Source organism: Hemiscyllium ocellatum, chromosome 20 (assembly GCF_020745735.1).
Source record: "Hemiscyllium ocellatum isolate sHemOce1 chromosome 20, sHemOce1.pat.X.cur, whole genome shotgun sequence".
NCBI classification, from domain to species: Eukaryota; Metazoa; Chordata; class Chondrichthyes; order Orectolobiformes; family Hemiscylliidae; genus Hemiscyllium; species Hemiscyllium ocellatum.
In genome coordinates, this window is record NC_083420.1 from 26,822,850 (window position 1) to 26,894,938 (window position 72,089).

The window sequence follows — 72,089 nt, forward strand, 5'->3', positions numbered from 1 at the left end:
ATGGAGGTTGGTGGGGTGGTAGGTGAGAACCACTGGGGTTCTGTCCTGTTGGCGGTTGGAGGGGCGGGGCTCAAGGGCAGAGGAGCGGGAAGTGGAGGAGATGCGGTGGAGGGCATCGTCGATCATGTCTGGGGGGAATCTGCGGTCCTTAAAGAAGGAGGCCATCTGGGCTGTGCAGTGTTGGAACTGGTCCTCCTGGGAGCAGATGCAGCGGAGACGAAGGAATTGGGAATATGGGATGGCGTTTTTACAGGGGACAGGATGGAGGAGGTGTAGTCTAGGTAGCTGTGGGAGTCAGTCGGTTTATAGTAGATGTCGTGTTGATTCGGTTGCCCGAGATAGAAATGGAAGGGGAGGGAGGAGTCTGAGACGGTCCAGGTGAATTTGAGGTCAGGGTGGAAGGTGTTGGTAAAGTGGATGAACTGTACAACCTCCTCGTGGGAGCACAAGGCAGCGCCGATACAGTCATCGATGTAGCGGAGGAAAAGGTGGGGTGGTGGTGCCAATGTGGTTGCGGAAGATGCACTGTTCCACATATCCTACAAAGAGGCATGCATAGCTGGGGCTCTTGCGGGTGCCCATGGCAACTCCTTTGGTTTGGAGGAAGTGGGAGGATTGGAAAGAGAAGTTGTTCAGGGTGAGGACCAGTTCAGTCAATCGAAGGAGGGTGTCAGTGGAAGGCTACTGGTTGGCACTTTCTCCTCATATATTTGGATTGTTGACCGAAAGTTCAGTAAAAGAGATTAGTCTTCAAGAGTATCTTAATTGAGGAGAAAGGGGCTGAGAAGATTTAGGGAGGGAGTTCCAGGACTCTAAACATTTATTGTCTTTCCTTAATTGTCTTTGAGAAGGTTTGGTGAGCCACTTTCTTGAACCACTGAAGTCTAGATTGTGAAGGTGCTATTAAGGAGGATTCAGGATTTTGTACCAAAGATCACAAACAACAATCAACATAGTTTTGTGATAGCATGGCTTTGTGATGGGAACGTTGTGTTTTAGCATCTTATTTTAATATTTTGAGGAAATAATGTGGAGGATTGATGAATGTGACAGATTGAATTTTGTTACATGGATTTTAGTAAGGCGTTTGACAAGGTCCTACATGGCAGATTGTTAAAAAATATTAAAACCATAGGTTATAGGGGTATGTGGACAGTTGGATCCAAAATTGGTTCAGTGACAGGAAACAAAGGTCGATGGTTATTTTTGTGTATGGAAAACAGTGATGTTCCACAGGGCTCAGTTTTGGGTCCCTTGCTTTTTATTAATATTAATGATTTGACTTAAATGTAAGAGGCATGATTAGGAAATTTACTGATAACACAGGTATTGGTCACATAGCTGATAGTGAAGAGATGGCTGTTGACTGCAGGAAGATATTCAATCCAGAGAAGTGCAAAGTTATGCATTTTGGGAAGGACAAAGTGAAGACTGCAGAAGCTGGAGGTCAGAGTGGAAAAGTGTGACACTGGAAGATCACAGCAGGTCAGGCAGCATCTGAGGAGGGGGTGAATCAACATTTCAGGCTAAAAGCCCTTCATCAGAAATGTGTACATTCAGGCAGCATTTGAGGACCATCCTGCTCCTTGGATGTTTCCTGACCTGCTGTGCTTTTCCAGTGCCACACTTTTTGACTATGCATTTTGGGAAGGCAAGTAAAGCAAGAGAATACAAAATAAACAGGAAGGTATTGAGAGGGATAGAGGAATGCATGTCTGCAAGTCCCTGAAGTTGGTAGGATGGATAAATAAGATAGTAAATTATGTATTGGGATGCTTCCCTTCATTGAGAAAGGTATTGAATAGTAAAGCAGAGGTGTAATGCTGGAAATATATAAAAGACTTGTTAGACCACAGCTGGAATTTTATGTGCAGTTCTGGTCACCACATTCCAGAAAGGATATAATTGGTCTTTAGAACATTTGGAGGAGATTTACAGAAGTATTGCCAAGGCTTGAAAATTACAAATATGAGGAAAGATTGGATAGGCTAGGGCGTTTTCCTTAGAACAGAGGAGGCTGAGGGGTGAGGTATACAAAATAATGAGAGCTGTCAGAGATTGGCCAACAAAGACTTTTTTCCCTAGTGAGAGGTTAATTACCAGGGGGCACAAATTTAAAGTGATTGTAAAAGGATTAGAGGGAATATGAGGAAAACATTTTTACCCGTAAGGTAGAGGTTGTCTGGAATTCACTGCCCGGTTTGACGGTACAAACTCTAAACTCATTCAAGAGTAACTTAGGTGGTTAGCACTGCTGCTTCAAGATACTAGGGATCTGGGTTCAATTCCAGATTTGGGTGTCTGTGTGGAGTCTGCACATTCTTCGCATGTTTGTGTGGGCTCCCACCAGGTTCTCTGGTTTTATCCCAGAGTCCAAAGATGTGCAGGTTGGGTGGATTAGTCATGGTAAATGCAGGGTTACAAGTGGTGAGCATGGGTGGGATATTCTTCGAAGGATAAGTGCAGACTTGATCGTCCAAATGGCCCCTTTCTTCATTGGAGGGATTCTATGATTCTATTGACTGACACCTGAAGTGTAAAATTTGCAAGTCTCTAAACCAGTTAGCTGGTCAGTGGGATCAGTGGATTGATAACAGGTGACTGGTCTATTCAGCTGGTGCAGATACGAAGTGCTGACTAGACCGTTTCTGTGATGTAACTTTTCTCTGGTTCTGGCAGCCATATATGTACTGGACAGCCCTAGACCTTCACAGGAGCAAGGTTATTTTTTCTTATATGTTTATTTCTGATCTTCAATTCATTGTCTTGCTCAGCTTACCAGCAGTGTAACTGTAATTTTGTTTGAGGGAGAGAAATAACATACAAACATAGAAAATAGGCCATTTCAGCCCTTTGAGCCTGCTTCACTATTTGATATGGTCATCCAATTCAGTGCCTTGTTTCTGCTCTCTCTGTGCAGGCTTTGGGCCCTTTAATGCTGGGAACTATATTGAACTTCTTGAAAACAAAACACTAAAACTGTACACATTAAAAAGTGTAAACCTAACCTGGAAGAAACTTGAGTAAACTTTACAAAATATATGTGTGTCATACCTCTGAACGTTGAATGAAATATTAATTTGTCTTTCAGCAGGATGGAGAAAGGGTGATCTGAGAGACAGCTGTGGATGGTGTTGTGCAGACTGCAATTTCAAATCAGTCCAGATGTTATCTTTTAGAGCTGGTGTCAGAAAACAAGCAGAAGTGAAGGATCATCATTGTCCTGATTGGAACTGGCAGCCCAAAGATTGACAAATGATGTCTCTGGGCTTTGGAAAAAGTGCCTTGCACCCTTCAACACTGTAGCTGCTGTGTGAGATAATGGAAGGTAGGTCTGGTCTATGAGATCTGGCGTATGACAGTAGGACAGTTAATCAGCAATATTGATCCATACCATCAACATAACATTTCAAGATGTCCTTACTGAGATATGTTAATGAACATGATCATGCCTGATAATAACTGAAAATGTGTTGCTGGTCAAAGCACAGCAGGCCAGGCAGCATCTCAGGAATAGAGAATTCGACGTTTCGAGCATAAGCCCTTCATCAGGAATGAGAGAGAGTAGCCAAGCAGGCTAAGATAAAAGGTAGGGAGGAGGGACTTGGGGGAGGGGCGATGGAGGTGGGATAGGTGGAAGGAGGTCAAGGTGAGGGTGATAGGCCAGAGTGGGGTGGGGGCGGAGAGGTCAGGAAGGAGATTGCAGGTTAGGAGGGCGGTGCTGAGTTGAGGGAACCGACTGAGACAAGGTGGGGGGGAGGGGAAATGAGGAAACTGGAGAAATCTGAATTCATACCTTGTGGTTGGAGGGTTCCCAGGCGGAAGATGAGGCGCTCCTCCTCCAGCCGTCGTGTTGTTATGTTCTGCCGGTGGAGGAGTCCAAGGACCTGCATGTCCTCGGTGGAGTGGGAGGGAGAGTTAAAGTGTTGAGCCACGGGGTGGTTGGGTTGGTTGGTCCGGGCGGCCCAGAGGTGTTCTCTGAAGTGTTCCGCAAGTAAGCGGCCTGTCTCCCCAATATAGAGGAGGCCACATCGGGTGCAGCGGATGCAATAAATGATGTGTGTGGAGGTACAGGTGAACTTGTGGCGGATATGGAAGGATCCCTTGGGGCTTTGGAGGGAAGTGAGTGTGGAGGTGTGGGCGCAAGTTTTACATTTCCTGCGGTCACAGGGGAAAGTGCCGGGGGTTGAGGTTGGGTTGGTGGGGGGTGTGGATCTGACGAGGGAGTCACGAAGGGAGTGGTCCTTGCGGAACGCTGATAGGGGAGGGGAGGGAAATATATCCTTGGTGGTGGGGTCCGTTTGAAGGTGGCGGAAATGACGGCGGATGATACGTTGTATGCGGAGGTTGGTGGGGTGGTAGGTGAGAACCAGTGGGGTTCTGTCTTGGTGGCGGTTGGAGGAGCGGGGCTCAAGGGCGGAGGAGCGGGAAGTGGAGGAGATGCGGTGGAGGGCATCGTCGATCACGTCTGGGGGGATTCTGCGGTCCTTGAAGAAGGAGGCCATCTGGGCTGTGCGGTGTTGGAACTGGTCCTCCTGGGAGCAGATGCGGCGGAGACGAAGGAATTGGGAATATGGGATGGAGTTTTTGCAGGGGGCAAGGTGGGAGGAGGTGTAGTCCAGGTAGATGTGGGAGTCAGTCGGTTTATAGTAGATGTCTGTATTGAGTCGGTCGCCCGAGATAGAGATGGAAAGGTCTAGGAAGGGGAGGGAGGAGTCTGAGACAGTCCAGGTGAATTTAAGGTCGGGATGGAAGGTGTTAGTAAAGTTGATGAACTGTTCAACTTCCTCGTGGGAGCACGAGGCAGCGCCGATACAGTCATCGATGTAGCGGAGGAAAAGGTGGGGGGTGGTGCCAGTGTAGTTGCGGAAGATGGATTGTTCCACATATCCTACGAAGAGGCAGGCATAGCTGGGGCCCATGCGGGTGCCCATGGCAACTCCTTTAGTTTGGAGGAAGTGGGAGGATTGAAAAGAGAAGTTATTCAGGGTGAGGACCAGTTCAGTCAGTCGAAGGAGGGTGTCAGTGGAAGGGTACTGGTTGGTGCAGCGGGAAAGGAAGAAGCGGAGGGCTTTGAGTCCTTCGTGATGGGGGATGGAGGTGTACAGGGACTGGATGTCCATAGTGAAAATAAGGCGTTGGGGACCGGGGAAGCGAAAATCCTGGAGGAGGTGGAGGGCGTGGGTGGTGTCCCGAACGTAGGTGGGGAGTTCTTGGACTAAAGGGGACAGGACCGTGTCGAGGTATTGGGAGATGAGTTCGGTGGGGCAGGAGCAGGCTGAGACAATGGGTCGGCCGGGGCAGGCAGGTTTGTGGATTTTGGGCAGGAGGTAGAAACGGGCGGTGCGGGGTTGTGGGACTATGAGGTTGGAGGCGGTGGATGGGAGATCCCCTGAGGTGATGAGGTCCTGGATGGTCTGGGAGATGATGGTTTGGTGGTGGGAGGTGGGGTCGTGGTCAAGGGGGCGATAAGAGGAGGCGTCCGCGAGCTGGCGTTTGGCCTCAGCGGTATAAAGGTCAGTGCGCCAAACTACCACCGCGCCTCCCTTGTCTGCGGGCTTGATGGTGAGGTTGGGATTGGAGCGGAGGGAGTGGAGGGCTGCACGTTCTGAGGGTGAGAGGTTGGAGTGGGTGAGAGGGGTGGACAGGTTGAGTCGGTTGATGTCACGGCGGCAGTTGGCTATAAAGAGGTCGAGGGCGGGTAGGAGGTCAGCACGGGGTGTCCAGGTGGATGGGGTGTGTTGGAGGCAGGAGAAGGGGTCGTCAGAGGGTGGGCGGGAGTCTTGGTTGTGAAAGTAGGCACGGAGGCGAAGGCGGCGGAAGAATTGTTCAATATCTCGGCACGTGTTGAACTCATTAATCCGAGGGCGTAGGGGAATGAAGGTGAGGCCCCTGCTGAGGACTGATCTTTCATCCTCAGAGAGGGGGAGATCTGGAGGGATGGTGAAAATCCGGCAAGGCTGGGAGCTAGGAGCTAGGACCTAGGACCTAGGACCTGGTGTGGGACTGGAGCTGGGGCTGGGGGCGGGGTCAGGGGCGGGGACAGAGATCGAAGTAGGGGCGGAGTTAGACGTGGTGACGTTGATCGATGTGGGGGCGGAGTCAAGTGTGTGGGCGGGGTCATGCGTCGTGACGGAAATAAGCGTGGGGGCGGGGTTACGTGTGGGGGCGGGGTTATGCCTGATAATAAAAAAATTGCCTTGAAATTGAAATAGACACTTTGTCAAATCAAATGCCATTATACATATTCCCTGAGTTTAAATATACTGAGTGCAATGCAACTGAATTTTCGGACACAATATGGCATAATGACTGACTGATCCAATTATAGCCAGTGTATTAGAGTCCTGAAGAGGGAGTTTCAGGAGTGTTTATATCAAGCTTACAGCAATAATCACCAGAAAGTAATAGATCAATGGTAGGGCGAGTTTTCTTTTTATTTGTCGCGGGGGTGTGAGTGCATTGTTCATCCCTAATTGTCCTTGACAAGATGTTGGACCACCTTATTGAACAGCTGAAGATCCATGTAATATCGGTACACCACACAGAGTACTATTAGAGAGGGAATTCCAGGTTTCTGACACAATGACAATGAAGGAATGACAATTGAGATCAGAGTTAGGATGATTTGGAGGGGAGCATGCCCCTGCTGCCTTGTAGGTCTTGCAAGTCACAAATTGGCACTGTCAAAAAGAGCCTTGGTGAATTGCTGCAATGCAATGCATTTTATATATAGTACACACTCCTGCCACTGTGCACTGGTGGCGAAGCACCCACAGTGCTGTTAGGGTAAGCATTACAGTTTTCTGAACCAGTGTCATTGCATAGCAATATATTTCCAAACCAGGCCAATGTGTGATACAATACCTAGTTATGTTTTTTTATCAATGTTAAGCAACAGAATGTTCATGGTAGTGCAATCAGTGATGGTAGTGCCATTGAATGTCAAAGGCTGATGGCTGCTGGAGGAAATCATATCTTGGCAATGTTACTTGATGCTTTCAGTCTAAGCCTGAATCTTTTCCAGTTCTTTCTGTCATTGCAGGTATAGCTCCTCCTTACCTAAGTAATCGAAAATGGAATCGAACATTGTATGATCATTAATTGTCATTAATGAGGAAGTTGAAAGTGGTTGATCTTCACACAGCTATCTCCCTTTGTGCTAGATATGGGCTGAACCAATGAAGTTTTTTCCCTAATTTCTATTGATTTTAATTATGATAGTCATCTTGATGCTACGGTCAGTCAAATATTAACTTGGCATTACTAGCATCTCTGTAATTTAGCTCCCTTGTTCATGTTTGCACTAAGGCAGTAATGAGGTCAGAAGGAAAGTCGCCTAGGCAGAACACAAATTGAGCATTGCTGAATAGGCTATCTCTGTAAGTGTGCTGCTTGGGCAGCATTGTTAATGATAACTTGCATTATTTTGAGACCAAGAATGTACTGATGGAATGGTAATTGGCTGGATTTTACTTGCATAGATCAGACGTACCTGGACAATTTTCCACAGTGTTGAATAAATGCAAGGGTTGGCAAGTGGACAGTTAGTTCTCAAGCAAGTCTTCAGTACTGCAGCTTTTGACAGAGAACATACTTATACTGTGTATAATGCCTTCAGTTTTTTCTTGATATCACTTAGATTGAATAAAGCTGGTATCTATAATAGTTGGGACCATAGGAAGAGGTCAATGTGGATCATCCACTTGACATTTTCTTTAAGGTGGTTGCACTCAGAGTTTGGGTTTTCATTTCCATCATGTCTTGTGTGCATTGTAGGTATTTGGATCAACAGATATCGGAAGCAACTGGTAAAATCCATCAGCGGACCCTTTCTGGAGACTATAATCCGTTATATGAAGAGACAGGATTTGATCAGTGCTGAAGAAGTGAATCAGATTCAGGAACTGAGTACCCTGTCAGACAAAGTAAAGACAGTCATTGATGTTCTAGCTGGTAAAGGGAACACAGCCTCAGAATCACTGCAGACCTTCATAGAAACCACTAACTCGCAGCTGTATCTTTCCATTACCATTTATGGTAAGGTGTTTATTTGTTCTGAATTGCCCCTATGCTCTCTGTTCTGTTATCCTCTGGTGTCTTTAGATGATGGAACTGGAAGAGCTAATCTTAGGTAACTGCCAGCTCATGAAATGTCATTAGGGCCTAGGAGGACCTTTTTTGAGGTTTGTCATCACCCCACAGCAGCAAAAGGGGACATGAAACTCTCAGAGAATAGAGAGTTGAGTAGGGGAGGAGACTGAAAATGGGGAGGAGGCAGAGGGAACAAGGAAAGGAGTAGTGGAATTATGAAGGACGTTCTTCAGCAGACCCCCCTCTGCATCTTTCTGAACATTGATGGAAGCACCATTCATGCAATCAGGGTTTTTCTAAATTAAAGGTGTTGCAATATAATTTAATAATGTTAATTTTTTTATTGCTGAAGATTGATTTCTTGCAAAAATAACAATTTCTCAAGAACAAGGAGCTATACGGGTGTCTTGACTGAATATTAGTGTCAGATAAATCAATCTAGGTAGTATTTTCTCAAATATAGCAATTAATTTCCTGCAGTGACACAAGGAACCCATTTTATCGGAAATCAGTGGAGCAATCTCTGATTTGAGGGGGCGGACATGGTGGCTTAGTGGGAAGCACTGCTGCCTCACAGTATCAGACACCCGGGTTTGATTCCAGTCTCGGGTGACTATCTATGTGGAGTTTGCACATTCTCCCAATGACTGTTTGGGTTTCCTCTGGGTGCTCCGGTTTCCTCCCACAATCTAAAGATGTGCAGATTAGGTGAATTAATTGGCCATGCTAAATTGTCCATAGTGTTCAGTGGTGTGTAGGTTAGGTGCATTTGTCAGGGGTAAAGTAGAGTGATAGAGTAGGGGAATGGATCTGGGTGGGTTACTGTTTGGAGGGTCGGTGTGGACTTGTTGGGCCAAATAGCCTGTTTACAGACTGTAGGGATTCTATGATTTTGAACTTGAGGCTGGCTTTCAATGTATGATGCATCAATGCACTTTCAGCAATTGGGTATTTTATTGTTGGTGTAATTGAATTTCAATTATCTGCTGGCATTCTATACTGCTCCCGATGCTGAACTACAAAATGCATCCACATTTCAGTCTAAGTGGGATCACGAGGCATAGTGGAAAGTTAGCATAACCGCAAAGAACATAACAAGAGCACAATTTGATGTACTTTGGATGTCAGTTTCTCCTCACTATCCCATTTTCCTTCCTACCTCTTCATCTTCATACCTTTATTTTTTTTCCTTCTTCTCTCCTTCCTATCCATCTGTTCCTCCTCATCTCTTCCCTAATTCTCCTACCTGCTGCCCCTCTGGGTGTTATTTCGATGTGTTTACCCTCAAATAGATTAAAGAGCCAGGTCTGAGTGTTTTAATTTGTTCATTTGGTAAGGTCACCAACAAGAAGTAGTAGCTGATGGTTACTTGTATTGGTTAGCAATCATGTCCTCATTTTATTCTTTTCTTTTTTTGTTCAAAGAGCCAATGGTACAGAAACATATTGAGGTTCTGCAGAGCAAATTTGGTAGTGGGAATGACATCAGTGCAATGTGTGAGAAGCCCTTCCTGGAAAGACTGACCAATCTCTTGCTAATTGATGGGCTGACGGACATCCAACAGAAAGAACATGATGTGATGCAAACTGAGGCCACCAGAGGGTTGAAGAACAGCCTGAGGCATACCCCATTGGAAAGGCTCTTCCTCCCCCTTTCAAAGGTTAACATCCCGCCACGCATTTCAGTAACAGTTGGGGTGGCTGGAATTGGTAAAAGCACTTTGGTGAAACTATTGTTGTACAAATGGCTGAAGGGAGAGTTGTACAGAGATGTAACTTTCATATTGCCTTTCATGTTTCGAGAACTGAACTCCTTTGAAAGAATATCTGCAGAAAAGCTGCTCAAGTTGACCTTTCCCCACATCACTGAAACCAACCACATCCTGAATGGGACAGCGAAGGTGGTGCTTATCTTTGATGGTCTGGATGAGTTCAAGTATCCACTGGAATTTTCAAACTCCCAGATATGTACTGACCCAAAAAAAGACATCCAGATTGACAACTTAATCACCAACATAATACGAGGTACCATCTTTTCCCAGGCAACTGTATGGATCACTTCACGCCCAACAGCAGCCAGTCAAATTCCAGCTGGACTCGTGGACAGAATGACAGAACTCCGGGGCTTTGGGGAATTGGAGATTAAAGACTTCTTGGAAACACTCTTTGAAGAAAGAACAATGGCAATGCAGGTCTTTCTGTGTATAAAGGCCCATAAATCACTCTACATAATGTGCTCTGTCCCATCCTTTTGTCTGATGATTGGGCTGTCCCTTGCATACTACCTCAGAATCAGTAATGATGGTGTTAAGACTGGAAATTTCCCAAGGACAATGACAGAAATCTATACGTATTTTTTCAAGATGATTCTCAATGGAGACTGGCAGGAAAAGGAACAGGATGCACTGAAGATTGAACAAACATTCAGTAATAACAAGAAACTAATAATTAACCTAAGTAAGCTGGCATTTTATGGGTTAATCAAGCGCAAGTTTGTTTTCTATGAACAGGACATGAAGGCATATGGCATCGACCTCACCTCACTACAAGGGAGCTTGTGTACTGGGATCTTCAGCAAGGATGACTCCAATATCTGTACAGTTTACTACTTTACACACATAACCATACAGGAGTATCTAGCTGCCATTTATTATTATACAGCAGCCAAAAGGGCCATATTTGATCTCTTCACAGACAGTGCTATGTCTTGGCCCAAAATAGGCTTCCACAACCATTTTAAGAATGCAATCAGTAAGTCCCTCCAGTCAGAAGATGGTCATTTGGACGTATTTGTGCGATTTCTTTCTGGGCTGCTCTCGCCAGAAGTGAATGGTTTGCTGCAGGGCCTGCTCCTGACAAAGGATGAACAAAACAGCTATCGGGCATCAGTGATGCACCACCTGCAATGCTGCCTCAACACCGACTACATCATCTCCTCGCGAACAGTCAACATAATGCATTGTCTCCATGAGCTGCAGCACACTGAGATTGCTAAAGGGGTGGCAGATGCTCTACGAACAGGGAGTCTGGCTGGGAGGCTGACTCCCATAAACTGCTCAGCATTGGCCTATCTCCTGCAGGTGTCTGAGGAATGCATGGAAGAGACCAATCTTTCCAACTGCCTGAGTTATAATATCTTCAAGAGCTTGCTCCCCCGTCTACTATACTGCCATAATCTCAGGTGCCTGATTTATTTTTATTTGTTGAGTGGACGTAGCCATCCCTGGCTAGTTGACCATTTACTTCTTATCCGTAATTGCCCAGGGGTAGGTGATAGCGAGCTCCTTGAACTGTTTCAGCTTTGGTGTGCAGGAGGGATGTTAGGAGCAGTAGGTGCACCCAGAATACTATTAGGAAGTGAGTTCTAGGATTTTATCCAATGACGAGTGAAGGAACAGTAATATAGTTCTAAGTCAGGATGGTGTGTGGCATGGATGGGAAATGTTATGTTATGGTGCCATTACCCTTCAAGGTAGAAGTATTTTGTTTGTTCTTTTCTGAATTTAAGTAGAAGATTCCAATGAAAATTTAGTGGGTTACTAGATCCAACAGCTGAGATTTGCTACTTCAGAAAGGAGTCAAAACGTGTGGCGCTGAAAAAGCACTGCAGATCAGGGAGTATCCGAGGAGCAGGAGATTCGATGTTTCAGGCATAAGCCCTTATGCCTGAAGTGTCAACTCACCTGCTCCCGGATGCCACCTGACCTGCTGTGATTTTCCAGTGCCACATCTTTTTGACTCTGATCTCCAGCATTTGCAGTCCTCACTTCCTCTTACTTCAGAAAGGAATTGAATTTTAGAACTTGACATCACCATTTATGTGGTCCTTGTTGCTTCATAGCTTGTAGTCATAGACTGATTAACTAGGCGCACACACAAGACAGACAATAGATAGTCTCGCTCGAAAAATATTTCTGGAGGGACAAAGGGAGGTGGCAATAGGGCTGGAGGAACTTGCTGACAGAGGGTTGGGTGAGACTATGGAGAGATTAAAGGTTTACTATTTTGGGTGATGGAGTGTTAGCCTATTGATGCAGTGAATAATTGCACAAAATAAGAAGCAAGTATGTGGAAATGCTGAAGGGTGGGAAGATGTGTGATATTTCATTCTGAGGGTTTGGGTTAGAGGGACTAAGGTTTAGGCAGGTAGAAGTGTGTAGTATTATGAAGGGCAGGGAGAGGATGTATGGATATGAACCTTCATTCTGGATTGAACAGTACGTCAAACTAATCCAGTATGGTTCATTCAAAATGGGAAGATGGACAGAGGTTTAGTATTAATAGCAAGGGAGCAGATTCAACGGGTTTAAAGCAATGTTCCATTCTCCCCTTAATTCCACTCAAAATTCAGTCATCGCAACATTAATCAGAAAACATGACAGCACAGAGATGGTTATCAGGTGTTGGAAACATGTAGCTGAGTGTCATCAACAAGTGCGCAATAACAGCCCACATGTCAAGTGCTCTTGTGGTGCAGTGGTCATGTCTCTTGTCCTGAGCCAGTAGACTCAATTCAAATCCCACTTGCTCGAGTGGTGTACATTAACATTTCTGAAGAGACTGATTAGAAAATATCTAACTATCCCCATGTTACATGATGAGCTGAATCTCAAAGATAAATCCTTGGACATTAAAGACCAAGTGGGTGCTGCATTGTTGGTGTTAGACTGACAAGTGCTAAATATTTTGTGTTTGACTTTAGGAGAAGTAAATTTTTGGAGGGCTACATTGATGGTGGTAGGTCAAAGAATTGTTGCACATTGTGTATTCTGTGGGGGAGGGGGATGCTGCATCATTAAAAATGTTGTACTGAGGAAGTACTGCATTGCTGGTGATTATTGTACTGAGGAAATAAAGCAATGTTGGTGTTGCGCTGAGGGAATTTGTATTGTCTGAGGTGTTGCGCTGAAAGAACGATGCATTTTTGATCTTGGACTGAGGTTGAACGGAGGTTGAGGATTGAGTGCTGCATCGTTGGTATTAGAATTAAAACTGCTGCATTGTTGATATTAGACTGAGTGAATGACACATTGATAGTATTGGAATGAAGAAATGTTGCACTTTGGTTATAGATATGGGAGTATTATACTTCTGTTGAGAGAGCACTATTTTTCTGGAGATGTGTTACTGAAGGAGTGTGTGTTGTTCCAGCACTTGGTCTGGAGGAAGTATTACCTTATCAGTATTACATTGGGAGTTGGCTATATTCTTGATCTTTCTAAGGGAGTGATATATTGCAGGAAAGGTTAGACAATGGTGTATTGCATTGCCAAAGTATTACTTTTTGTATGTGATATCCTTGACATTCCTCAGGTGATTACCTTGATAGTTGCACTGACCAGGTGATGACTATGGGGTCATTTGAAGGGGACCTCATTAACCTGCAGTAGGAGAGTGCAGATAACCTGGTAGTTGTCTGCTTCATGCCATGGAAACCTACTTCTGCCTACCCTCAAAGAGGGGTGGGTATCATTTGTCTATTGTTAATTTCACAGCAAATGACAAGTAACAAACTTGGAACCAGAGGATAGTCATAATATCTGGTGACAGTGCTGAATTCAACATAAAACTTGTGTTTATTTATTTTCTAAAGGCTGGAAAACAACCAGTTCAACGACAATGTGATGGATCTATTGGGCAGCTTGTTGAGTGCAAAGGACTGCCAGATCAAAAAGATTAGGTATGCCTTTCTCTTAATTGCTTCCAAATGGATTTCTACACTAAAAAAGCTCTATACCAATGAAAACTCTTGTTCTCTTACACAGTCTAATTCCAACTCAAAGCAGTGTATTGTGTACCACATACAACATAGGATCATAGAATTTTATAGTATAGAAGGAGGTCATTTGACCCATTGAGTCTGTACTGGCTCCAGAAAGAACTACCCAGCTAGTTCCGTTCTCCAGGCATATCTTCATGGGTATCTAAATTATTCAATTTCAAATATATATCCAGTTCTGTTTTGAAGCTTCCTATGGAATCCACCTCCGCCACTCTCCCAGATAGCCCATTTCAAATCCTAAAAACTCAGAGTAAAGAAGTTTCTCCTCATCTCACTCCTATTTGTCTTGCTGACAATTTTGAAATTGTAACTCCTAGTTACTAACATACCAGCCAGCGGAAACAGAATATCCTTCTTTATTCTGTTAAAATTGTTCATTAAGGTCACCTCTTAATCTTTTCTGTTCCAGGGAGAATAAGCCAAATTTCTCTAATCTTTCCTTGTATCTGAAATCCCTCATTTCTGCCAGGTGTCTGCCCATTTGACCAACTTGTCAATGTTCCCCTGAAGTCACTCAGCATCATCTCACAATTCACCATTCTCTCTAGTTTAGTATCCTCGGCAAATTTAGAAATTTTGCCCTGAACACCCATCTCCAAATCATTTATATAAATCAGAAAAAGGAATAGACCCAACTCCAATCGCTGGGGATACCACTTTCAACTCATCTCTAAACTGAGATGTGCCAATTTATACCTACCTTGTGTTTCCTATCTTTTAGCCAACTTCCAATCCATGTTCCAAGGACCTATCAATCCCAAACATTTCTAGTTTCCTAACCAATCTGCCGTAAGGCACTGTATCAAATGCCTTTTGAAAATCTGAATATGCAATATCCACAGTACTTCCTTTACCCTTTTTTTGCCAGTGTCACCTCATCAAATAACTTATTCAAATTTATCAGACATAACTTGCCCTTGACAAAAATATGTTGATTGTCTTGTTTTAACTTATTTTTATCTAAGTATATATTTAATTTATCCTGTAATGTGGCCTCCATCAGTTTTCCTACTTATTGACATCAAGCTGACAGATCTGTAGTTTCCTGGATTATCCTTTGCCCCTTTTTTAAACAATGGTGTGACAATTCCCCAGTCTCCTGGGATGAACCCCTTGCTTAGAGAGGCCTAGAAAATTTCTGTCAACAACCTTGCAATTTGCTGCCTTACCTCTCTCAGCAATCTAGGATGCATCCCTGGTGATGTTTGTATCTGGAGTGAATCATATAATAGAATCATAGAAACCTTAGTGTGTAAGCAGGCCATTTGGTCCATTAAGTCCACACCGACCCTCTGAAGAGCATCCCACTCAGACCCACTCAATCCTGTCCCTGTGACCCCACATTTCCTATGGCTAACCCACCCAGCTTGCACATCCCTGGATACAGGGCAGTTTAACTTGGCCAATCCACCTAACCTGCATATCTTTGGACTCTGGGAGGAAGCCGGAGCATCCAACAGAAACTCACACAGACACGGGGAGAATGTGCAAACTCTACACAGACTGTCACTTGAGGATGGAATCATGCTGTTAGCCTTTTTTAGCACCTCTTTTCTAACTATCACAGTACTGCTCAGTTGCTCAACACCCATATTTTTATTGTCACTGTCTTCTAATTTGGCAAAGACAAAAGCAAAATATTCATATAGTACCTCTGCCTTATCCTTGCTTCAGTAAACAGCTTACCCTGCTTGTTCCTTATGGATTCCCACTCTATGGTTCACTAATCTTTCTCTATTAATATGTTTGAAGACAATTTTACTATTTGTTTTAGTGCAATCTGCTGTCCATTCCTCATGCTTCCTCTTAGTATTCCTTATTCCAGCCTTAGCCTCTTTCCTGCATTTGAGATACTCTTCCTGATTTCTACGGCTATTGTTCCGGTATGCATCGCATGTCCCTAGTAACTTCCTTATTTTCTCATCAATATTCTTAGTCGTCCATGGTATTCCAACTTTGAATATACCATATTTATTTCTTATGGGTCGTGGTTGCACCTTATTTATCTTTCTTTTGAAATTTGCCCATTTTTCATTCACTGTTTTATCCAGCAAAATGTGATTCCAACAGTTGTAAATTGCTCCAGTTCAACTATTACACCCCTAAAATCTGCCCTTTTCTAGTCTAGGATCTTAATCCTTGACTGATTTTTATCCTTTTTCATCTTAATATGTGACCTTTTATATTATGATTGCATTTTCTCAAATGCTCCCCCGCTCTGATGTTCTTCACATGGCCTGCCTCATTTCCTAGGACCAGATCTGTCACAGCTACCTCCCTGGTAGAACTGGAAGTATACTGTTCCAGAAAGTTCTCCTGCACATATTGCAGGAATTTTTCCCCTTCCATGCTCCACACTATACCTTTTTCCCATTCAATCCTAGGGTAATTGAAATTAACAACTATTACAACCCTACTTGTCCTGCAGGTATCCATAGTCTGCCTATTTGTGCTATCTTCTATTACCTCCCTGTCATTTTATATATTAATCTTTATTAAATGCTCCAAAAGGTCACCACTCCCTTTCTGTTTCTCACCTCCACCCATATAGGTTCTAATTCAGGAACTTTATCTCGTTCAAGGGCAATGATATTAACTTTGACCAAGATTGCTACACCTCCTCCACTTTTATCCATCCTGCTTCTACTAAAAGCCTTATAACTTGGGATGTTAAGTATCCAGTTCTCTTCTTGCTTGAGCCACATATCTGTCATTGCTACTACGCCAAATCCCCTTAGAACAATTTCTACTTCCAGTTCCCCAATTTTGTTCACAATACTCTGCACAAAATATATATAATTATATATATAAAATAGGCTCCTCTTAAGGGCTATCTTTTCATTTTTTACTTTGAGGGTATACTCTTTCATTCTTACAAACACCTTTATTAGGTGATGCAGCAGGTTTTATTAATAATCTCAAACCCATTAAATTTAAAACTGTGGCTGGAAAAATGGGATAGGGAAAGTTTTTGCACTTTGAGACCAGCTTTGGGAAGATGGGTGCTATACAGGCCACAAGGTTTGCCCCTGAATGGTGCAGAGACTGAGGTCTTTGCAGGAATTTTTGCTAGAGCTACTGGGAGGGTTTAAGTGAGCTTGGCAGAAATGTGGGAAAGAGAAAATATCAGAGGGGAATCAAGGATGGGAAAGAATAAATAGTACTAAAGCAGATGATAGAAATGTGATCGATTGGATTTCAGTGAGGGACTAGAGTGGTGCTGGAAAAGCACAGCAGTTCAGGCAACATCCGAGGAGCAGGAAAATCTACGTTTTGGGCAAAAGCCCTTCATCAGGAATAGAGGCAAAGAGTGCCTGCAGGCTGGGAGTGTGAGGAAATTGGGACTGGGCTGGGCAGGCAGGAGGATAGATCTTGACTAGTAGTTTAAAGGTGTGAGTCTGAACTGGAAGGGCGGTGGGAATTGCAGTAGGTGTTGGGACTGGATGGGAGAGCAGGAGGGATATGGACGGTTGTAGGCACCCTGCAGGCACTCTGCCTCTATTCCTGATGAAGGGCTTTTGCCTGAAACGTCGATTTTCCTGCTCCTCGGATGCTGCCTGAACCGCTGAGCTTTTCCAGCACCATTCTAGTCTAGAACCTGGTTTCTAGCATCTACAGCCCTCGTTTTTACCCTTTCAGTGAGGGACAATGTAAAGAAGTCTAATCAGGGTTACTATGTACGTTTGTAAATCTGCAGAGTGTAGTAAATAAGATTGGTGAGTCGCAGGTGCAGATGTAGATTGCCAAGTGGAGATGTAATATTGTGCCCTTGCACCCTGCCTGTCTGTTTTTTACCTTTGTAACTTCTCCCTTCTCCACATTGCAGCCTCTTTCCTTGTCCTTGTAGCCATACTCACTCTCTGATCCCTCTTATATCTCTATCTCTCACTCCCTCACCCTCCCCTGCATTGTTCTTGTCTCTACCATCGTTTGTGGTTTATCCAATCTCTTCCTGCTTCTTTGTAGCTTTTCTGTACCCCTCTTCTCCCTTGTGGCCTGCCAGAGCAGAGGGGCCAGGGCTGGGAGTGTAAAGAAATTGGGACTGGGCTTGGCAGGCAGGAGGATAGGCCTTGACTAGTAGTTTAAAGGTGTGAGTCTGAACTGGAAGGGCAGTGGGAATTGCAGTAGGTGTTGGGACTGATGGGAGAGCAGGAGGGATATGGAAGATTGCAGCCAGTTGCTTAAATTTATACAGATGACGATTGTTGTTACGTTTTTCTTGATTTTTGATGTTATTTGTTTTGAGCAGTTTAGCTGAAAACCTAATTGGCAATAAAGGAGCTAAAGCAATTGCTCAGTCACTGATGGTGAACAGGACTCTGGCTGCATTAGAGTGAGTATTTTCACTGTGTGCTATTCCTAATACTTTCCTTCATGCACCTTCATCATTTTGCAACTGTTTGTTATTTCCCAACAGCCTTAGGAGCAATTCGATTGGTCCCAAAGGAGCCAAAGCATTGGCTAATGCCTTGAAGATAAACCAGGGTTTGGTCTCATTGAAGTAAGTGATTACATAGAATTCATGACACAGTAACAGGCAATTCTGTACAGCCTGCCCAGCTGATACTGAATTTCAGCTTCTTCCCATCCTTCCTCCTCTTAACCTATTGGTCTATCCTTCTATTTCTTTCATGTGTGTGTCAAATTTCCCCTTACATGCAGCTACAATGTTTACCTCAATCACTCCCCATGGTAGTGAGTTCTACATGGAACATAGAATAGTATAGTGGAGTACAGACTCTTCAGCTCTCGATGTTGTGCCGACCTTTCATCCTATTCTATGGTCAAACTAATTTACATACCCTTCATTTTATTATCATCAATGTGCCTATTCACTTTTTGATGAAAGAAATTTCTTTTGAATTGCCTTCTTGATTTTGTGGTGACTATTCAGTGGCCCTTAACTACTTTTGCTCTGCGCTATAATCACGGAGGCATTCACTGTAAGTAAAATTGACCCTCTCTGGGTGTGGCAAGACATGAAGGTAAGTGGACAAGTTGTGCCAGGAGAGGTATTCACCAACTTGTTGTCACTTCATCAATTACATACTGTACAAGAAGGTCCTTTGGGATCTTTCTCAACTCATCAGCAATTCAAGTCTTTAAGTTATAAATTGCTGGTCATTTGAGAGCCTTAACACACCACTAGCTGGACTACTTCCCATCCTGAGAAAAGTGGCTCATTTCCTGTATCGGAAACAAAAGTAATCTGCCAAGTAGGAACAAATTATTGCAGATACTGGAATCTGTACTGAAAACAACAAATGCTGGGGATCACAATGGATCAGACAGCATCCATGGAGAGAGAGCAAGCTAATGTTTTGAGTCTAGATGACTCTTGATCAGAGCTGAGGTAGTCTGCCTACAGTACTGGGTTTCTCCATCTGGGGCATTCATGAGCTGGATAGGACACAAAGTGGGTACCTGCTGAAAGCCATCCCACTACCCCCTTGTGTCAGATCTCCTCTCACAACGATTCCCCTCTGTGACAGCCAAAGGAAAAGATTTATCTTCTCACTGTTGGATTCCTTAAACACTAGGCCTCAGACAGTTTTTAGGCTCCAGAAGTTGCAGGTCTCTGATTGTCTGGCAAGATAGGAATGTACTGTTTTAGTCTATGATTGGCTGAGAAACGCACTGGTAACTCTTAGCAAGCTGATTGGAACATGAACTGATGAGCTATTTTGGTAGTGGGGGCAGTTAGTCAGTTGCTGTTGAACACACCTATTCCAACACCTAGGTTGTGATTTTCCCATTTGTAGTCTGTGTCCACTTGGTTTTCCAATAATTTTTAACAACTTGTGACTACTCCAATCTTCTCGTTACAAGAGAAAAGAGACTTAGCCAGCTCATATTTCCTGATAGGTGTGTGGCATCATCTAAGCAAATCTTTCTTTGTGCTCTCTCTTACCTTTTCAACAGACACATGAAAACACAAAAACAAAGGAACAATCATGTGAATCCTACTGTCTCATAATTGAGGAGAGAAATTCTTGAAAATTAAGTTGTGTACAAAAATCAAAAGTTGCTTTTTATTTCAAATACAAAGCCAATGTTAATCTACTTATAATCCTCATTATTGGCTATTTCATTTCTAAAATTATGAAATATTTTGATAGAAGAGATGCTATTGAATGCTGAGCCCTGAGGTACTGAGTTGGCTGAAGTAAGGATGAATGAGATAAAAGGAGCAAGTTATCTGACTATGACTGCTATTGTTATGACATTGGAGTGTTCACTGAGTCTGAGAGCCAAGGGCAGAGCTGGTCAAAAGGGACAACAGAGATTGTGCAATAGTTGTTGGCGTCTGTGTTGTGTTGAAAGAGCCTAGTTAGGTTTAGGATCTCTTCCTCCATGAAATGATCAGCAATGTTTGAATTTTCCATCTCAAATGCCCCACTACTGAAAAACTAGTGTTAATCCAACAATCTGGTAGAATCTAGGACATAGCCACCATTAAAGGTGTACCTGTGTTTTGCCATTGAGCAAAAATGAATTAATTCATTTGTGTTAACCTGCCGAATAGTTTCTTTTCGGTCAACATTTTGCTTGCTGCCTTCTGTGGCTTAGATTGGGAAGCTTCTCCCACTGTGGACCTTCTGTTGCAGTGTCTGTTTGGCTGGACAATTTTTGAACACATCTTTAACTACAGTGTTGACTAGCCTGAAAGTGGCATACTTCTTTAGGTCTCCTCAAGGAGTTTTCTTGGGCACTGCTTCAAATGTTCCTACCTTCAGTTGGGACAACCAGGAGTTTAACTGACTGATAGTTACTCTACTATTGCCATCATGTTGTGAAATCAGACTGAGGTTGTGGAGAGAGGCAGGTTTGTCCTCTTGCTGTTGAGCAACAACTATTAATTATTTACACATGTACATAAGTGGCTAGGAGAGAACGTGCTTGGAATCTTACATATACAGTCTAGTTCAATGCAATAAGGGCTGTCAATTAGTAAGAGATTTGAATGGAAGAGCAGGCTTGGAATTTTATAATATCACGTGATTTAGATAATTTGTTCAGAAAACAAGAAGGTTTTAGTTCCAAATTACTAATTGGAATCCTTGTTATGAAAGGAACTGACTTTATTTTTATTTTTTATTTAGCCACTCACGTAATATAGACTTCAAAAGTACTGCATTTCATGTAAAATGATTTGAGATTTTCAATAGTTGTCAAACCCATGCATAGATACAAGTCTTTTAATTTGTTTAACCACTGGAACATGTGACAGGATTTTTGATGTTTTAGATTAAAATGAGGCTGTTTAGTCTGTTCCTGTTGCTCTATTGCCCTTGATGATAGGTGACTGATTTTTTTGCTGCTCCAACATTTTATTTTACTTTCCTGCAGTCTTCAGAATAATTTTGTGGCTGAAGATGGGGCAAAGTTCACCGCAGAGACTCTTCATGTGAATCGCAAACTAACTGTATTAAAGTAAGCCTTGACCAGCTCTCTGAATCATTGTTCCCAATTTTGTGTTTACCCACTAGAGGCCCTGTCTGGTGAATCTGCTTATGTGGTCAAAGTGAAATAGGCTCCATAATCTGGAGAGTGCAGTTTTTTCCCCTGTAATATCCAGCAAAGATCAGGTGGAGGTTAAGATTTTGGGCATATGTACAGTTCAGCCCCATTACTTAAACTAAGAATCTGTGAATTGCTTGGTATTCTCATGCCTCATTGAGGGCTTAAAGGTCATTGAATATTTCTAAGGCAGAGTTAGATAGATAGATAGATAGATAGATAGATTCATGACCAATAAATTTGTTAAAGATAACTGGGGTTAGACTAGAAAGTTAAGTTGAGGCCATGTCAGATTAGACTAGACTCCCTACAGTGTGGAAACAGGCTCTTCGGCCCAACAAGTTCACACCAACCCTCTGAAGAGTAACCCACCCAGACCCATTTCCCACTGACTAATGCACCTAACATTATGGACAATTTAGCATGGTAAATTCACCTGACCTGCACATCTTTGTGATTGTGGGAGGAAACCCATTAGACACAGGGAGAATGTGCAAACTCCACACATACAGTTGCCCAAGGCTGGTATCAAACCTGTGTTCCTAGCACTGTGAGGCAGCAGTGCTAACCACTGAGCCATTGTGCAAATTATAACAAATGAGAGAGCAGCTTAAAGGATCAAAAGACCTACTCGAGCTCCAAATTTGAATGTTCATAGTGACTGGACAGTTGACAAACACAACTGTATCAAGAATGTAGAATGAACCCAGAAAGAATGATCTGTCTGTATACTGACAGTAGTTAGAATAGATTGACCCTAAGCAATTATAAAAATTACTTACTGAGTAAATATCTAACCTTACAGGCCAGCTTATATCACAGCCTACCCTGTGCCACATTGAGGAGTGTAAAGGTATTAGTGGGCTTCAGTTCCCAATACAGGGAGGGAGAAAGTTAGCCACAGTTTCTTCTCTTACTTCTCTCCAATTAGCAAACAGTATTTGTGAAACTTATTGGAAGGTTTGCAGGTAGGTGAAGGTAGGGCTGGATTGGGTTTAAATATGAAGTTAGCAGGTGCTGTTTCCTTTGTTTCACACAATTAACCCAGATTCCTTTATTTCATTGCAGCCTTCAAAAGAATTCCATTGGCCATGAAGGTGCCAAGCGGATTGCAAGTGCCTTAAAGCATAATGGGATCTTAAAGGAACTCATGTAAGTCCCAGCTCCCAGTTCTCTCATAGACTTTGGGTATTGGGTAATAGAAAGGTGGAAGCTTAAACGTAGCCACCATTTTTTTCTTATGGAGCACAATGCCAGCAAGGAGATCACAAGAGTTACACATTTACCAAAGCCCATTAAATATCAGCCTATTAAGCATCTCATCCCACTGTTGTCCCTCCTGCCCCATTAATACTTATCACACAGTTCCCTCTATGGTGACTGTCATGACCCCAAAAGTGCTTTGGATATGTTTCACTTGTAATTCCAAAATCTGGTTAGAAATGGCTGCAAATATAATTTAAGGGGTTGTCTGGTGAAAGAGAAACACATGAAATGTCACACCTAAAAATGCAAAGAAACCTCAAACAACCCTTCAAAGGGGGAATGGGACACGTCAAAACAGACTGACTGTGAATGCTGCCTATAATGATAATCAGGGGCTGATGGTCCCTTGCTGTGCAGATTATGTTCTAAATTGCAGCCACACTTAGTGTTTTTCCCTTTGAAGAAGTACAGGCATTAAAGAGCCAGTTTCAGCTCTACTGAAATTTGTTGCATGATTCTCATGTATACCTTTGGGCTAAGTTCAAACATTAGCATGTTGTAAAGATCACGGTCAAATAATATTATCTAGTCACCCCTGTGTTGCAGGTAAAGGGGCTCTCCTACACTAAATGCTAGGAGCCAGCTAGTTAGCTAGCAAGTGAAACAAAAGAAATGAGGACAATAAAAATACTCTTTCTTGCCCTGAATGTTGGAATTTAGTCAAGAACAACAGAATTAGAGCTAGAGGAATTGGAACAATAAAATTTCAGCTAACCTGTTGAATTAAGAATCTTGAAATCAACTGTTCAACCATCAGTGTCAGTATTACTGGTAACTTCTACTGCAACAGCTGTAATGTTCAACTTTCTGCCTTTTGCAAACACTTATACACATTATAAATTCAGATATCCGATATGTGTTGTTCTTAACTTTGTTTCTTTTTGGATCCACCTCTTATTTCTAACCTGTGTATATGTAGATGGAATTATTAATTCTTCTTATATTTCATAAATAAGGTACTCACTGTTTGTTAATTCTATTTTATTTTAATTTAATTTAGATTAACTCATTTTAAGTTAGTATGGGTCTGGGAGAAAGGTATCCACAAGGGAAGGGATCTATTTTTAAATTAATCACATTTCATCCAACTGGGGTAGTGGGTGAATAAAGAAGGACAGCAAGTTCATCCCTCCTCATCCTGAAGTTTAATTATTTGAGGTATTCTATGTGGAACTATAACAAATTGGGGAACCTCGGCTGTGGCCTGGGCATAATGTGATGAGAATTGCCTTCTTTTCCAGCTTGTCCAGCAACTGTGTAGGTGATATTGGAGCTACTGCCATAGCTGAAGCCTTGAAAGTGAACAGAAGCCTAACAACACTCAAGTAAGTTTCTATCTCTGTCTAAACCATCAGCAAATCTCTTAACACCCCACCAGTTCTTCAGCGCAGATTGTTTATCACAGGACATTGTTTCAAGAATAGTCATAGAATAACATATAGACTGAGGGGGAAAATTACCTCTCCTACCCTGCTTTGGGTTCTGTAAAAGGCACAAGTGTAGATTAAGTATTCTTTACCTCTTTGGGCTCAGAGTAACAATGTTTGTTGAAGTGAGATATAACCAGGCAATAGTCACAATATTGCTGCAGGATAGTCTCTAATGACAGCTGGGGTCAATGCTCATAATTACATTGGGCATGATCCAAAATGTAACCACCAGAGTTACAGTCCATGGATTTCATGGTCAACTTTTCCCAACACATTTCCTAACTATGCATTAAGATCAAGTCTGTCCAGCAGTAGCTCCAATATTATCTGGAGTGTCTCTTCTAACTCCGCTGCCAAACTCGTGAAAAGGTTTGTTGTAGAAAAGATGATTCTCTTGTCTTTTCTAAAGGCACTCTATCTATTATCTGAATGAGAATGCAATTGAAGTTTTGCATACTGTGAACATTAACTACAAATATGTTAACTGATTTCTGCCTGGTGCTGATTACTCAAAATTCTTCCTTCACACGATGACTGATGTAATTTTCTTTTCTGCAGCCTCCAGAGTAATTCCATAAGTAACAATGGTGCCACTGCCCTTACTGCAGCTCTCAAACTGAATGAAGGCCTCATCAACCTGAAGTGAGACACCATACTTCAACCCTTGATCTCTTGGAGGTGACCAGATATTGGACACCAGACTTTCATTGTTTCGGTGTGAATGGATTTGGGCTTTGGGTGACACAAATTTGGGTGATATATATTTATGTAATGATATATAGTTGTAATTCACATTCATAACATTAGCATACTAATGCGACAGGGTGATTAAGTAAGAATGTGGTTAGGCAACAGAGAATTATGGATACAGGTTCCACTTCATTAGTGATATTTTTTCATTCTGTTTGTAGATACCCCCCCCCCCACCAAGTTGCACCTTTTAGATAGTTCCTATTGCTTTAATGTTATCTGTTTTGCTGCTTCTTCATTATGTTAATTGACAGCTGTATTATTAACTGCTTAGGAACACCAGAATAAGTTCCGATTTTATTACATTGTGTTTCCATTTCTAGCCTTCGAGAAAATTCCATTGGTCTTAATGGTGCAATGGAAATTGCGAATGCACTACGTGTGAACAAGGTGCTTAGGTCCTTGGAGTAAGTCTAACACATTAAAATAACTTATTTACTTCAAAGAGCCTTAAGCAATTTTTAAGGGTTTTACCATGTGTTAATAGAATGAGGTCCCGTTAATTCTACTATTTAGAAGTACCTCTCTGCTTAGAAAGAACTATGAATTTGTATCTTAAAGCATTGATTCCTTCAGAATCCTTCATATGCAGAGTCACCCTCTGATGCAACATCTACAAAGATTATCATAGATAATTTTTATAGAGTAAAGTACTGTGGATGCTGAAAATCTGAAATAAAAAAAAACAGAAACTGTTGGAAATATTCAGCAGATAGAAAAAGACAAAGTAAAGTTCTGAAGTGTCTGTTGCTGAATTCAATATTTTAAAATTCCATGTTTGCGGACACCGAGGCGCTTGCACAGTATGCTCTTGGGACATACTTGCACATGTGCTAGTGAATGAGATTATTTAAGTGGTTCAGTGGTGTGCCTATTTCTGCTGGAGCATGGACCCGGGGTGGAGGAGGGTGAAATTAGACTTGGGGGGCGGGGGGGAGGAGGAGAACTCCCAGATGTCTGATTTTTTCCCCCCCATGTCACATCTTTGTCCACCCCATTTTCTGAACCCACCTAGATTGATCCCGGAAGTCTTTTCTGCTGTGCACTTTGCACATGACACAAACATATAGAGTTAGCATGCTACTGCAGTTGCAGTGTCAGCGAATGCTGTGCATAACACAATGACATAGTAGGTCTGGAATTGTGTGCATGTACATTTCCAAGTGAATATTCGGAAGCAGTTGTGGTGTCAGCAAACCCTGCCATTTTAAAATACTGATTTACAACTATTCACTACATTTAACTTGCCTTGATCTCTTATATAAACAAGCATTGGAATTTATTGCCTCACTTCAAAAAGTCTATAATCAGAGATACCCCACTGTGATAATGAAAGATTGTACAATCAATCATGGAGCAGTGATCTTGTAATGATAAATTCTAGCCTTATGTCAATAGACAAAGTGAAATAGCAAGCAATGCTTTTGAACAGTCCAATTTTAAAAAAAAATTTAAATAGCAAAAGTTTTAAATGCCCTAAATACTTGAGTGCTCACTTTGACCAGTTTAGATTGATAGATCCCTTTAACAGTTCATCCTACAGCTGCATTGGCAGATTAAATTAGATTATGCACCTTTTACATATATTCACGGCTACCTTTTTAATATCCTAAAGGACACCTTACCTCTCTTCCAAAGGTATCCTGGGATCATATCCAAACAGTATCTTCCATATCTAAGCTATGCCGCGAGGTTTACTGCAAAGTTTACAAATACCGCAGCTCTGGTTTCCCACTATGTTGTATTTCCCACTCTTGGCTAACCAAAACCAGACAAACTGGTGACAGCTGTTGTTTTGTATTAGCAGCTGCTGCCATGGATCATGGATGTGTGATTTTTTAACTTACCCCCATTGTCCCACCCTGGTGAAATTGGTTTAGGCTGTGTTGGTTAGGAGCTGGTGTTCCAAATTTCAGTTTCTGCCACAGCTTCAAGGAGCTTTTCCATTGTCCTAAAACTTCAAGCGAACATTTTGCATCAAAGCACTTTTGTGAGAATGTCCTTTAATTCACCTCACTGCTAGATTGCACTGTTCCACCTGTAGAATTCATTCATGTAGATAGTGTTTCGAGTGTAAGGGCTGCTGACTACTCTGTCTGTTGTTCTCAGTTTAACAGCAAACTTGTTACATGATGAGGGAACAGCAGCAATCGCTTCAGCTATCCGAGAGAATCAAACTCTCACATCTCTGCAGTAAGTACAATGAAGACTGTTCTATTTTTGTAATATTTCTGTCTCATTCTTTCCATCTGCATTGTATCACACTCTGTCCTAATCTCATAGTTTGAGACTGAAGCATATGCATAGGGGAAACTTTACTTCTGACCAGTGTTAAAACCAGTCCAACTAAGGAAGAGAGGTATACAAGGGAACAATAAACACATAATAGTGAAATAATAGTGTTAAGGTTTAGCATGAAACTGAATTTTCAATAACTGGAAGTGTGTGGAGTGAGTATGTGTTTAAAGGATTGTGTGTATGTAGAACAAAATTATTTAATTTTGAACTGCTTGTTTTCTCCAGCTCCCATATGGCCTTCTTCTTCACCTGTTAACAAGCAGACAGAGTGCCACCTTCACAAAAGGCAGCTTCCCACACTTTTTAGTGTTGACAAGATTTGGAGATGCCGGTGTTGCACTGGGGTGTACAAAGTTAAAAATCACACAACACCAGGTTATACTCCAACAGGTTTAATTGGAAGCACACTAGCTTTCGGAGCGACGCTCCTTCATTATCATCTGATGACGGAGCGTCGCTCCGAAAGCTAGTGTGCTTCCAATTAAACCTGTTGGACTATAACCTGGTGCTGTGATTTTGAACTTAGTATTGACAAAGCAGCCACTGGCTCGTGGCCCCAAGCTTTTGAACTACAGTTCCCACATTGCCAGCGCTTACTTAACTAGCTCTTCATTGCTTCTCTAATCACAGAATCTTTATTTCTGAATTTGTTATTGATAGATTTACTGGTTAGCTCATCTGCAGGAAGATTAGGAGAGAAAAACCCTTTGATTGGACAAGCAGCTGTCTTCACCATTTGTTCTATTTATGGGGAGACCCTTCTCTGATTGGTCAGTCCCATCAGTGAATTTTCCCAGGAGTTTTGGGGATTCCAGGAGTGAATACACCTGTCACTCCCATGTATTTTGAGTATTGATGTGGAATGTGTGTTAATGACATTGAAACAGTGAAGGGAATGTGTTAAGAACAGAATTAATGTGTTAACAATGGAATGAGTGGACATGAATAGGGCAGTACAGTGCTTCAGTGGTTGGAATGGCTGCCTTACAGAACCAGGGACCTGTGTTTGATTCCACCCTCAGCCAGTTGTCTTTGTGGAGTTTGCATGTTCTCCCTGTGTCTGTGTGATTTTCCTCTGGCCATTCCAGATTCCACCCACAGTTCAAAGATATGCAGATTAGGTGGATTGCCCATAGTGCGCAGGGATGTGTAGTTAAGGTGTATTAGTCTTGTGAAATGCAGGATTACAGAGAATAAGGGTAAAGGGGTTGCTACTAGAAGGATCAGTTTGGACTCAATGGGTCGACCAACCTGCTTCTGCACTTTAGGGATTGTATGATTCTAGGAGTCTGTGAATGAAGGGTGTGTGTTATGGGTTCAATGAATAAAACTTTAATTGAATGCAAGATCTGATCATAGCATCAGCCATACTAATTGTGTGGCTAAGTTTAGAGTCATAGAGTCATAGAGATGTACAGCATGGAAACAGACCCTTCGGTTCAACTTGTCCATGCCGACCAGATATCCCAACCCAATCTAGTCCCACCTGCCAGCAACCTTGAGAAGCAAATATAAAATACTGACTTTAGGCTTGAAATTGATTTGAGTAAGAGGTCACATTTACTCAAAACAAACTTGGTGTTCTACCTCCCCTGTGATGGTTGTAAAGGTAAAGAGATAATAAGTTTAAGATAAATTGTTCTGTCCTGATCTCTGTACCACTATTTAAAGTACATTTGTGAAATTGCTGCAGAATATATATGTGAAGGGTGGTGGATATTCACCATTTAAAATCTGTCCATGTTCTCTTTCAGTCTTCAGTGGAACTTCATCAGTTCAGATGCTGCAAAAGCTTTAGCTCAAGCACTACAGTCCAATCACAGCATCACCAGCCTTGAGTAAGTCTCTGATTCTCTTATTTGCTCCCAGCTACATCCAGAGTCACAGGTGAATCCTAAAATACATACCCCACACGGCCTCTATTTCTAGGTCTCAATTGTCAATGATCTTCTGAGCCATGTAACCTTACCATTCAGCCAGTGGATAAAGGGGGCGCAGTGGTAGTCTGGCGCACTGACCTCTACACCACTGAAGCCAAACGCCAACTCGAGGACACCTCTTCCTACTGTCCCTTCAACCATGACCCCATCCCCCCATCACCAAACCATCATCTCCCGACCATACAGAACCTCATCACCTCAGGAGATCTCCCACCCACAGCTTCCAACCTCATAATCCGGGAACCCCGCACTGCCCGGTTCTACCTCCTTCCCAAGATCCACAAGCCTGACCACCCTGGCCGAACCATTGTCTCAGTATGTCCTGCCCCACTGAACTCCTCTCTACCTACCTCGACACTGTCCTATCCCCCCCAGTCCAGGAACTCCCCAAATACGTTCGAGACACCACCCATGCCCTCCACCTCCTCCAGGACTTCAGTTTCCCCGGCCCCCAACGCCTCATCTTCACCATGGATATCCAATCCCTCTACACCTCCATCCACCATGACCACGGCCTCCAAGCCCTCCATTTTTTCCTCTCCAAACGTCCCCAACAGTACCCTTCCACCGACACTCTCATTCGTCTGGCCGAACTGGTCCTCACCCTTAACAATTTCTCCTTTGAATCCTCCCACTTCCTCCAGACCAAAGGGGTAGCCATGGGCACACGTATGGGCCCCAGCTATGCCTGTCTCTTTGTTGGCTACATAGAACAGTCGATCTTCCGTAATTACACCGGCACCACTCCCCACCTCTTCCTCCGCTACATTGATGACTGCATTGGCGTCACCTCGTGCTCTCGCGAGGAGGTTGAACAATTCATCAACTTCACCAACACATTCCACCCTGACCTTAAATTTACCTGGACCATCTCTGACACCTCCCTCCCCTTCCTGGATCTCTCCATCTCCATTAATGACGACCGACTTGACACTGACATTTTTTACAAAGCCACCGACTCCCACAGCTACCTGGATTACTCCTCTTCCCACCCTATCTCTTGCAAAAATGCCATCCCATATTCCCAATTCCTCCGCTTCCGCCGTATCTGCTCTCAGGAGGACCAGTTCCACCACAGAACACACCAGATGGCCTCCTTCTTTAGAGACTGCAATTTCCCTTCCCATGTGGTTAAAGATGCTCTCCAACGCATCTTGTCCACATCCCGCACCTCCGCCCTCAGACCCCTCCCAACCGTAACAAGGACAGAACGCTCCTGGTGCTCACCTTCCACCCTACAAACCTTCGCATAAACCAAATCATCTGCCGACATTTCCGCTATCTCCAAAAAGACCCCACCACCAGGGATATATTTCCCTCCCCACCCCTTTCCGCCTTCCACAAAGACCGTTCCCTCCGTGACTACCTGGTCAGGTCCATGCCCCCCTACAACTCACCCTCCCATCCTGGCATTTTCCCCTGCCACCGCAGGAATTGAGAAACCTGAGCCCACACCTCCTCCCTCACCCCTATCCAAGGTCCTAAAGGAGTCTTCCACATCCATCAAAGTTTTACCTGCACATCCACTAATATCATTTATTGTATCCGTTGCTCCCGATGCGGTCTCCTCTACATTGGGGAGACTGGGCGCCTCCTAGCAGAGCGCTTTAGGGAACATCTCCGAGACACCCGCACCAATCAACCGCACGCCCTGTGACCCAACATTTCAACTCCCCCTCCCACTCTGCCAAGGACATGGAGGTCCCCCTCCTTCACCGCCGCTCCCTCACCACCCGACGCCTGGAGGAAGAACGCCTCATCTTACGCCTTGGAACACTTCAACCCCAGGGCATCAATGTGGACTTCAACAGCTCCCTCATTTCCCCTTCCCCCACCTCACCCTAGTTCCAAACTTCCAGCTCAGCATTGTCCCCATGACTTGTCCGACCTGCCAACTCCTTTTCCACCTATCCATTCCACCCTCTCCTCCCTGATCTATCACCTTCACCCCCTCCCCCACTCACCCATTGTACTCTATGCTACTTTCTCCCCACCCCCACCCTCCCCTAATTCATCTCTCCACGCTTCAGTCTCTCTGCCTTTATTCCTGATGAAGGGCTTTTGCCTGAAACGTTGATTTTGCTGCTCGTTGGATGCTGCCTGAACTGCTGTGCTCTTCCAGCACCACTGATCCTGAATCTGGTTTCCAGCATCTGCAGTCATTGTTTTTAACTCTGCATTTCAGCCCATGTCTGCCTCTACCCTGTTGAAAGTCATTTCTGTGCTCTAGTCACTTCTACACTTGATGTTTCTAATGCTTGCTTGGGCTTCTTGTGCAAGGTGAGACTGCAGGTCAGTAAGACCATAAGACATAAGACATAGGAGTGGAAGTAAGGCCATAAGGATAAGTTGATGAGTAAGTGAGGCACTCTGACTAGAATTACCACCTATTTGCATTCCTGCTGATGTCCTCAACATTAATGTTTGGTCTTATTTCTAGCCTTCAGGAAAACAGCATTGGAGATGAAGGGATCATTGCTCTTTCAGCTGCACTCAAAAATAACTCCGTGCTGACCTCTTTGTAGTAAGTTGCTGTTACTTGTTCACTTCAGCTGTTGGGAAATAATGTCATTGAGTCATAGAGACGTACAGCATGGAAACAGACCCTTCTGTCCATGCTGACCAGATATCCCAACCCAATCTAGTCTCACCTGCCAGCGCCCAGCCCATATCCCTCCAAACGTCCCAATTCATATACCCATCCAAATGCCTCTTAAATGTTGCAATTGTGTCAGCCTCCACCACTTCCTCTGGCAGCTCATTCCATAAACATACCACTCTCTGCGTGAAAATGTTGCCCCTTAGGTCTCTTTTATATCTTTCCCCTCTCGGCCTAAACCTATGCCCTCTAGTTCTGGACTCCCCGACCCAGGGAAAAGACTTTATCTATTTACCCTATCTATGCCCCTCATAATTTTGTAAACCTCTATAAGGTCATCCCTCAGCCTCTGCTCTCCAGGGAAAACAGCCACAGCCAGTTCAGCCTCTCCCTGTAGCTCAAATCCTCCAACCCTGGTAACATCCTTGTAAATCTTTTCTGAACCCTTTCAAGTTTCACAACATCTTTCCGATGGGAAGGAGACCAGAATTGCACACAATATTCCAACAGTGGCCTAACCAATGTCCTGTACAGCTGCAACATGACCTTCCAACTCCTATACTCAATACTCTGACCAATAAAGGAAAGTATACCAAACGCCTTCTTCACTATCCTATCTACCTGTGACTCCACTTTCAAGGAGCTATGAACCTGCACTCCCTATGTTCAGCAACACTCCTTGTTCAATTTAAAATCAAAACTCCAATTAAATTAGAAAATCACAGTGAAGAGGATTCATGTGCATAGGGTACAGAGAGCAATCTCAGAATCAGTACAGAGCCAGCATGATTAAACTCACGGAATGGTGCTTATTCTTGGTAAATGGTACAAGATAAATTCAGAATTCCTAGGGGAGTCCTGTTGTAAGTGAATCTGTTTGGAGATGAGACTGCAACACTAGTGAAGATCTACTGATCTGCACTCTCTTTTGACCATAGTATGGCATAAGAATAAAAGAACGACTAGAGTAAGATTAGGGCCTGTCAAGGACAGTAGTTGGAAGTTGTGCGTAGAGTCTGAAGAGATAGGAGAGGTGCGAAATGAATATTTTTCATCAGTATTCACACAGGAAAAAGACAATGTTGTTGAGGAGAATACTGAGATACAGGCTATTAGACTAGATGGGACTGAGGTTCATAAGGAGGAGGTGTTAGCAATTCTGGAAAGTGAAAATAAATAATACCCCTGGACCAGATGGGCTTGATCCTAGGATTCTCTGGGAAGCCAGGGAGGAAATTACAGAGCCGTTGGCTTTATCACCATTGTCTACAGGAATAGTGCCAGAAGACTGAAGGATAACAAATGTCTGCAAATGTGTTGCTGGTCAAAGCACAGCAGGCCAGGCAGCATCTCAGGAATAGAGAATTCGACGTTTCGAGCATAAGCCCTTCATCAGGAATAAGAGAGAGAGAGCCAAGCAGGCTAAGATAAAAGGTAGGGAAGAGGGACTAGGGGGAGGGGCGATGGAGGTGGGATAGGTGGAAGGAGGTCAAGGTGAGGGTGATAGGCCGGAGTGGGGTGGGGGCGGAGAGGTCAGGAAGAGGATTGCAGGTTAGGAGGGCGGTGCTGAGTTGAGGGAACCGACTGAGACAAGGTGGGGGGAGGGGAAATGAGGAAGCTGGAGAAATCTGAATTCATACCTTGTGGTTGGAGGGTTCCCAGGCGGAAGATGAGGCGCTCCTCCTCCAGCCGTCGTGTAGTTGTGTTCTGCCGGTGGAGGAGTCCAAGGACCTGCATGTCCTCGGTGGAGTGGGAGGGGGAGTTAAAGTGTTGAGCCACGGGGTGATTGGGTTGGTTGGTTCGGGTGGCCCAGAGGTGTTCTCTGAAGCGTTCCGCAAGTAAGCGGCCTGTCTCACCAATATAGAGGAGGCCACATCGAGTGCAGCGGATGCAATAGATGATGTGTGTGGAGGTACAGGTGAACTTGTGGCGGATATGGAAGGATCCCTTGGGGCCTTGGAGGGAAGTGAGTGTGGAGGTGTGGGCGCAAGTTTTACATTTCCTGCGGTTGCAGGGGATAACAAATGTCCCCTTGTTCAAGAAGGAGAGTAAAGACAACCCTGGTAATTATAGATTAGGAAGCCTTACTTCGGTTATGGGTAAATTGTTGGAAAGGATTATAAGAGATAGAAATAATCTGATTAGGGATAATCAACACGATTTTGTGAAGGGTAGGTCGTGCCTCACAAACCTTATTGAGTTCTTTGAGAAGGTGACCAAACAAGTGGATGAAGGTGAAGCGGTTGATAGTATATACAGATTTCAGTAAAGCGTTTGATAAAGTTCCCCACAGAAGGCTATTGCTGAAAACACAGAGGCTTGTTTTAGGGTGATTTAGCAGTTTGGATCAGAAATTGGCTAGCTGAAAGAAGACAGAGGGTAGTGGTTGATGGGAAATATTCATCCTGGAGTTCAGTTACATTGGGGTGTACCACAAGGATCTGTTTTGGGGCCACTGCTACTTTTCATATTTATAAATGACCTGGTTGAGGGCGTAGAGGATAGGTTAGTAAATCTGCAGATGACACTAAAGTTGATGGCGTTGTAGACAGTGTGGAAGGATGTTGCAGGTTACAGAGGGACATAGATAAGCTGCAGTGCTGGGCTGAGAGGTGGCAAATGGAGTTTCATGTGGAAAAGTGTGAGGTGATTCACTTTGGAAAATGTAACAGGAACACAGAGTACCAGGCCAATGGTAAGATTCTTGCTAGTGTGGCTGAGTAGAGATATCTTGGTGTACATGTGCATAGATCCCTGAAAGTTGTCATCCAGGTTGACAGGGTTGATAAGAAGTCGTACAGTGTGTTAGCTTTTATTGGTAGAGGGACTGAGTTTCAGAGCCATGAGGTCATGTTGCAGATGTACAAAACTCTGGTGTGGCTGCACTTGGAATATTGTGTACAGTTCTAGTCACCGCATTAGAGGAAGGACATGGAAGCTTCGGAAGGGGTACAGAGGAGATTTACCAGGATGTTTCCTGGTATGGAGGGAAGGTCTAATGAGGAAAGGCTGAGGGACTTGAGGCTGTTTTCATTAGAGAGAAGAAGATTGAGAGGTGACACAATGGAGACATATAAGATGATCAGAGGATTAGATAGTGTGGACAGTGAGAGCCTTTTTCCTTGGATGTGATGGCTAGCACGAGGGGACATAGCTTTAAACTGAGGGGTGATAGATATAGGACAGTACATATTCAACAATTGTCAGATGTTAGAGGTAGGTTCTTTACTCAGAGTAATAAGGGTGTCGAATGCCCTGACTGCAGCAGTAGTAGACTCGCCAACTTTAAGGGCATTTAAATAGTCATTGGATAAATATATGGATGATAATAGAATAGTGTAAATTAGATGGGCTTCAGATCGGTTTCACAGTTTTTTTTGTAGATATTTTTATTGAAATTTAACATTTTTGCAAATTTACAAAAATAAACAAAACTCTCAAATACAAACATTGATGTACAATTAAATCATATATACAATAGTCATAATTTAACAAAGAAAAGAGAAAGAAAGAAAACAAAAAGAGAAAAAAGAAACGAAAAAAGAAAAAAAATCTCAACTTTCTACTAATCTAACCTATAAATAACCAGAGTGTATACCTAAGTCTCTTACATGCTCGGAATGTATAAACATCAAATATAATAAAACCCGTATTCGCGCAGGATTCCTCTCCCAAGGGGCCCTGGAGCAGCCCGGTCTGAAATCTTCACTAAATAAAAGCCCTTGTTAGGATAGCCGAAATATCTGCATTTATATAATTCAAAAAGGGCTGCCATATTTTATAAAATAATTCAGTCTTTCGGTGCACCATATTTGTGAGGAAGTCAAGGGGGATATATTCCATAATTAATCTGTGCCAATTTGAAAGTCCAGGGGGGCCCTCAGCCACCCAGTTCACCAAAATATTTTTCCTTGCACAGAAAGAGAGAATAGAAAATAGTCTCTTCCCATGCATATCCAGAAATGAGAGGTTCGAAAAGCCCAAAAGGAGAGATACAGGGTCCACCCTAATTTCCGTTCCTAAAATTTCTGTCAGGGTATTTGCCACTTTAGTCCAGTATCTGCGGATTTTCTGACAAGTCCATAGACAATGTACAAGAGTACCCACCTCTATTTTGCATTTAGGACACATTGGAGATGCTCCTGCCTTAAATTTTGCCAGTCGAGCCGGAGCTATATGGGCCCTATGAAGTATCTTTAGTTGGATAGCCTGAGTTCTGTTACAGATAGCAATTCTTCTAGCATTTTCCCAAATGTCATTCCACATATCCTCAGAGATTTCTAGTCCCAAGTCCTGCTTCCATGTTTTAAGCAGGTCATCCATGTCTCCTGAGACTCCATCATGTAGCAAATGGTATATAGTACTAACGGAGGATGCCCCCGCTGGTCGTAAGACATTACATTCTCTGTCTGATTTATAAAGACTATCTATTAATGTAGTCTTCCTCTGTATATAATCTCGAACTTGGAAGTATCGAAAGAGATCCCCATTAGGTATTCCGAATTTCAGACGCAGCTGCTCAAAGGACATCAGGATCCCATCTTTAAATAGGTCCCCTAAGCATGAGATGCCCCTGGATCTCCAGAGTTTAAAGGTAGCATCTGTAATCCCCGGTTGGAATCCCCATGCGCCTACTATTGGTGCATGGGGGGATGTTTTATGTGAGTTACCCTCATTTTGCCGCATTATATTCCAGGCCTTAATTGTGTTTAATATTATGGGATTTTTACAGTGGTCTGTAATGATTTTCCTCTTATCTGAAAATAAAAGGTTAATAAGTGGGTATTTTACTTGGGAGGCTTCAATATCCAGCCAAATTGATTGTGGATCAGATGAAACCCAATCAGCTATGTAACTTAGTAGGGAGCTTAACTGATATTTCCTAAAGTCTGGGAAGTCCAGTCCTCCCCTTGCCTGTGGAAGCTGTAGCTTCTTCAGCTTAATAAGGGGCCGTCTATGGTTCCAAATAAAGGAGCCCAACCAGCCATATAATTTACGTAGGGCTAGCCTTGGCAGCATCAGCGGGAGCATTCTCATAGGATATAAGAGACGGGGCAGAACATTCATTTTAATTAATGCTATTCTCCCTAGCCAGGAAATCGGAAGGTCTCTCCATCGCTGGAGGTCCTGCCTTATCCTTTCCATTAATTGTACAAAATTAGCCCTATACAGCTGATCAAATACTGGCGTGATAAAAATACCTAAATATAAGAAGCCCTCCAGGGACCAACGGAAGGGAAAAGGGGATCCGTCCATTAAGTGGGGTATCATAGCCAGACCACCCATTGGCATGGCTTCCGATTTTGAAAAATTAATTTTATAGCCTGAGAATGCACTAAATGTATTAATAACTTGAATTAGACGAGGCACTGACATTAAAGGATTACTGAGGAATAAGAGAACGTCATCTGCATAGAGGGTAATTTTGTGTTTACCTGTACCAATCCTCGGGGCCGTTATATTAGGATCAGTCCGGCTGGCTTCTGCTAATGGTTCGATTATCAGTGTAAACAACAATGGTGAGAGAGGACATCCTTGACGGCAGCCCCTACCCACACTGAAGCCATCCGATCTTAACCCATTAGTAATAACAGCTGCTTTGGGGTCATTATACAATGTTGAAACCCATTTGGTAAACACCTGTCCAATGCCAAACCTTTCCAATGTGTAAAATAAATATGACCATTCAACCCTATCAAATGCCTTTTCCGCATCCAATGAAATTACTACTCCTGGTATCTTTCCCTGATGACAGGCTTGGATCATATTCAAGACCCTTCTGACATTATTGGATGATCTGCGGCCCTTAATAAATCCCGTCTGGTCCTCCTTTATAATATATGGCAGTACCCTTTCTAGTCTTAGTGCTAACATTTTTGAGAGAATTTTAAAGACTACATTTAGTAAGGATATTGGTCTGTAAGATGCACAATCTTCTGGGTCTTTTCCTTTTTTGAGGATAAGAGAAATATTTGCTTCTTTCAGCGTGGGCAGGAGACAGACCTGACTATGTGCAAAATTATACATATCCATAAGTGGGTCAACCAATATTCCTGTAAATTCTTTATAGAATTCAGCTTGAAAACCATCCGGGCCCGGTGCTTTTCCGCTCTGAAGTTGCCTAATTGCCTCAAGTATTTCTTGGACTGTTAAAGGGGTATTTAGGGCCGACACCTGTTCCGGAGTCAGGCCCGGGAAGGTCAAATTTTTTAAAAATGACTGTATCCTCCTAATCCTATCTTCACAATCCTGCGATCTATATAGTTCAGAATAAAATTCTTTAAAGGTCGCATTGATCTTTTTATGATCATGAGTCGGGTACCTGTACTTTCCTTGATGGTCGGAATAGTTTGAGGGGCTTTCTTTTTCTTTGCAAGAAATGCTAAGTATCTACCCGGTTTGTCGCCATATTCATATAATCTTTGTTTCGCAAATAATATTTCCCTTTTAGCCGTTTGAGTAAGCGCGGTGTTTAAAGCTGTCCTAAGAGCTGTAATCCTCTGCAATTTTGTGATAGAAGGTCTATCAGCGTATGCTGTTTCGGCTGCTTTTAGGCGAGCTTCGAGCAGACGCTGTTGCTCTCCCTTCATTTTCCTCTGGGTCGCTGAATAGGAGATGATCAAACCTCGTGCATAAGCTTTGATGGTCTCCCACATCATTGACGGATTGCTAGCCGTACCAGTATTAATTTCTAAAAAAGTTTTAAGTTCTTGGGAGAAGTACTTTAAAAATTTGCTATCTTTTATCAGGAAGGGGTCCATACGCCAATGCCGAGCAGATGTCCCATTGTTCTTTACCTTAGTTTCCATGTATACAGCGGCATGGTCAGAGATTGCTATAGTACCTATTTTACAGGTTGCTATAGAGTTTAGAAAAATCGATGGGGCAAAAAACATGTCAATTCTTGTGTGTCATTTATGTGGATTAGAGTAGAAAGAAAAATCTCTACCCTGTGGATGGAGACATCTCCATACATCTACCAATCCTAATTCTTTATTCAGGTCCGCCAGTTGTCTAGATCTGGGAGATACTCCAGTGGCACTCTTGGGAATCCTGTCTATTTCCGGATCCATAATACAATTAAAGTCTCCCCCTATAATTGTATGACGGGCACCAAAGGCCATCAGTTTTGAAAAAGCTTCCGTTATGAATTTAAAGGGGTGTGCCGGGGGGCAGTATACATTTAAGATCCCATATTCCTCTCCATTTAGGTTTCACAGTTTGGTGAAACATCGAGGGCCTGTATTGTTCTCTGTTCTATGTTTGCTGGGAGCACTGAATTTACCCAAATATCCCATCTTTAATTACAATTCTGCCATCAGTTGAACAAAGAAATCAATCAATTCAATAATACAGTGTATATTTAATCACTATTATTGATCATGGAAGCGCTAAGCTTCATCATTTACTTACACATTATTCTGAAAGAAATTGTTTTTGTATAGGATGCTAATTGTTGAATATGGACTGTTTAGTGGGCTGTGTGTTCGGTAAGATGATGTGAGGTTTAGTTTCTTGTAATGTACAGACAGGTTCAGTTAAAATGGTAAATGTTATAATGAATTTGAATCTGGGAAGGAATGGTGTGTTTGGTTTCCATGATTGCTGTAAAGTTAAGCTTGAGGTGACATCCAATCCCTATGAAATCAGAACTACTTCCTGAAGCTGATACTGCATGTGGGAAGAGTGTTTCCAGCCATTGATGCATTGTGTCCTGCGATCGTATTGTGTATTCAGATAAACTTGAGCCTATGATGTAGTTAATTAGTCTCTTTTACTCCAGCCTACAGGGGACGTCAGTGAGTGTGAGAGGTGCAAAGGCCTTGGCTGATGCTTTGCTGGTGAATAACAGCTTGATGACTCTGGAGTGAGTATGACTAAAGATACTGATGAATGTTGGCATTCACTTATACAGAGGGGATATTTTCTATAAGCTGTGGAGAGATTGGTTAAAAAGCGACTCGGGCACTGATTCCAGTTTTGAGAACTGGATTATAAGAAGAAGTTAATTGCTTCCAGGAGATTTGAGGATCAGGAATTCAATTCATGATAGAAGATTCAGAAGATTGCCTTATTTTCTCTAGAAATTTATAAGTATTCCACTCAAAGATTGGAGATGATATTTAGACTGATCAAGAATAATTGTCAGGTACTGAAGAGTTCAAATACTTGAGGAAGCTAATAAGTTTAGGAAAGGAAGTTATTAGTGTGGAGATGGCATGCAAATAGTTATGGAATAAATTCCTACTGAATCCAGTATAATATTTGGGAAAATGAGATAATTGTGTTCCTGGATAATGTAGTAATATAGAGAAAGCGGTAAGTAGGATTTGGGGAATTTGGAGAGAAATCAGTTTTGCATAAAGTAATGATTCCAAAAGGGTTAATGTTAGTGAATGCACTAAACTCTACGTAATCTGATGACGTCATACAATCTTGGTTGCAGAAAACAGGGTTCAAACTCAAAATCACAGTGGAGACAGATTTCTCATAATTATCTCCTGATAGTCCTACTTTTTATGTCTAATATTTTTGCAAAGACAAGTGTCCTTTCTTGTTAAGAGTCATTAGCAGGTAATCTTCTATCAGTATTAACCAAACAGGCCCCTAGATCCAATGTAGAAAGGAGGACTGGCGGCAGCATTCTACCTCAACTAAATTATGGTCGTGGTTCGTTCAGCAGCAGATACAATATAGTAATCAGTGGTAGGCATCATTACTTAAATACCACAAGGTAACAATGATGGAAAACAACCACTGGTCCTACAAGAAGAAATGTTCAGATGACAAGTGAATTTATAACTTCTGAAATACTTTACCACTTCAAGACCATGAGATGTCGGAGCAGAAGTAGGCCATTCAACCCATCGATTTTACTCCACCTTTTGAGGATGTCATGGCCGATCCAATACCCCTCAACACACTTTCCTGTCTTTTCACTATAACCCTTGATTCCCTTATTGAATAAAACTTGTCTGTCTCAGCCTCGAATATACTTAATGACCCAGTCTCAACAGCCCTTTATAGTAAAGAATTCCAAGATTTACTCCCTTCTGAGAACATTGCTTTATTGTACAGTTTAGAAGATTGTAAAATGAAGAAAATAAAAACAGCATTGCTGCTTACAGATGTAAAAAATCTTCTAAGGAAAAAGGATAAAATCAGTTTGGTTTATTGACAAATTAAAAGGTTTGAAGACTTTAGTACAACAAAATTTAGATACTGCAGAATTTAAAATCGCTGTAAAGAAAGGAGAATAAATAATCACATTAAGAAGATGTGGTCAGCAATAATAATATTGCACAGAGATTCAGTATGAGAGGGAGGCCAAATAAAACACAAGATCAACAACTCAGAGAAAACAATTCTTAAGATATAGAATTGTTTCAACATTTAATACTAAATCTCAAGCAAAAGGATAAATAACAGCATTGTATTCAATAGATGTTGATGCTATAAATGACAAAAATATAAAACAAGGCACAGAAAATTCTGCAGTTCTTCAATTTTGTTTACAATAACTTTAATCTGAGAACGAACAGAATTTTAGAAGAGCAAGGTTTAAAAGAACAGTTTAGCATTCATGAGAATCTGTAGATAATTTAAATAATAATCTCCCTAAACTAGATTTATGGAAAGCTGTGACTATAGAGCTTTGAAATCATAATGCATAAGAGAGAATTGTTGTAATTATTGATGTATTAAAGTCCAAAGAAGGGTTGACTTTGGAAGCAGAAATCAGGAGATTCTCAGACAAATTCTGAGAGAATGACAATCTTATCATAGAAGAGCATCCATCCACTTTATAATATGCATTATAATTATATACACTCTAAAGGCGCATGTCTTTAGGCCAGGTCAAATGTAAGAGAAAAAGAGTCCGTGTTAGCTCTGTGGTACAAAGCAGTTTCACAGGCACAAGCAGTACCCAACCAAGAGAAACGAATGCAACATCTATAAAACTATAGGTCACTTCCAGAAAATGTACAAAAGTAGAACACAACTTCTAGAGCAGTAAAATGTCAAATGTTTACTTATGCAAAGGTATTAATAAGATGGAACAATCTTCATTAGAAAAGATATCCAAAATATTCAAAAGGAATATCAGTGATTCATCTGACTCAGTTTGACATAACCTGCCTGTATTGATAACATCTCGTTAATTTAAGCTTGATTGAAGGCTGAGTGTCGATTCTCTATCAGATCAAATACCATGCCTAAAGAAACAAAAGTTACAGCTTCTATGGAACAAACAAAGTTCAATGGGTAGAGGATCTCCTTGTGCTTCCAAGACTCATAACAGAACCCAAAAAGAAGAGAGAATCCACAAGATTACCTTTGATGTTAGGTCGGCCCAACAAGTCCACACCGACCAGCCGAAGCACAACCCACCCATACCCCTACATTTACCTCTTACCTAGCACTACAGGCTATTTAGCATGGCCAATTCACCTGACCTGCACATCTTTGGACTGTGGGAGGAAACCGGAGCACTTGGAGGAAACCCACGCAGACACGGGGAGAACGCGCAAACTCCACACAGTCAATCGCCTGAGGCAGGAACTGAACCCGGGTCTCTGGCACTGTGAGGCAGCAGTGCTAAACACTGTGCCACCGTGCTGCCCACTAAGGAAATGTTTTGAACAGGCAAGAAGAACCAGTGACCAGAAAGTCAAAAAAAAGACTCCTGCAATTCAACAAGAACAAAAGAACAATCAAGAGTGTGCTACCATTTGCAGGTATTGCATTAAAGGATGGCCAGACCAAAAGTCTTATGAATTGGCTGACAACAGACATTGATGATGAACATTTTGAAATAGGTGAATTACTAGTGTATGACCAAAGACTGATTATTCCAGTTTCCTTTCAGGAAGATGTCTTGGATAAAATACACTGGGATACTTTGGTGTTGCCAGTTGTACAGCCAAAGCTCAGGCAGTGGTCTGTGGTTAGAGATCTCAAGAGATGTTGAAAATCTCATAACTTATTGTGAAATCTGTGATCACACAGGATTGTCAGATTGTAAAACAGACCTTTCATCACTGAAAAAAGATCAGAAGATAAGAATTAACAAAGTTTACCAGAGGAAGAAAATCCCGAAAACAAGATTCAGTATATAATTTACATAAATTTATTGGCAAGTCTTTAACTGAAGTTGTTCAGATAGCAAAATAGTAGAGCAAACAAATTGATACATCAGATTTAATTTTCATATTAGATGATGAGAAGACACAAGTTCAAGAGCAATGTTTCAATCCTTCCTCTTCTAACAAAGAATGATCTGTGTAAGTGACAAAGATAGCACTATGTAAACAACAGTAGTAAGACTGAGCACATGAAGGTATCTAGTTCACCAGGTGCACATCTTCAAAGGGTGAACAAAGACATGGAACTTTTTTGACAAGTCAAAGTAAAACGCTTATATACTTTAATATGGGTACATCAGCAGACTGAGAATGAAGACTTGTTTGCACAAAATGAAGATGAGCTACATAACACATCATAGAAGCCAGACCAGTATCTGCAGGTTCACGACATGGTTAAGGAGAAATTAACTAGTTCCAGAATCCAAGATACTGTAAACAATAAAGTAATTGCTTCCGCCATGCAGCAATCTTATTTCCATAATTAAAATTAATAAGATTAAAGGTCCCCCAGATTGCGTTATGGAGCAATGCATGAGTAATACTTTGTGTAATAAAAGAGATAAAAGATCCTTCAATTGAGAAATTCAAAGTCAACATTCCTCAGGACCTACCTATCTTCCAAGTTTGAAGGGAATGTGTTCTGGAAGAATTTTGGTAACTTTGGACATCATGAATTTGTGAAGTCAAGAGACCTGGAGAAATGGGTCTTGATAAATGTAAGTGTTAGTTACATGCCCAAATGCACAAATGTTTCCTATTGGCAAAAAATTATTAGGGGGAGATGTTATAGATGGTCATGTTCTTAAACAGTTAATGTTGGAGACGGTATTAAGCTCCACCCCTTATGAAAGTGTTCTCATGGAGAGGGGCAGTGAATGTAGCTTGAGATTCTGATGGAGATAAATATGTCATAATTGTCTCTTGATAGTCTTAGCCTTAGTTTTGTATCTAACAGGCCAATATAACTTCTATTACTCGATAAACTAAATCTTAAGAATTAGTTGAAGTTTGATGTTAACCAAAAATGGCCTTTGCGCCAATATTCTAGTCCTACCTGTTCCAGAGGTGAGTCGTAGCATCTCTGAACTGGTTGTTTGGAAAATAACTACCTACTGCTCCGATGGGCTCTTGTGGCACAGAAGTAGTGTCCCTACCTCTGGGGCCTGGAGATCTGAGTTCAAGTCACACTGCTCCAGAGGAGATGTAATAACATCTCTGAATGTGATGATTAGAAAATCAATTTAAATATTAATAATAGCTAGGTTTTTTGCCCAGTGAGGAGATTGGTGTTTGGACAGGTAAAGGTTCCTGACAAACTGATCTCTGAACTCAGACAGATTGATGGATGACTGTTAAGAAACATACACTGCCCCTCACATCAAGGACTCTTACGGTTCAATGGTAGTATCTCAACCTCTGGGCCAGAGTTCAAGACCCTTCTGCTTCAAATGTGTGTTGTAACATGTCTGATGAACAGGTTGTTTTACACAAAAATATACATAACTAACCCCACTACCCTAATTTCTTAAGTAGGGCTTTTGTGATGCATTGGTAGTGTCCCACCTCTGAGCTGAAAGACCCAGGTTCAGGTCCCAGCTCCAGAAGTGTGCCATAATACGTTTGAACAGTTGATTAGAAAATACTTAGAAAGGATTGTCCCTCCATCAGGGGCTATATAATGCGATATAATTTTTTTAAAAATAGTGGAATTGAGGATTGTTTCCATTGGCATCTTGATGTTTTATGTTGCCCAGTAGGGTCTATCTAAATTATTACTGTTCATTTCTTAATTAAAAGGTAGTAAGGAGGATTTGGTACAGCACTCTACCCCTAACCACTCGCTCGTAGTGATTGACTCCACAGCACCTGCAACAGAGTGGTAGAAAATGGATTGTGGGACAGTTAGGGGATGGTTGTTGAGAGTATGGAAGGATATAGATCAGCTTACCCAAGTTTATCCTAGAGTTCTGTTAGTGTTTCATTACATTGTCAGTGTATTAAGAGAGTGTGTGCACACTTTGACAATACCCAGACCCTCTGACTATAGTATTTTTTTCTAATTTCTTTCAGCCTCCGAGGAAACATGGTGGGTGTGGCTGGGGCAAAGGCAATCGCTAATGGTTTAAAAGTCAACAACAGTCTCCAGACTCTCAAGTATGTATATAATTCATGGTTCACAGTTTAACCTATACCCTGGGAAAAAGTACTTGAATCGAATGGAACTGTCACCTATTTCAATCTATAGGAAAACATGGTGGGCAAGAGGTAGTATCTGCAGTGTGAACATTTGCTGTGACAATACTGGGCAATGACTGAGAGACAGTTTTATCTGTTCCACACATAATGACTTGTGTTAAAAGGGGAGAGATACATATCATATCGGCAAATATGGCAAGATTCCACCAAATAGGAATTAGCTGAATGTTTGGGGTGTGATCTGTGTATCTAAACCCTCTGCTGTGAATGGTGCCTATATACAGAGTTCTACTGTAACGTGCGTTTTGTAAACGTGATTTGGCTGTAACAAGATTTATGAGTTGCGTTTTTTTTAAATTAAACTCCCGTTCACTGATAAGCGATTCCATCTTCTGTATTACCAGCCAGCTGTGATTTATTCTGTGAGCGCATCTATTACAACAGGTTTGCCATTCTCTGTGTGTATGTGTGTGTATGTATATGTTTTGATTCTATCTGCAGCTAAGGTACGGGAAGCGAACATTGGAATACTTTGTTGGAATGCTTACTGGCATCATGCATGGAGTTGGAGGTCAAGAAGCAGGGGGTGGGGGGGGTAGAGAGAGAGAGACGGTTCAAATACAGCAGTATCCAGCGAGAGTTGGAGAGTAAACAGGGCCTTTTGTTAAGCAAAGGCTCAGTTGCTGGCTATCTCGAGCTTCAACACACGGCAACTATACTAGAGAGGGTGTATGTGTGTGTGTAAGGGAGGGTGGAGGTGGGGAGGTATGAAACTAAAAATTCACCATTGGTGACCCTTATCGCTCGCCATCCCACGTTATGCTTGATCCAAGTTCACCCAGTCTCAGTTTGAAAGGAGGGGTGAGGATCTAAGAGGCTCGTTCCCTCATTCTCTCTGAAACCCAAGACCCATCGAAACCTCCAGCCGTTCAGAGCATCCCAGCTCTTTAGCTACCCCCTCAAAAATAGAGATTTTACACGGGCCAAAACAAAAATTGTAAGTTTCACGAAATTTACTAGCAGATAGCCCAGTTCTGGACAAACTCCACTGCACAAGGAGCCAGGAATAGAACAATACATTGGAAATTTCACTTGGAACAACATGGCATTTCTGTATCTTAGCAGAAATGGACAGGTTCGCTAAACTGCAAACCCTAACCCTGTTTTTCCCATAGGCCTCATAACTTCTATTGCATGATTTTTTTATAAGACGACAACGCACGGGAATGCAACTACCAGTATCCTGAAAGTCAATTTAATATATTAGAGCACTACTGACAATGCAGCACCTCAGTACAGCATTGTAGGGCTGATCAAGATCCTATGCTCAAATTCTAGGATTACTTTCTGAGTAGTGAAAGTGCCATAAAACAAGTCAAATAGTTTATTAACTATCAGGTGTTTCTGGGAATGTTTATTGTCCAAATTTAGTAAACTTGAAGGCAGTTGAGAGTTAACCAACTATTGGAGCAGTCTGGAGGCAAGTCCTGGCGCAGTCGGGGCCTGTAATCCTGAACTATTTCTTTATTTTTCTAACTTATTCCTAAGATTTTGTACCTAGGTACCTTTCTACTTAAACTGGCACCCAAAATGGTGACTTTGTAAACTTTTCTCTGCACTCATGTGAGTACATTTAACAATAATCCTAAAATCACCCAGAGGAATTAAAATAGGAGATTGCCTTGAAGAGCGTTAAGGAACCAACGGACCTTCAGGGAAATCAGACAGTTTTGTGGTCACTTTTACTGGTATCAATTCACAGGTGATCAGATGTCTTGAATTCAGTAAGACAGTTAATGTTGGAACTTGAATTCATAATCTGTGGTTGTTGGCCCAGGTTTGTCCTTGTGCATTGAGCACTCAATATATAAAAACGTGAAATGTTGAAAATATTCAAAGTGGATCAGCAAGGAACAAGAAAGGCTGATGTTTTAAGTTCAGAGGGTAGCTACTGATTGCCTTCTATATGTTGCCAGAATTCACTTTTTGACATATTTCATCAGAGACTAAGGAATTGTGCAAATTTTGATGAGCAATGAAAATAATCTGTGAAAGTGACGTTTAGTCTTGACTCAGGATCTTGAGTCACTTGCAAATAGAGCAAACTCAGAAATCTTAGTCTTAATTGCAATTTTGGTTTGGCTCTGAGATGAGTGATACAATATAGCTTTGACATTCACTTACTGTTAGAATGCTTCCTTTATTTATTTACTTGAATAAATAATACAGTTTCTGCATTTTTTTGGTTTGCAGCCTTCAAGAAAATTTTTTGGGACTCGATGGAGCAATGTGCATTGCAATTGCTTTGAAATACAACCGCAGCCTCAGCCACATCAAGTGAGTGTCATTTTTGCTCATCTTCTGATCTATTTCAAATTTGCTTTGTCTCTCTGCCCCTCTTGAAGGTTCCCAAAATAGTCAGAGTAAAGTTATCCACAGAGGTGACTGACTGGTAACACAGTTACCTGTGAGAAGTGGTTAATATTTGATTTGGAGATGGCAGTGTTGGACTTGGGTGTACAAATTTAAAAAGCACACAACACCAGGTTGTTGCCATTGACAGCTGACTCCGCATCAGAGTCTCACAAGCACAGGGCTAACATGACAGTGGCATCATTATTTAAATCATTAAGAATGTCTCAGGCCTTCTGCTTCCTCAGCATCAAGACTAACAATTTTGATTTTGGACATGTGATGGTGATGATTTGCTTAATCAGTGTCTTGCTAACTGTCACAACATATGTTCTGTTACAAATTAGGTTTTCCTCTCCCTTCTAGATGCACCCCAAACCTTAAAGAACACAACACTGTGACATTTCATTCCACTGGTTCTTTCTCTTTTACAGTCTCCAGGGCAACAGGATTGGAGAATCAGGGGCAAAGGTCATTGCTGCTGAAATAAGAAGCAAATCTCCGCACTGTGTTGTTGAAATATGAAATAAGAAGAGGCCATGTTGGAATCCATGTTGACTGGCTGCGAATACCTCCTTCCTCCCATAACACATTCCTTTGTACTCAAATGCTTTGTACACTTTGAGCTGATCACTGGATAGGCCATAATGTCTCTGATAGGTGTGAATGGTGTGGTGATCCCCAGTCTTTCCGCTTTCTGGCAGACATATGCAGAAGGTGGTGTCCAGCTCCCCTCCCCCACACACAAAAAAGACACACAAGATACTGTTGAATATAAGGATGTTTCCATTTATGGGAGTGGATAACATTATATAGTGACTACACATGAAATAATTACTTCAAATTCAATCATTGTGAAAAGATTAACCTAGCACTGTCCCTAATGCAGACTATAACATATTGTTTTCTATTTTCACTTGTCTGAATAATTTAACTTATTGGACTGTCCATATATGTCTCTGGGCACTGTATGACTGATACTGCTGCTGTCTGTAGCCCCATGGCATCGAAAGCACAGGAACAGTATTTTAACACCAAAAACCCAATAGGGTTTCCATAGACCAAACAGCAGCATTGTGGCTAATTATCATTCATAAGTAAATCACAAGGACTATTTCACATGATCAGCAGTAGTGTTAAGACAAGTTAGACCATATGATGATTTGGATTTTTCCTGGATTAATTTATATAGGAAAAGCAGGGAAAACAAAAACAGGGGAAGGGAAAGTGAAAGCGACAGGGAGTATGGCGTTAAATGGAAAGATAAGCAGCAGGATAGCATGTGTCCAGGTGGATTTAAAATTGAGGCAGACTGAGAATGCAGAAAAAAGCAATGATAACTTAGGGCATCATATGACTTCCAACATCTCTAATGATAAGGAAGTTAGCATTAAGGCACTTTACCTGAATGCTCGTAGCATTCATAACAAAGCCGATGAACTAATGGCACAGATAATAGTGAATGATTATGATGTGGTAGGCATCACAGAGACTTGGTTACGGGGGGGGTCAGGATTGGCAGTTAAACCTCCATGGTTTTTCAACTTATTGAAAAGACAGAGAGGTGGGCAGAGCGGGTGGGGTTGCCTTGTTAGTTAAGAACAAAATTAAATCAATGGTATTGAATGACATAGTGTCGGATGATGTGGAGTCTGTGTGGGTGGAATTGAGGAACCACAAAGGCAAAAAAACCATAATTGGTGTTGTGTATAGACCTCCTAACAGTGGTCAGGACCAGGAACGCAACATGTACCGGGAAATAGAAAAGGCATGACAGAAAGGCAAGGTCACGGTGATCATGGGAGACTTCAACATGCAGGTGGACTGGGTAAATAATGTTGCTAGTGGATCCAAAGAAAGGGAATTCATGGAATGCTTACAGGATGGCTTTTTGGAACAGCTTGTCATGGAGCCCACAAGAGAGCAGGCTATTCTGGACCTAGTGCTTTGCAATGAACCAGACTCTATAAAAGATCTTAAAGTAAGGGAACCCTTAGGAAGTAGCGATCATAATATGGTAGAGTTCAGTCTGGAGTTTGAAAGAGAGAAGGCAAAATCGGATGTAATACTGTTACAGTTAAATAAAGGTAATTATGAGGGCATGAGAGAGGAACTGACAAAAATAGACTAGAAGCAGAAGCTAACCGGGAAGACAGTAGAGCAAAAATGGCAGGAGTTTGTAGGTATAATTGAGGACACTATACAGAGGTTCATCCCCAAGAAAAGAAAGATTATCCGGGGAAGGATAAGACAACCATGGCTGACAAAGGAAGTCAGGAAATGTATTAAAGAAAAAGAGAGATCCTATAAAGTGGCTAAGAACAGTGGGAAATCGGAAGATTGGGAAGGATACAAAAGGCAGCAGAGGATAACAAAGAGTGTAATAAGAAATGAGAGGATCAAATATGAAGGTAGGCTAGCCAGTAATATTAGAAATGATAGTAAAAGTTTCTTTCAGTACATAAGAAACAAACGACAGGCAAAAGTAGACATTGGGCCACTTCGAACTGATGCAGGAAGCCTAGTGATGGGAGATAAGGAAATAGCAGAAGAACTTAACAAGTACTTTGCATCAGTTTTTACAGAGGAAGACATGAGTAATATCCCAAAAATTAAAGGGAGTCACAGGGCTGAGTTGAGTATGGTTGCCATCACGAAAGAGATAGTGCTAGAAAAGTTAAAAAGTCTTAAAATTGATAAATCTCCTGGCCCCGATGGGATACACCCTAGAGTTCTGAGAGAGGTGGCTGAGGAAATAGCGGAGGCATTGGTTGAGATCTTTCAATAGTCACTGGAGTCAGGAAAGGTCCTGGATGATTGGAAGATGGCTGTTGTAATCCCCTTGTTCAAGAAAGGATCAAGGCAAAAGATGGAAAATTATAGGCCAATCAGTTTAACCTCGGTTGTTGGTAAAATTCTAGAATCCATCATTAAGGATGAGGTTTCTAAATTCTTGGAAGAGCAGAGTCTGATTAGAACAAGTCAACATGGGTTTAGTAAGGGGAGATCATGCCTGACAAACCTGTTGGAATTTTTTGAAGAGGTAACAAGTAGATTAGACCAGGGAAAGCCAGTGGATGTGATCTATCTAGACTTCCAAAAGGCCTTTGATAAGGTGCCACACAGGAGGCTGCTGAGCAAGGTGAGGGTCCATGGTGTTCGAGGTGAGCTGCTGGGATGGATTGAGGATTGGCTGTCTAACAGAAGGCAGAGAGTTGGAATAAAAGGTTCTTTTTCAGAATGGCAGCCGGTGAGGAGCGGTGTCCCGCAGGGTTCAGTGTTGGGGCCACAGCTATTCGCATTATATATTAATGATTTGGATGAGGGGACTGGGGGCATTCTAGCGAAGTTTGCCGATGATACGAAGTTAGGTGGACAGGCAGGTAGTACTGAGGAAGTGGGGAGGCTACAGAAGGAGCTAGACAGGTTGGGAGAGTGGTCCAGGAAATGGCTGATGGAATTTAACGTGAGCAAGTGCGAGGTCTTGCACTTTGGCAAAAAGAATAAAAGCATAGACTACTTTCTAAATGGTGAGAAAATTAGTAAAGCCAAAGCACAAAGGGATCTGGGAGTGCTAGTTGAGGATTCTCTAAAGGTAAACATGCAGGTTGAGTCCGTAATTAAGAAAGCGAATGCAATATTGTCTCTTATCTCAAGAGGGTTGGAATATAAAAGCAGAGATGTGCTACTGAGACTCTATAAAGCTCTGGTTAGGCCCCATTTGGAGTACTGTGTCCGGTTTTGGTCCCCACACCTCAGGAAGGACATACTGGCACTGGAACGTGTCCAGCGGAGATTCACGCGGATGATCCCTGGAATGGCAGGTCTAACATATGAGGAACGGCTGAGGATACTGGGATTGTATTCGTTGGAGTTTAGAAGATTGAGGGGAGACTTAATAGAGACGTACAAGATAATACATGGCTTGGAAAAGGTGGACGCTAGGAAATTGTTTCCGTTAGGTGAGGAGACTAGGACCCATGAACACAGCCTTAGAATTAGAGGGGGTCAATTCAGAACAGAAATGCGGAGACATTTCTTCAGCCAGAGGGTGGTGGGCCTGTGGAATTCATTGCCACGGAGTGCAGTGGAGACCGGGACGCTAAATGTCTTCAAGGCCGAGATTGATAGATTCTTGTTGTCTCGAGGAATTAAGGGCTACGGGGAGAACGCTGGTAAGTGGAGTTGGAATGCCAATCAGCCATGATTGAATGGCGGAGTGGACTCGATGGGCCAAATGGCCTTACTTCCACTCCTATGTCTTATGGTCTTAAAAGGGTTCCATTTTAAAGTGGGGGGGGGGGCATGGAGGATCAGTGGGAACTAGGGGTTTAATGTGCACATTATTAAAGTGGCAGAGCAGTATAAGAACATTATTAATGAAGCTTCAAGATTCTTGGCTTTATTGATAGGGACACAGGTTAAAATTAAAAAAGAAGAAATGAAAAACCTCTGCGAAACACTGATTCAGTCCTAACTGAAGTATTGTATCCAATCTTGGGCACCATACTTTAAGGAAGGATTTGACAACATTAGAGAGGGTGCAGAAGCTGAGGCTGTTCTCCTTTTGAGAAGATTGTGAAAAGATTTAGTATTGAGACATGCAAACTCATCAGGAGTCTAGACACGATAGAAGAAGCTGATCATATTTGTAGAAAAATCAAGAACCAGAGGATACAAATTTAAACTGATTGGCAAGAAAAATAACAAGGAAAAGTTTTTTTTACATGGCATTAGGATCAGAATTCACTGGCTAATAGTGTGGTAGAGACAGATTCAGTTGTGGTTTTTAAAGAGGAATCAGATCATTATCTGAAGGGATAGCAATGCCAGAAAGGACAAAAGATGAAGGAATTGCTCTTGCAGAGAACTAGCAAGGACATGAGAATCTGAATAGCCTTTCTCTTTTGACCATTCTGTGACTCCATTGTAAACAGATATGTTCTCTTACTCCTCATGGACAAGACGCACAAGTTTGAGTGTTGCAGACACTTGTCTCTAAGAAGCGAGTTTGTGATTTGACTTCCACCTCCTTCCATTAATTATTGCAACTTTCTGTAAAACTCAGCATGACCAGTTATTGTTTGATGAGGTTGTGTGGAGTAGTAGTGAGTAGGTAGGAGGACTTAGTAAATAATAGTTCTGTATGTATATATGTTATTTACAATACAAATATTTTACAGTATAAAGTTTTTTTTTCATAATTGCATCAATAAAACAAATTGAGCATTGAAATATTTGGGTGTGAGGGTGGTGGGATGACAATGGTCTTCAGTTTCTGCCTCTCAGCTCAAGCTGCTGAGACTCCAATGCTAAAACTGTGTTTCTGTCCAATGCTCCTTGTGTGAAATCTTTCTACTTTACACTGTTCTCTTTGTGAAAAGGGGACTGTTTAACTCTATTGGCTAGTATGTAGTTTATAATTACTCAAATGGCATGGAATTGATTCCCACTTTTGCTGAGATAGTCTTGTCACTGGTAATAGAAGGCAATGGCAAAACATGACTGAAAAAAATGCCAAAGGATTGGCTAAGGTCAAAGCTCGAGCAGACAATGAGCTAAGCACCTGCTTTCAGATGTAGCACACATACATGAATGTATGCAAGGATTGGTGCTAGGTCTACTGCTGATTGTCATTTATATGATTCGGATGAGAATATAGGAAGCATAGTTATTAAATTTGTGGATAATGCTATAATTGGTGGTATAGTGAAAAGTGAAGAAGGTTACCCAAAGGTATAACAGGATCTTGATCAGCTGGCAACAGGAGGAGGAGTGGCAGATGGAGATTAATTTTATAAATGCAAACATGTTGTAAGATAAACTTGGGCAGCACTTATACAGTTAATGGTAGGTCCTTGGGGAACAGAGACCTAAGGGTTCATGTACACAGTTACTTGCCTTCATTGGTGAGATCATTGAGTATAGGAATTGGGACATCATGTTGCGGCTTTACAGGATATTGGTGAGGCCACTTTTGAAGTTACAGTTTTGGTTGCCTTGCTATAGGGAGGATGTTATTATATTTGAAAGGGGACAGAGAAGATTTTCAAGGATGCAACTGGGATTAGAGGATTTGAGTTACAAGGAGAGGGTGGACAAGCTGGGACCTTTATTTCTGGAGGAAAGTAGGAGGTTGAGGGGTGACCCTGTAGAGGTTAATAAAATCATGAGAGGCATAGATAAGGTCTTTTCCTTAGGATAGGGGAGTTCAAAACCAGAAGGCATAAGTTTAAGATGAGAAGGGAAAGATTTAAAAGGGACCTGAGGGTGATGTACAATATGAAATGAACTGCCAGAGGAAGTGGTAGAGGCTGCTACGGTTATATTTCGAAGACATTTGGACAGGTCCATGAATAGAAACATTTTGGAGGGATATAGGCCAAAGCAGGCAAATGGGACTACTTTAGTTTGGGAAACCTGGTTTGCAAGGACAAGTTGGAGAAGGTTCTGTTTCCATGTGTTTGACTCAATTTACAAGTCATTCATAGAGTCATAATGGTATTTTAGTTAATACAAAATGGGCTAACAATATTATAAACTAAGCTGGAATTACAGGTGCACAAGTTGTTTGAAAGTGGCAGGGCCACTTGAAAAAGCAGTTAACAAGGCATAAAGGATTCGAAGTTATATAAATAGAGGCAATAATTACAAAAACAAGGAAATCTTGGTCTGACCTAAAGATTTTGTTCCTATTTGGACACCACATTTTAAGAAGCACATGAACACATCAGAGGTGTAAAATAAAATTTATCACAACAATTTCAGGACAATCTCAGATTTTTCTCCTCCAAGAAGAAAAGAGGAGATTTGGCAGAGATAATCAATGTCATGAATGGTCTGATCAGAGCTGAGATGGAAAAATTGTTCCCATTAATAGAAGTATTGAGAACTAGAGGTCATGGATTTAAAGTGTTTGGCAAAATAACCAAGAACAATTTGAATAAAAGCTTTGTTTTGCAGTAAGTGATTAAGATCTGGAATGTACTGCCTAAAAGTGTGATGGTGGCAGATTCAATCATATCTTTCAAAAGGGAATTGGATAAACCACCTGAAGGGAAAGAATTGCACAGCTACAAGGGAAAAGCTACTCTAGACAAATTGTTCTTGGAGAACTAGCATGGTATCATCAGATTAAATTGTCTCCTTTTCTGCTACAAATGATGATAAGATTTCAGGTGACATCGTAAGTATTCTACAAGGAGAAATTTGTTGTGATTGTGATAGGCCTGGAATGCACCAACCTGCTTAAAACTGATTTATTGGAAGCTTTGTAAAAGCCTTGCTGAGTTCCCAGAAATTGCCAGAAATCTTTATATCAGGAATGGTTTTGGGATGCAGCCCATTCAATAACACACAGCTCACTAGCATCTAATCCAAAGCAGCTATTGTACACCCTGAGCATTGCAACTTTGATAATACATGTTTCACTAAAAGTTAACTTTTAAAAACAATAACTTCTCAGTGTTATGGGACTGTGATGGAAGTAACAAAACAAAGGTGTGTGGGTTGGATTCTCAGGTTTTGGTTTTCACTGGTAGTATTCTTTGCAAGGCTGTGTACCTTTTGAAAAGGCATTTTGATATCTTATATTTTTTCTGTGCGCCCTTTCCAAAATGAAGCTGTAAAAGCTTCCACCTGGAATTCTTGAATTTATGAAAGAGAACAATCCTGTGGCATATAGAATGTCCATACCTCCTGTCACCGCCAACAAAAAATGAAAGCATCCAATGGAAAGGCACTAATCTTGAAGGTCAGCATTGAGCTCCAGACAAATTCACACCTTCTTCAATCACAGTTTAATAATTGCACAATCACTGAAAAACCAATATTGACCAAAGCAAGGTTGCATTAGACAGGTTAAACCAACTCTCTTGTTTCACTGTGACTTTCTTCAAAAACATTAGTGAATTGGAATGAAACCAGCACACTGTACAAAGCAACATGCTAAGATTTATTTCGCTGTTAAGGTGACAATAGGTGGAAGATAAATCAATTACATGGAAATATTTATATATAAAACAGGTCAGTACCTTTTCCATTTGGTTATTAAATTGGAAGCATAAAATAAACACAATAAATACAACTAAAAAAAGTTCATAAGAAACATGTATCTTTAAAATAGAACTTTGATAAGACTTTGATATTTGAGGCTGTGATTACAGGTTGAATCTCTACCGCTGATGAATTCCTATATTTTATCCCGTGTGGGCAGTGTTAAATTTGTACAGAGCAGATGATCTAACTCCAATTGCTAATGTTTGTTTCCAGTGTGACTTATTTTGAAGATAGAAACACTGACTATCCTTCATCTACTTTTTGAGAGTGGGGTCATGAACTAACATACTTGCTTGAATTGAGCTAAAGAAGAAATTTCTGTTTTCTCCTAAAGGAATTGTCTGGTACAATTTGAATCTTGATATGGATGTTGCCTAGTGTCTGATCACTAACAGCTCACTGGTCCTGCTTTTAAGTGGATTCACATCTCTGCTTTGCTAAAGATAAGAAGCTGAATATAATATCGATTCTTAATGGCTCCATAATCCATGGGCTGTAGCTTTGGGACCTATGGCTGCATGTTTAATTGACAGATTCAATTACTAATTATTAGTCACGCCTTCAAACTGAGCAGTGTGCTGGCTATGTTACACTAGGTAGCTCAAACTACTTACTGAACATTGTTTTGTCAGCGACCCTGAACTCATGTTGCCAGCAGTGAGGAGGAGGCAGAGGTTTATCTATGACATATTCACAGGGAACTACGGGGAGTTGCTAGCAGGAATAAAATTCAATAGAAAAAGTCCAAAAAAAATTTAATCAGTTCTCACTCTGAAAAGTAAGCAGTGCAAATTTATCCCATCAGGCCTATTTCACTACACAGTAAATGAGCGATTGCAGAATAATAAATAAGGAAAACAAATTCAAATATGTAAAAAGAAAAATAAAAGTGAGAGGTTTTTCTAAATTGCTTTTTGCTGTACCACCTTTTAAAATAGAAGAATTTTGTTGTGTTCTAATTGGAGCTGTGGAGGTGATAATGCAAATATTGTCACTGCAGCAGGTTAGGAATCTTGCAGCACAATCTGATGAATACTCTGAGGAACCAGGGAGTCAAAGAGACAGCTGATCAATTGTTCCACCTGTTGAAAAAAACAAGGTAATGAATAGGAATCATTCACCTTATAAACCACAGGACTAAAGTAGAGGGAGGAATCATTCACCCCATAAATTAATTCTAACTCCTCTCTCCAAACCTCCCTCCAGAATCTCCCTCAGATATTGATAGATTCTTGATGTCACGAAGAATTAAGGGCTACGGGGAGAATGCGGGTAAGTGGAGTTGAAATGCCCATCAGCCATGATTGAATGGTGGAGTGGACTCAATGGGCAGAATGGCCTTACTTCCACTCCTATGTCTTATGGTCTTATAATGTTTGTTTCACATATGAACCAGCCTTTGCCATAAATAACTTGTAAATGATGACTGGCTGGAATAGAATCCTGGCTAAGGAGTGATGACATTTTTCCCTAAATGAAGCTTCCTTGCTGGGTTATGCAATCCACCACTTTATTTGCCCAGACAGTTGCAATGATAGTGAGGCGCAGATCACCAAATCACACCTTCGTTCGTTGTTCTACTTCTCCATCACTTTCTCTTCCTCTGAGCTTCTCATCCTCTTACATCCCTTTTACCTCTCTTTTAAAATCTATTCTATATCTCCCACCTACGTGTGATAAAAATATTCTCGTCGAGTTATCATCATTACTCTAATCCCTCAGTATCTGCACCGATTTTCTGATTTTCTCTCTTCTGAATTCGCTGTCCTCTTATTCTCCCTGTACCTCTCAATGTAAACTCCCCAAACTATATTCACAACTACCCCATTGCCATTTTAAGTTACCTTGCTACTCTTGTTGTATGAATTACAAAAAAGGCTATCTCTGTTCAATTCCTTTCATGATCCTCCACCTATCCAAACCTTGTTTTCTTCTGTGTCTCACCATCCCAACACAGTAAACAAAATCCCAATGTCAAGAATTGAGCCCCCATTCACCATAATAGTTCTGCAGCTCATAATTTGATCAAATGTATATGCTTTTGAAATTCTTGTCCCCATTAAAACTTTGCTGTCTCTCACTGATGTCATTCTCCCGTCCAGGTTCATATCTCTACTATGTAAGGTCCAATGGATGCAGACTTGAACAGATATACAAGACAGCTGGTTTTGTAATTTATTTCTAAGTTTGGTTGGTCCACATAAAGGACTATCAGGTCCTTCTTGTCAGCTAAAACTGCTCACTATTACTGGAATACAAAGAAATGCCAGAGTTGGGTTTCTAGACAATCCTTTCTCTTAAACCCCTTTCCTGTCTTCTGCAACTTCACCAGCAAGTATAAGGGCTTTATCGAGTTTTTTGTCTCTCAGATCAAGACTATCAAATCAGTTGCTTCTGTTGTGTCTCCATTCAACAATCACACAGGATCACATTTTCTCTAAAGGTCCCACTGCCTTCACCTTTAATTTGCATTGTTCTCCAGTATATTTCTTAGCTCCCCTCATGGGCTCTCCGAACTCACCTTGGCTTTAAGAACCACCCTCAGCTTCCCCAACCCTATTCCCACTTATCAAGTAAACACCCAACTTCCCCTCTGACTTCCCATCTAGTGATATTAACTGTTCTTTTTCTTCAGGTATTATCTCATTTTAAATCAGTTATCAGCCTCTGAACAAAACAGTTGAATTCATGAACATCCATGAACATGTTGTGTCCAAAATCCACATCTATCTTTCTTGGAGCTTCATAACTGAACTCCTCTAATCAGATGTCCAACTTTACTCCAGTACCAGAATGATTCCCATTAAAGTTTCAAACAATGTTTTGTGCGACTGAGACAAAGGAAAGTTAAAACCTTCTATTATTCAATCTATCTGCCATCTTTGACACAGGCATCGCATCAGTGTAAAAGGCACAGGAGGTGCAGAATTCTTAAAACACATTCTGAAGATTTTTTATATGTACCCTAATAAGATTTGGAGTTAAGAAATGAAGCTAGGCAGATGGAAGTGTTTCAGTGGGAGAAAACTTAATAGCAGTGATCAGTTAGATCTAGAATATTTATGGTAAAGAGTAATAAAGAAGGACCAAAAGCAGAAGTTTTAAAGTGGCAAAGGCCAATTTTACTAAGATATAATATAATTTGGAAAATGTGGACTGGAAATAGTTATTTTTTTTTGTCCTTGAAAGTAAATCAGTGTGGGTGTCATGGAAAATATTCAAGGCTGAGATAGTGAGGGTTCAGAACAATTATGTTCCCACAAAAAAAAACGATGGGATTCTCAAATTAGAATCTCTCTGGATATCAAAGAGTTTATCCAGTAAGATAAGGCAAAAAGGGAAACTTATGTCAGAGACCAAGAGCTAAATTCTGCAGAAAATCTAGGAATACAGGAACTGTGAAATAATCCCACAGAGGATGGTATCCTGTCACCAAGTCACTCTTTATTTACACATGCATAGTACTTGACACTGTCTGGCTTCCTCAGAGCCAGCTCTCAGAGCGAACAGAACCTCTGGCAGCCAGCCTCCCTGAATGGATCAGGTTAGAAGAGAAAATGAGGTCTGCAGATGCTGGAGATCAGAGCTGAAAATGTGTTGCTGGAAAAGCACAGCAGGGCAGGCAGCATCCAAGGAACAGGAAATTCGACGTTTCGGGCATCATTCTTGATAAAGGGCTTATGCCCGAAACGTCGAATTTCCTGTTCCTTGGATGCTGCCTGACCTGCTGGATCATTTTAGAAGTCCTGATCAGGAAACTCATATTCTATGAGGTTGACCTGGCTGACCTCTTTACAGTTACTACAAAGTGCAGGAAGCAAAGAAAGGAATGAATAAAGTTAACAAGTGAAAACTAAGAAAATTCTTATGATAATTTAGAAATACAAAAACAGCAATAGGGAAACATAGGGCCAATAAGAGACCAAAAAGATAATCTGATGTGCAGTGAAGAAAGATGCAAGGCTGGTTCTTATTGAAAGCTGAGTGTCTACTATCAGAAAACAGGTGGACATTGCAGACTGTTAAGGATGAGGAGTGTAAAAACCAAAGTGAGAGAAGATATATTAAAGGTGATTATTATTTTTGAAAGATTATTCACTTTGAAAGTGAACCCCAGACCAGGAATGAAATGCATCACGTTTCACAAAGAGGAAATAGCAGAAGGTCTGACTAATACCGTCCTGAACACTTTGGCTGCATATCGTATTGTCGTTTAAAAGGTTTAAGCCTGTGAGATAGCTTGATTAATTACAGACAAGTCCGTCTTAACTTAGGATGATTTGGAGTAACCTGTGTTGGATTGGGGTGGATAAAGTTAAAACTCACACAACTCCAGGTTATAGTCCAACAGGTTTGTTTGGAAGTACTAGCTTTTGAAGGGCTGCTTCTTCATCAGGTGGTTGTAGAGCAGGACCATGAGGCACAGAATTTAAAGTAAAAGGTTAACAGTGTCATGCAGCTTAAATATATTAAACAAACTTAGATTAAGTCTTTCATCTTTTAGAACAGTTTTTCTAGTTTCAGTTTGTTAATATGTAAATCCTAGAACTCCCTTAAGTCACATTCTCAAGATAACTTCAGGTTTTCTAACAAAATGTGTCATCTCAGCTCAGACATTGCATTAAAGACGTGAGGTTAAAGTCTGTCTGTGTCCCAGTCTTGAGTCAGACTGGTTCTATTTATAAAGTGGAATTTACAGATTCTTATATGGATTGACTGTAGATTATGCATTTTTGAGCAGAATAAAATATAATTCTGCAAATACAGATTCACCTCAAACTTATATGTGTGTGTACGTGACTGTGTGCGTGTGGGTGTGAGTGCATGTGAGACAGCGTGTGTATAAGCTTGGTAAAGTATGTGTGTGAGTGGTGTGATGGGGTTTAAGCCTGTGAGAGGATGCGTGTGGGCAGTGTATGTGTGTGCATATGAGAGAGAGCTTGTGTATGGGAGAGGATCTGTGTGAGTGTGTGTGTGTGTGTGTGTGTGTGTGTGTGTGTGTGTGTGTGTGTGTGTATGCTTGTGAAAGTTTATTTAATATATTTTAGCCACATGACACTGCAACCTTTTGCTATAAATTCTGTGTCTTATGGTCCTGCTTCACAACCATGTGATGAAGAAGCAGCACTTTGAAAGCCAGTGCTTCCAAATAAACCTGGTGGACTATAACCTGGTGTTGTGTGAGTTTTAACTTTAACCTTGGGATTGTGGGCAGATTATTGCAAAAAAAATAAGAGATGATGTTAATCTAGTCCAAAGATGTGTAGTTCAGGTGAATTGCCCATAGTGTAAGGTGCACTAATCAGAGGGAAATGGGTCTGAGTAGGTTACTCTTCAGAGGGTCGATGTGGACTTGTTGGGTTGAAGGGCCTGTTTCCATACTGTAGGGAACCTAGTCTAATCTAATCATTTGGAAATGCATAGATTAATCAACAACAGATATCACAGGTTTTAAAATGCAAGTCATAACATAACTTTGATTTTTTTTTAATGAAAAGGAGGATCGCACACTTCATGTTGTCAATATTTGTTTTAGCAAGACTTTTGATAAGGTCCCACATGATAGACTGATCAGAAAAGTAAGAACTTTCAAAAGCAAGCAGAAATTTGAATCTAAAATTGACACAGTGGCAAAAAGAAAATGTGATGGCTGACAGATTTGTTTGGTCACTGGGAGGTTGTTTACTATGGAGTTCTGCAAGACTCATTATTAGGTCTTTTGCTTTTCACTGATTTGCACAATGACTTAGACTTAAATTTATGGGGCTTGATTAAGAAATTCACAGATGATACAAAAACTGGCTGTATTATTGGCAGTGAAGAAGAAAACTGTAGGACATTGAAAGATATTAATGGCCAGATGAGAAAGTGGCAATGATCCATTCAGAAAAACGTAGGAAATACACAAAAAATGTGGAAAATAAAAGTATGTTGTAGAATAGGTCCACACGTCCTGGAAGACTGGACACTAATTGGAGACTAAGAAAGCATGAGCAATACTTATCTTTATCGGCAGAGAATATAAAAAACAGGAAGGTTATGTCAGAATTACAGTTGAGTGACTGCTAGAGTACAGCATGTAGTCCTGGTCACCAGCTTATGGAAAGGATGTGGTCCTACAGCAAAGAGTACAGAGGAGATCCGTAAGGATGTTGCCAGGCATGGAGAATGTCATCCACAAGGAAAGATAGGAGAGGTAGTAAACAACCTCCCAGTGACCAAACAAATCTGTCAGCCATTAATTTCTTTAAACAGAGGATGCTGATTTCTTTGAGGTTTATAAGATTGCAGGGTGCTGTGAGTATGAATAGGAAGAATCTACTTCCATTAACAGATAGGTGATTAACTAGGTTCGAATTAATTGATGGAAGGAATATAGGGGAATTGATTTGGAATTTACTGTCAGAAAGTGGTAGAGGCAGAAACCCTCAACACATTTAAAGATACTTGGCTAGGTACTCATAAATACTACAACCTACATAATTTCTGCCCAAAACAATCGGGATTAGGCCAGTTTGCTCTTTTATGGCTAACACAGACACCAGTGGACTGAAAGGCCTGCTTCAATTATAAATTTGCTGTCTTTATATTCCATCTTCCATAAACATAAGGTCACCCAAAGCTTTTCTCCCCATGTCCTGACTTGCACCAACTGCTATTCATTGATCAGTCCTGTAGTCACCAATATACATTGGGTCTTGTTTCAGCAATACCTTGATTCTAAAAATCTAAGCCTTGCTTTCAGCTCTCTTAATGTGTTTGCCGTTGCACACCCCTCCCTCGCCAACCTCTGTAAAACTCTCCAATTCTGTGAGATATCTGTGCTCCTTGAAATCTGGTCTCTTTGAGAATTCTCAATTGTAATTGTTTAAACCTTGGTGCCCATGCCTTTAGCTCCCTAAACAACGGATTGGTCCCGAAACTCTCCATCTCTCTTTAGACCTTTCTTACAAACTACCATTTTGATTAAACATTTCATCATTGGCCCCTATATCTCCCTGTGGTATTGGTTTCACATTTTGCTTTATGCCAACTCCTGTAAAGCATTTTGGGCGATTTAATTAGCTAACAATTCACCAATAATACAATTGTTGTAAACCACAGGATTGAGGTGCAAGTAATTTTCGTGTTTATTGTGGTTATTGCAGTTATATGGGCAGATCTTCAATGACCATTTTTGCCACTGTACTAAGATAGGCACTGAAATTCTTTTATTGCAACGGTTTCAGAATTAGATTTAAAATGACCTAAAGTGAGTTAAATTGTTTCAATTGTTTGATTCAACTTAATGAAGTAAATGAAAAATCCACAATATAATTCAGGCACAGTCCAATGGCATTCCACAAACACAGGCATTCTTATTTTGCAATAAATATAATGTTCACAAATATACAAATTTTACATTGTTATCAAAAAGAACATATAAACAAATCGAGTGAATGTTCTAAAATGGTGAATGAAAAATGTGAGGAGCAATATGCAGGAAACTCTGGCCTGTGTACTTACCTGTGCCTCACTCTTTGGATAGACGAAATACTGCAGACAATCCTCAAGCTCCAGTTTTTCCCAAGAAAGGCTGAAACAGAGATCATAGCCATTGACTGTCGCTGATTCACTGAAGTTCAAAATCACCCCCACCCAGCCACACAAAATATCAAAGTGCATTTGTATTCTGAGGCTTCTGTGGTTACAATAGCTCTCTTCCATTTACCACTTTGTTTGTGACTCTCTAGAATATGTGGATTAAGTCAGAGAATTGTTATGGTACAGAAGGAGGCATTTTGACCCAAAGTGTCAGCATCAGACTGGAATCATAAATCAGCATGTCAGTTTATCTTATAACAAAATCACTGATCTCTTAAAGTTAATTGTGAATTTTATTTATAGTAGCAAGTGTTCAGAATCTGGAATGCATTGGCCGAGTGTGTGATGGAAAGCAGATTTATCAATGCTTTTCTGAAGGCAATGATGTAGAGGTGCTAATGTTGGACTGGGGTGGACAAAATCAGAAGTCACACGACACTGGATTAAAGCCCAACAGGTTTATTTGAAATCACAAACTTTTGGAGTGCTGCTCCATCACGTGAAGTGTCTCTAAAGGATATATATCTGAAGAGAAAAAAAATTGCAGGACTTTGAGGAAGGGATGGAGGTACCTGAGTTGTTCTTGCACAGCCAAATAGCCTCCTCCCGTGCTTTTAATACGGTGATTATTTGACAGACAGCTGCCAATTTGGAGGCCGGAATTTTGGAGTCTTGTGAAATATTGAAAGATTAATACTGTTAATTTTTCTATTGATTTCTGACAAATGGAAACATAATCATCTTGCAGAGACATATCCTTTGACTCTTTATCCATTTCTGTTGAAATAACTGGCATACTTACAAAATGGTCACAGTCAGCAATTCAAAGCATTATAGATATACTTACCTAGTCAGTATTGTACTAAAGCAGCAGACCCCATTATCTCTCTCCAGAGCTAGCATTAGGCAGGGCCCACTGGTGAGCAGTAAGCACTGAAAAAGGAAAATGAAACAATGTCTATCAATGATATAGCATGAAAGAAATAAAACAAAAATATGAAAAGTAAAAATATATCTTTCTGATGAGTGCTTCATTTCGTCCATACACATCCCCAGAACAGAGTATGCATGAATAGGTAGATGGATATAGGCAACAGGAGAAATTTGTGAGCAGTTCACCTTATAAAGTATGTGTAATGTATTGAGCTGACAGTGGGAAGTAACCATTCACAAATAAACTTTCAGCAATAGTTTTTTTGTCTTGAACAACTTTGACAAGATGTCCTCTAATATAATAATGTGACTACATAAGTATGTTAGAATTCTTTTCAAGCTGCATTTCAAAGCAATAGCTATGGAGATGAAGGCAGATTTCAGCCTGATGACGTCAGATATCATGGGCCCAGGATTTCATCACTGATTTTCATATTTCTATGATGCATAATGGTCTATAAAATGTGAACTTTAATAACTATGTTGAGTGTTACTACGTTGCTTTTTTGCTGTTTCTGTTGCATCTCGAGTCATACTAATTTCAATGCCAAAATGGGGTCACATTAGAAACTAGTGGACTAGAAGGATATGCTGATATGTTTACATAAGGGAGGATAATAAGATGCCTAAATGGAGCAAAATCACCAGCAATGTATTGGATCAGCCAAATGGTATGTTTCAGCGGCACATTGCCTGATACCTGCAATACAGATGAGGCAGTATTGAGAAACACAGTGGAAAGAGTAGCCTTTCTGAAAAGTTTTCCTATAATTATTTTGTGACTGATTTCACTTATTTCCTAACATCCTTTCCTATGCACAGTTCAATTACACAATGACCTGATATTCCAATATCAGTCAACTTGAGTGAAGTAAGCAAAGGCAAATCACAAGAGTGGCTCTTAGCAATTTTCCAATTATAAATTTTAAAAATATACAAATTCACATTATAGAGTGTGCCCAGTTTTCATTTGAGTGCCCCTCAGTGGATGACTGAGAAGGACGTACTATTGTTGACGTGTTGTCCACAGTGATGAGCTCTGCGACATGCTGAGCCTGTGTTTGGTCCAGGACACTCATCCTAGCTCCCATTAGCTGATAATTACAGCTCTGCAGCTGGTCCAGCACTTCAATGTACGGTGGATGGTAGCACCTCCTGATGAGTGGAGATGGTAGCAGTAAGCACATGGTCTGGCACAGTGGTCTGGGCAGCAGCAGGTCTGTGGGACAAAGAAGAGCAAAGAGTAATAAATTAAATTTGGTACAATGGCAGGAAACGGATACTAATTTCAACTGTTCCAACCTCAGACACCATGATACTTTATGAATAGTTCTCAACAATTTATCTACAAAGCATCTTTAGCATAATGAACAAGTATTGTATAGAAAAGTATTGTAAAACAAAATTTGACATCAAGCCACAAAAGAATCCTGAACTAGAGAAGTAGATCGAGGGTTGTGGGGCTGGAGGAAATTATACAGATAGGAAGGGCAAAGTAATGGAGGGATTTGAATACAAGGGTGTGAATTTTAAAACCAAGACATTGTTTGACTTGGAAGCAATATAAGTCATCAAATGGTAATAATGGAGAACAGGGACTTGCTACAAGTTAAGACATTGTACCAGAGTTTGAATGACTGCTCAGGCTGGATCCCCATCAATCAAATTTATACAATAAAAGAGAGTGCTTTTCATTATTTCTCTCACTCTCATTCACTGCGAACAATATTTGCAATACAAGCTTGAATTTTTATGAGGAAAAAGACATTTGGTACAGACTAGTTAGTACTATTGTTGAGAGAAGGAATTATAGTTCCAACTGGCATTGTTACTGAGGGAAAGACCATTGGTTTAGAAAGGTATTCCTACTAATGGAAGGGACTATGGTTCAGGAAAGTATTACTGAAGGGGAAACTGTGGTTCAGGCTGGTATTGTTACTGAGGAATGGGACTATAGTATAGGCAGGTATTGTGACTGAAGGAAGAGGCAATAGTTCAGGCTGGTGTTGTTACTGAAGGAAAGTATTATGGTACAGGTTGCATTGTTACTACAAAGGAATGTTTAACATTAGCTGATTATGAAGTTTATATGATTATGGAGGGAAAGAACGTTCTTAACTGATTTTTGAATCATTCCTGAGTTAGTTGGCAGCATCAATAATCCTTATATGGAAACTAGTGTCAATGCAGAAGTAATTTGAAGATAAACTTAATGGAATGGATTGGGAGGGTTCGGATTCTGGGCCGGTACTAAAGGTTTGGAGCTCATATTCATTTGGGTTTATGACATGTTGTAGGGATTACCTTGCTGCTGCTGCCGCCATGTGGGTGTTCCTGAATCCAAGTGGGTGGGAGCTAAAGACCTGACCAGCTTGCGTTTTTTTGGGAATTCAGGGTTGATGAGCCAGTCCTTTGTGTTACAGGCAATCTGCAAACAAAAATTTGTTATTTGAGAAAAGGATTGAAAAGACAGCTGACGAAATTAAAGGAAGCAATACTGTCAAACAAGGATACTTAGATGGCCTGGTCCTTTCCTAGCTCACCTGCGAGAGGTGAAGTGGGGGAGGGGGTGGTCCCAAAAAGTCTTAGTGCTTTCCCAGTGATTCTTCATGAGAGCTTGTTGATATCCAGTTAGGTTGCCCTGTGCTCCTAACTCAGGATACCAGAATGTCCTGGTGTTTTTCCAACATCCTAATCTGGGATATCCTGATGTTTCCCATGTCTGAGGATCCTATGATATCCTGATGCTTCCATGTTGATGAAGTGAAGTGGCATGTTCTGGCATTTCACCTTATTTAACTGTCACATGACCTCTGTGCATCTTCACAGGTCCTCAAGGCCCTCAGATTTACAGTATCAACTCGCTGCCAAAGTTTGAACCAGGAAAGCTTCTGCATATCAACTACATCTTGAGATAACAGCTGAAAATATATTGTCAACATCTTGAGATCCAACATAAAGGGCCGGTCCACACCACCAAGTGTGCACCTAAATTAGGTGCAGCTTTCCTGATGCCATTTTGCGTATTAAATGAAGAATGGGACAAAGAGGATGGGAATTTTCAGCTAATCAGTTCTCCATTATGCTCCAGCAGTCTTAGTTAAAAAAAAGGGATACCAGCCTTATTGCTTAAATCATTTTTTATTTATTACAGCATCGAAGGTCATGTTCAGTCACATGGGGCCTGAGTTGAAGATCTTGAGCTATATATATATTTTATATATAAACATTTTTATGAAATAATGGTGCAGCAAGAGCATTTGTTTTTCAGAACAAACATCACACTTTACCTGCTGTTCCTGCATCATTTGTGACTCTTCACAGCAAAGTCCTTCGGGGAAAAATATCTTCACATCCCGAATTGCTGTCATAAAGGATGAGGAACCTGTAAGGGAAAAAAATTGGTCACAGAGAAGGTACAAGTGTATTGCCCCAATAAATCTTCAATATCTGTAATAGAATCATCAAATCATAGAATCCCTACAGTGTGCAAAAAAAGCCTTTTGGCCCAACAAGTCCAGACCAACCCTCCAAAGAGTATCCCACTGCCCCTCCCAAAAACTTTTGATTCAATAAATTTGATTGACCTGCTTCTAAATTTGAATTTTATTAATTTTACTACAATACTATGTATCTGCATAGTGTGGTATGGTCATCACTCAGCCCCTTTTTCAGACAGGTCTGAAATGGGACAAAAGACAGGTTGAGAGCTCAGTGTTAACTATTCACCCACCTGTGAAAAACTGCACAAAGCTTGGAAGGACTTTGAATCAGCAGCATTTATGATGCCCTCAAGCTGTCAAACTCCATGCCATTGCTCTGGGTACGAAGGCCCACCTATATGTGCCCAAGATCCAGTGTGGGGTGCACCTTGTGCTACCTGAGTCAGGTGGCTGGCTGGCCACAGAAGGGCCCAAAGACCTATTGAGTCTGCTCGCCATTCAATGAGATCATGGCTGTTCTGAGCATTCTCAATGCCACTTTCTTGCCTATTCCCATAATCCTTGATTACATTGTTTGGTAAAATTGGTAAGTCACATTAAATTCACAAAGTTGCTCGATACTGATGTGTTAAATGACTTACCGTATAAGCCATTATGGACTCTGTCTGTCCCATAGTGACCCCTCCATAGGAATTGGTCTAGGTCTCTGGCCTGTTGAGGATCTTCTGGGCCAAGCAAGTCAAGCAGTTTCTTTACAGCATTATCTCGTTGAAGACACAGAACGACAGAGGCACCTGAGGTCAGGGAATCAATGCTGCATTTCACCATTCCTGGATCCTGAAAATATATTCAGCTATTACAGATTAAAAGCTTCAGAGTTGAGTCATACAGCATTAATGGTGAAATGTACCAATCAACTTGGCTATTAGATAGTGCTAGCAGGACATGATAAATATCACCCAACATGTCACTTATGAAAATAAAACAACATGCTAATATTATTTAGTCTATTGTTTTCTTGAAACAGAGAATTTGACTCAGTCAGTAGCACTATTGCGTCTCAGGTAGAATATATTGGGACAATTTCCATGCTAGCACTTGAGACCTGCTGCAGTTTTGAGGGACTGCTAACTATCAGAGGCATCACCTGTCAAATGGGTCATTAACTCAAGGCTCCATTTGACAATGTAAGAGATTCCATGGCATTATTTGGAGAGCTGTGAGTTGGGCAATGTTCATTTCTCAACAGGAGAAAACAGGAAATGAGTTATTTATGAATTATTTATGTTTTGTAAAGGAGATAAATGTGAGGGACAGATTACTCCCATTTTTATATTTGTTAGTGTTAGTGTTGATTAGAGGAACAGGAATCAAAAGCGCCGAGCATAACAGAATGATGCCAAAGATTTTGCACTTGGAATAGAAGGGACTTTTTCCCAAAAAATGGGATTAGGAAACACCAGAAAAGATACAAAAGAAAATTTAGTATGCAAATGACACCACAGCAAAGTGCAAAAAGTGAAAAGACTACCAAGAATTGCAAGAAGGAAGACAGTAATTTATGGATAGGAAGCTAGGTACTAGAGATTTGGGAAAGGCAGTTACTATGAATGGCAAGATCTTTAACATAGTTAAGAAATAGGAAGATCCAGATAAGCAGATAAAGGGATACTAAACATGAAAGAACATGATAAAGGAAAATGGGATTCTCAGTTTTATACATGGAAGCAATGAATGTAGAGACAAAAAGGCACTGGAAAAACTCAAGCAGGTGTGGCAGAAAAGAATCAGGACTGACGTTTCAAATCAAATAAGAATCCTTTTTGGATCTGAGTCAAATTGGACTTGAAACATTCATTCTGTTTCCCTCTTTTCCGATCCTGCCAGAGCCATTCAGTTTTATTAGCACCTTTTGTTTTTATTTTTCATTTCCAACATCCACAGAATTTTGCTTTTATTATACAGCCAAGGAGTTCTCCAAGTTACACACTGATGAGTTTCATCCCAACCATACAGAAGTGGTCCCTGTCTAATTGGATGCTGTTGAGTTTCTTAAGTGTTTATGGAACTGTATCCACTCAGGCAGGTGGAGATAATGCTATCATTATGTGTCTTCTAGATGGTGGATAAGCTTTGTAAATATCAGATGAATCACTCACTGATACTGAGCAGCTCTTACAGTCACAGGATATGTTGGTGCGGTTGAATTTCTGTGCAATGCTAAGACCCCAGGAAATTCTTGATGGGAGTTTCAACAATGGTTATCCCATTGAATGTCAAGGACAGATTTTTAAATTCTCACTTGCTGCAGATCATCACTACCTGGATCTTGTGTGGCATGAAAATTACTTGCCACTTTTATCCCAGGCCTGAATGCTGTTCAAGGTTTGCTCGTGGAGTTACTCACCACGGTTTTCCTGCTCTCTGATCTGCTCTTGTAACCACTGTTTTTATAGTGAGTGCAGTTGAGTGTCTCATCCATGGTAACCCCAAGATGTTAATATGGGGGATTCAGTGTGGTGACACCACTGAATGTCAAGGTGCAGTGGTTAGATTGTCTCTTATTGTCTGTGTGAATGTTACTTGTCACTTGTCAGCCCAAGCCTGAATATTGTCCAGATTTTGTTGCATTTGAACACAAACTGCTTCTGTATCTGAGGAGTTGCAAATGGTGCTGAACATTGTGCATCCCTTTTCCTGACCTTATGATGGAGGGAAGGCCATTGATGAAGCAGCTGAAGATTGTTGGGTGTAGGAATCTACAGGGATGTCTTGGAGCTGAGATGACTGACCTCCGAAAGCCACAACCTGCCTGATAATCATTATGCACTTTCTGCCTTTATGCATTAAGCTGCGGTGTGACCATCTCTCTTACCTGGCCTTTTACTAGTTACTACCTTCACCCAGAATCATTGAAGCGTCCCAAGATTTATACCAATTAGGAAACTTTAAACTAAAGGCAAACTGTATCAAATATACAAACCTGCTGAATGCTAAGTGGAGTGAGAAGTGAGGCCTTCTCTGTATCCAGACTGACGAGTTTCATCCCAACCACACAGAAATGCTCTCTGTCTAATTTTCGGAGTATCTTGAGGAAATGTTGTGGCCAAGTAGAAGATTTGATAACCAGCACTGTCAACAAAGGCTGGACACCTGCAATTAACAGTAGCACACAGATATTTTATACTATTAAACCTGCAGGCAGAATATTGATTGGGCAACTCTGAAAAATATTAAGGTTCAGGAGCAACACATTTTCAGACGCTTGTAATATATTCTTCATTCATTATTTTGGTAAGGCAAAGAGCTCATGTACATGAATTGTGGGGGTGCACATAATATAATCTCTGTAGAAATGATAAATATAAACACTCAACACTTACCAAGCAGCATGTAGCTGAAAATGGATTCGGTGTTGATAGTTTGTGTTTCTTTATCTGAAATAGGATTATGAATGATATGAGACAGAAATACTGCATTAATGGTTTGAATCTTGTGCTGGAGATATAAATAATCTGAATATGAGATTCAGCAGACTGTTATTAATCTTAGAAACTGCTAAATTGTTTAACAGCTGAATTATTCCAACCAGCATCAGTCTTTATAACATAGTAACATAGGGCAATCAGTATTTGTTATATAGTCTATGAATTATGATTTAACATTATCAAGATGCCTGATTTATGCTCAGGCAATCATATGTACTGTACCTGGTTTGGTTATCCCAGACCTGAGAGAGGGAGATAGGTATTTCAGTAAAGGCCGAGCCTCTGGATCTGTGGATAAGACAGCATGTACATAAATTCAGAACCAACTCTTCAATCAGACTAAAATACCAGGCTGTTGGGAGTGGTTGGGATTGTACATAGGAACAGAAGTACAGTCTGTTCTGATATAACACGATAGTTCCATTCCTATGCAACTCCAATTTTAAGAAAATTGTGTAAGAGCAGCACAATTTAAATCATTGGGACAGGAATCACATTATAGACAATATAGGTAAGGAAAATTTGTGTTCTACGAATAATGGTCTAAATTCTTCAATAGCCAATTCGCACTGAAGAAATGTGTGCTGAAGCAGAACCAACTGTTGGATATTCAGCCCCTTAAGTTTTTTCTGTCATTCTGAGAGATCATGACCTTGCTCCATATACCTGCCTTTGGCAAATATCCTTTAATATCTTAGCTTAACAAAAAAAACTATTTAAAGAAGGATTGAAGAGGGCAGAGCAGTAGATGTGATCTATATGGACTTCAGTAAGGCGTTCGACAAGGTTCCCCATGGGAGACTGATTAGCAAAGTTAGATCTCATGGAATATAGGGAGAACTAGCCATTTGAGAACTGGCTCAAAGGTAGAAGACAGAGGGTGGTGGTGGAGGGATGTTTTTCAGACTGGAGGCCTGTGACCAGTGGAATGCCACAAAGGTTGATGCTGGTCCTCTACGTTTTGTCATTAACATAAATGATTTGGATGTGAGCATAAGAGATACAGTTAAGTTTGCAGTTGACACCAAAATTGGAGGTGTAGTGGACAGCGAAGAAGGTTACCTCAGATTACAACAGGATCTTGACCAGATGGGCCAATGGGCTGAGAAGTGAGAGATGGAGTTTAACTCCGATAAATGCAAGGTGCTG

At 41.3% G+C, this 72,089-nt stretch overlaps 1 protein-coding gene across 1 annotated transcript; it reads left to right on the forward strand.

The window, feature by feature from the left end:
* The first annotated feature begins 3,290 nt into the window (after positions 1–3,290).
* nlrc3 (NLR family, CARD domain containing 3) lies at positions 3,291–31,605 on the forward strand. The gene is made up of 14 exons (XM_060840234.1): positions 3,291–3,328; positions 7,780–8,040; positions 9,519–11,274; positions 13,687–13,773; positions 18,125–18,208; positions 18,293–18,376; positions 21,226–21,309; positions 22,465–22,548; positions 23,904–23,987; positions 24,651–24,734; positions 25,166–25,249; positions 26,952–27,035; positions 28,895–28,978; positions 31,521–31,605. Exons 1-14 carry the CDS (start codon positions 3,322–3,324, stop codon positions 31,603–31,605), a joined length of 2,952 nt encoding a protein of 983 aa, XP_060696217.1. The 5' UTR covers positions 3,291–3,321.
* Positions 31,606–72,089: the final 40,484 nt, after the last annotated feature.

Excerpts from the sequence above, each read along its gene's own strand:
- nlrc3 (XM_060840234.1), top strand. Across the intron at positions 18,209-18,292 it reads AGGACTCTGGCTGCATTAGA|CCTTAGGAGCAATTCGATTG; the intron begins GTGAGTATTTTC and ends ATTTCCCAACAG. Across the intron at positions 21,310-22,464 it reads CGCAAACTAACTGTATTAAA|CCTTCAAAAGAATTCCATTG; the intron begins GTAAGCCTTGAC and ends ATTTCATTGCAG.